The sequence below is a fragment of the Ciconia boyciana genome, chromosome 7, assembly GCF_034638445.1.
Source record: "Ciconia boyciana chromosome 7, ASM3463844v1, whole genome shotgun sequence".
Lineage (NCBI taxonomy): Eukaryota > Metazoa > Chordata > Aves > Ciconiiformes > Ciconiidae > Ciconia > Ciconia boyciana.
In genome coordinates this window covers 58,561,661-58,633,749 of record NC_132940.1, presented here as the reverse complement: position 1 = coordinate 58,633,749, position 72,089 = coordinate 58,561,661, and positions in this window count along the sequence as shown.

Here is a 72,089-nt window from a genome sequence, read left to right as displayed (position 1 = left end):
TTGTATTTTGACAGTCTTATGAGACGTATGCAACTATATGAAGTCGTGCTACATCAGGACCAAGTTCCCTAGACCTTTTCACAAGGGAGGAAGGATGGTGTCTGTTCAAGACCATCCAAGAATTGTAATGCTTAAAGGTGTCTTTGCACATTCTCCTATCAGCTCATTTTCAATAGAAGCTTTGCTGTGATTTGCTAAAGCTCAAAACCATCTTGTGCCCAGTCTTTGGCAGTTTCTGGACTATAAGTGAACCTGGACTTCCTATTGAGATATAAAGTTCAAATTGGTAGTCAACAGTGAAAGCTGATTGTCTTAAACTCCAGAAATATATTGTACAAATATGACCTGCAGTAATCCTATAGCCCTGCATCTGCATGCACTGCATGTGATTAGAAAATACTGTCTCCAGCTGCTGCCTGCAAAAGCCATAACATTTTTCTGCAGGGATACAGTAGCTCAACTTATATATATATATATAACTCCTGTTAAAAGTCATAACCTAGAGAACTAAGCTTTTAAATATGTGTGATCTACCTTGTATAATGAACTTCTTTTACTGCTTAAATTAGTGAAAGACTCAGTGAAGTGAGACATTTGATTTTTCTAGAGTGAAATCTTTTTTAAAAAGTCCAGTTAGGAAGAAGATTCAGCAACTGCAGAAACACTAATATGGGAATTTTAAAGCTTCTAACTATTGGATGGTCATATTTCAACAACATGCACTCATTTGCAATAATCATGCTATCCATCATGTTTTCCTAAATGTACAGAAGAATGTAAATATGTATGAAGATTTCAATGAAAAGTCACACTACTTGCAAAATTGTGCAGGATTCGTGCTGCCATGTTATTTTACCCATTGAGTATGTAAAATACCAAATAGTGATAAGTTGCACAGAGCACGCGACCTTTCTCTGTGAGACTAAAGGTCTATCACATAATCAAACATAGAAGTAAAACTTCCAGTAAAATTGTAAAATTCCAGTAAAAACTGGAATTAAATTATTAACCTCTAGAGTACTAAAAGCCTTAAAATTTTTACTCTGTACAATCCTCTTCTTACAGTAGATGTCCAGCTCTCAGTGTGCAGTATGGCAGTGGTAAGTGCAGTGTGACTGGGAGCAGCTGTTTATGATGGTATCCACCAGCTGAAAAAACCCTGAAGGAGAATGCCAAAAACCTGACGCTTTAAAATCTGCTCTAGGAACTTTTCCCCCCCTTCCCCTAGAGGACAATTTATTGACAAAGATTAAAGTTAATTTTGGAGGGAAAAAAATATTAAAATGTAAAGAGGGTTGATTTGGGTTTTTTTTTTTGGTTTTGTGTCTGCCTTCCCCGCCGCCCCCCCCCCCCCCCCGCCATCTACGTCTGTGCACCTTCTGAAACTAATTGGGTACCTTGGCACATCATATTGTGTGGCTGTTCAGCCTTATGTATGTTATAAATTCAGCATGCTCTTTCTAAAAGTCTCAGGTGTGAAAGGATGTCTCCTGGGTATCTGCTACACCTGGAAGGCCAGGTGCCTCGTTCCTCCTAATTCTGTCTTGGTAATTTTTAATATGCCCTTCTTTGAGCTAGTAGCTCCCATGTGTCTGATATATCTTTGCCAGGAAATTGTAGTTGTATTTTTGTTGCAGCATCTTTTAAACCAGTTCGAAGTACGTATGATCCTACATCCTCCTTTTGGCAAATGCAGGTGGACTTCTACATTCATATAGAAGCAGGACTGGGGCCTAATTGTCGATAGGTTGAAGTCAGAGTTGCGCATAGCTGCGTGCAGCCCCTGTGTTCATGAGTCATGCTGAAAGACAGTTCTGCGCTGCCACTAGGCAATCTCATCACTCTGTTACCAGCTGCCTGGTAAGGATTTTGGGTACAGATGTAGCCTTGTCTTCTGTATATCCTTCCCAGAGGAGCTGAGTTAGGACGCTCCAGGTACTGATGCAAGCAAGCAGAACACAAATAATCTGTTTCTTTTTACTGTCCTCCTGTCTAAGCCCACTTTATATAACTATTGCCTGCCTGCTAATACTGTGATTCAGGCTTTGTGTTAAATGGAGGAAGTAAAGGGCACCACAGCATGGTGCTGGAATTGGATAATTGGAAGTGCTACTTGTAAGACACTAGTGGCTACTCTAACTTCCTCAAGAGCTTTCTTCAAAGGAGTTACTAAATCTGCTTTGCCATAGAGAGAGCTTTGGTCTCTGGATGCATCTAAAGAGTTTCATCTTTTTCAAAATGTACTTGGCGTGTATCCGCAGAAAATGCAGCTGAAGAGGTGGCCCAGACAGCTCTGTCAGGGTGCAGCTTTCCACAGGGTTCCCTCTGAAATTGTTTATAACCAATTTTATGAATATTGCTGATGGTGTAGTAGCTATGGTTTGTAGGCACAAATGACAAAAACTATTTGCAGTTAACTCAAGTGCTATAATCTGATCCTAATCTCTATTTTTAATCTGGTTTAATTTATTTGCACTAGAAGGAATGGATGATCTGTACCTGGTATTTGATATTTATATTATGCTTATTGGGTTCATAGCATTTAATTAAAAATGTGGCAGGGTATATTCTTAGCTATACTAAAATTCTCTTGGTAAATGATGGAGTTATTGGTTTTTCAAAACCAGTTTGTCCGTCTCTTTGTATTTTGACTTTGCTGTATTGCTGTCATTAAAATAATTTTAAAATAGTATTTTTTTATAGAGTACTAATAAAATCTGCAGGCAGCATCAGAAAGCCTGTTGATCCTGTTGTCAGTGGGTCCCACAATACTGGCTGATTATAATTTTCTTTTTATGTGAGAGAATGTGTTTCAGTGGAAGCACTCCAAACTTAAAGAACTAACTTGAGAGTTTTAATTAAATGTCTTTTGCATTTGGCTGCTGCTGTCTGTGTGTGGAAGAGTGGGATGACACAGCTTCTTGGTTACTTTAGCTGTGCTATGGTGTCACTGAGCGAAGCTTCCTCTTTGCATTTTGCGAGGGTTCTTTTATTTGCACTTGTTCTTTTATTGTTCATTCCTTCTGTCTGTGGGATACGTGGGACTTAGGCCATGTGTGAGGCAGGAAATCATTTGTATTTTGGAAAACTCTTGTTAATGCTTATCATTAACAACAGGGAGCCTGAATGCATTTCCAAGTTAAAGCCTATGATTAGGTCAGCCACTGGGAATTAAAAGAATAAAGGTGGTCAATTCTGTTTGCACTTGTTATAAATTCAATTAATTTCTATGTCCTTGGAAGGATATTATAGTATGGGACTCTGTATAAGATTATCTTCTTCAGATTTATATATTTCTTTTTGTATTATATAAATAGCCCTACTTTGGTGGGGCAAAGGGGTTTGCATCAGATGATCTCCAGAGGCCTATTCCAAACTAAATTATTCTATGATTCTATTATCTTATCTGAATTTAATCTTTACTTCCTTTTAAAAAAAAATGTTGAAAATTTTTAATAGCAGACCTGAGTTGAGGGAGCAGAGCCACCCGAGGTGCATTTCTGCCTGTGAATCATTCAGTACCTAGGTAAGAACTGAGGGATAGTGTTTATGAAGTTGTCCAAGGTTCTTGTTCTTGTAGATGCCATCTGGCAAATGACTTTCTTACAAATGGTGGGAGTATTTCATCTCCAGTATGTCATATAAAGTATGTACTGTGTGATCATCCTGAAAAACTGAACTGCAGCAAACTGGGTCCTGACTCAGGGAAAAGCAGCTGTGAAGGAATGTGAATGAGCTGGAAATATGAAAACACTCAAATTGATAGAGTGAGTAATTAGGTATATGAAAGGGAAGAGTATGAAAACCCATCCCTCTTACTGAACTCGAATGCAAGAGCTGAGTCCGTTCAGCACAGGGAGGTGCAAGCCCTGGCAGACTGTCACGCTTGCACCTCTTCTTGCTCACCCTCCTGCTCCAGTCAGGGGCCTTTTGGTCTGCAGTGGGAAGAGGGTCCCCCAGTAACAGGCAGCAGCCTCAGAGAATGCTCTCTCTAATTGCTGATGGTAACTTTGCTGTTTGATCTGCTCCTCTTTCCGTGTCTGTCACTTTGATTAATTTTTGTAAGGATGTTCTCCAGAGTCAAGGCTGATGATATAAGATTAGCCTGGGTCAAAGAAACAAAAGTCTTTGACACATTTCAAGATTGATACATACGAGCAATCCTCTTGTGCAGAGAAGACAGTGGCTCATTAGGGCATTTCCAGTGGAAGGAAATGTTACATTCTGTGTTTGTTATACAAGGCAATCATTTTAAAATTATAAACTACCTGTTTCAGTATTAAGAAAAAAAGACTGTTTAATAACTGGTTTCCACCAATGTTCCCATTAAAAGAGGGTATATTACCCTCTGTTCTCTAAAGGGTAGAAAATATCAGAATAATGAGGAATGCACTGAATAGATACGTGGGACTTTTTTGCTGGAGAGGTACCAGCTGGTGAAAATGTAAATGCCTGACCTTTAGATTTCTGTTGGGAGTTTTGAATGTGTACCTTTGCTTTGAAAAGAGAAATTCTTACATGATTGGTGATGGAGTTGACAGAGAGGATGGCTCTAAAGACTAAAGCATGAAATCTGGCCATGGAAATAAGACGACTTCTGAAGAAATACATATTGCTACTATGTTATGTCAGGAGACAATAAACAAGGAATAACTGTAAATTGTATTGGTCCCTCTCCAATAATTTCACTTTACTGGCCTTTCAAAAGCTGTAGAAAAGCTTTAGTTGTTATCCTTCCTTCAGAAACATTTAAAAGCACAGGTAAACTCTGAATTCTTCCTGTAAAACAACTGAACCCTCCAGAGTTGCCAAATATGTTCAGGAGGATGATCCTACTGAAGATTATTGTCTCCTAGGAGATAACAATCATCTTCATTTTCACCCTTCTAAAAAATTCTTGGTACGTTACAGAATCATTGAACTAAGAAATTAATTTCTATTACCTGTATGAGAACAAAAATGTCTCCAGACTTGCTGTTTTCAAGCAGCCCTTTGAGTACTGATGTCTACATCAACTTGATTTTTCACATGTATAATTCTAACAAGAAAAATGCCCACATGCTTCCACTTCTTTATTTTCATCTCTTCCTGTGTTGTAGTTGATTTAGACTGTAAATTCTTTGTGTTGGGGCACATCATTCAGTGTAAGTCATCACACGAATACTCTGACAGATCCACACTAAACTTTCTCGCTACTATATGAAACTAATCAGTTTCTATGTACCTGAAGCAGACAGGCTCTGTCTCTTCCACCGAACATCATGTTCTTTCCAATCATGTTAACCGTGATATAGGCACTGGGCCCTATTTGCATCCTTGCTTGAAATCCATTATTAAATATAATCTAAAACTAACCAGTTTTCAGTGTTAGGCTGCAAATTTTGAATAATCTTATTACTTAGTAGTGTGTCACTCGCATAACCATTCAACTAAAATCTTCAAAAGAAAGGAAGCATGTCTAAAAGGTTAACGACTTGGAGTGTAAACCTTCTTCTCCAGTGAGTATTTGATGTAAATAATGAATCATATACTACTTTATAAATGGCACTAGAGATGGGTTGAGTATTCAGTCCTTTCTTCCTGTTGAGAAATCGGATGTGAACAGTCTATGATTCTCAGTTGCAGGCTTTTTATTCAGAATTACTGAATGGATTCTCATGTAAACATATTTCAGTCTACTGAAGGATTAAAGATGTGTTTTCAATACTCAGCTTCTGTGTGATTTGTTACTTTCAGGATGTGGTATTGGCTCTCTCTGTTTCTTGGTTGGATGAATGTAGCTCTAGCAAAGAGTTGAGAAATATAATCAGAGCTAAAAACATTTTTTAAAAGCTGATAGAGGAAGACTGGCTGAGTAAGGGATCTTTATGTATTCTATTCTGGGTTTCTTGAGCTGAACTCTGCTAGGGGCATTGTTACAAGGAGAAAATATCCTGTATAACATTTGATGTGGTGAAACTTAAAGCATATGTATGCATATGCATTTCGGTGTCAGGACTTAAGCCTCAGGCATTGTGGACATTTCTTCAAGCCCTTCTGTTAAATCCATTCCACATTAGTCTCTGCAGAGCTGTGTTAATCATCACCAAATTTTGTAAGCTAAGGTGATAATACATGAATGAGGAGAGTTTGTCAAGCAAATACATTTAATTCCATGGATATAACTCATATATCGTGTCAGAGATATTGCTATTGTTCTGGTGCTATCTATGCCCAGAAACTTTGGATATGGATGTTACCTTATTTTGTCTTGGGACAAAATACAGGGAATAGGGAAAAGATAGTTAGCAGAATAAGATATGGTTGATAATTTTGCCAAAGAGATGTGCTAGCATGTACTTGATGAAATCTATAATTTATTGCCAGAAACTAATTCTCCTCAGTTTTGTATACTATTAATCTCTCCTTCAATTTATCTTAGTCACTTTTTGAAACAATTTGCTTACTAATTTGCTTAATGCAAATTTCTACTGAGCTTTCAATTTTTTTCTTTCCTAAATTGGTGCAGAGGATAGCTGCACTTAAAAGGTAAGTAGGTCCCAGACTAGGTACAACTGTTTGCATATGAACACATGGGCTCTTTTAATTAAAAAAAGATAATGCCTTTTTCCATTTCTAAGGGTCTTTTTTTCACCTGCTTGTAACATTCTTGAGTATTTGTCGTTGTTCAAGCTGTAGTAGACTGAAATTTTGGCAGAGTTATATATTTTAAGCATATGATCAGCTATTTCCTTGAAGACTTTCAGGGCTTTTCAGACTCGACACTGGTGAGGCCGCACCTCAAATACTGTGTTCAGTTTTGGGCCCCTCACTACAAGAGAGACATTGAGGGGCTGGAGTGTGTCCAGAGAAGGGCAACGAAGCTGGTGAAGGGTCTAGAGCACAAGTCTTGTGAGGAGCGGCTGAGGGAACTGGGGCTGTTTAGCCTGGAGAAGAGGAGGCTGAGGGGAGACCTTATTGCTCTCTACAACTACCTGAAAGGAGGTTGTAGCAAAGTGGCTGTCGGTCTCTTCTCCCAAGTAACAAGCCATAGGACAAGAGGAAATGGCCTCAAGTTGCACCAGGGGAGGTTTAGATTGGATATGAGGAAAAATTTCTTCACCGAAAGGGTTGTCAAGCATTGGAACAGGCTGCCCAGGGAAGCAGTGGAGTCATCATCCCTGGAGGTATTTAAAAGATGAGTAGACGTGGTGCTTAGGAACATGGTTTGGTGGTGGACTTGGCAGTGCTAGGTTAACAGTTGGGCTTGATGATCTTAAAGGTCTTCTCCAACCTAAATGATTCTATGACTATTGTACCCACAGCCAGGTTGTGCAGAGTTCTTCTAAAGACACTTGTGTTGGAAATCAGGTATAGACACTTTTTCAAGAAACTTATAAGCAACTAATAAATGTTCTTTAAATTGAATTCTTTATACGTTTTTTCCTAGCGAAGTTGCTGAACTTTACTCTTATAAACCTATTTTGAAGGAATTGCTGTTTTCGTTACTGAAATGTAGCAGACTGAAATGCAATTTGGGTTACGAATTGCATTACAATACAAATGTTACTAAGTGGATCAGCATTCAAGCAATTTGTAGCAATTTATTAGCAAACTTTTCAATCTTATTCCTTGAAATCTTTTAGTCAGAGAAGTTTTTGAGTTCCAGATGCATTAAAATTTTAAGAATTTTGAGAAAATGTATGGGCAAATGTTTCTATTGGTTTGAATATGAGTGTTGATTGACCACATATACAGCTTTTAGGTGTGTGCGTTCATTTACATATGTAATGTTAAAAGCAGTCATGCTTTGGCAGGCAAAATGAGAGCTATCTAACCTAAATGATAAAATTTTGCACCATCCCCTTCAAAATGACAACATTGTCTATAAAAGCCTTGGGAGTTTGCAGATGCTTCATTTGAAGTTCTTTATTACCTTCTGCTTTTATAGACTTTTTATATTCTTCCTGTTTTTCTACTGAGAAAATAATGTTATTCCAAGACTTGTCATCTCACTGAAGACAGCATATATTATGTAATTTGAAATATAACTGGAAACTAATAGTGTTGCCCAAGATGCAGAGACCATTTTCTGAGAAATTTATCAGTGATAAGGCATACTATTTTCAAAGATAAACCTCAGGAAACATTCACTACAGAAGGCCTGTATGATTCCACTTCAGAAATGTAGCTGCCAAGCAAATGAGATTGTTACAGAAGGCTTTAGATAAAAGGTGCTGACTAAATATGATACACTGCAGCACTTTATTTTACAGGTTGAATGATGTTTTTAATTTTGTTTGCGTGTTTTATGTAATATCACTCACATTTTTATTTGAGAAAATCAAGATAATCCCTAGTGAGATTTTCATGGCTTCTAAAGATGTTTAGGAATGGGGTTATTTTTATCATAATCTTTCCATTATTTGTGGTTATCACTGCAGTATCTGAATGTTTCACAAATACTTATCTTTGCATACCCTTACCAGATCTGTCTGCTGACAAAGACAGCATTAACCCTGCCTGTTTCAGCATATGGGTGCTGGTATTGGAAGTCATCCTACCTGTGCAGTGTGAATCACACAACTTGCATTTTTTTAATGGTCTAGGCTGCACTACATAACACCTTCTCTGGAATCAAGAGTGGCCTGTTCAGACATGAATTTCTGACTTCACAGTATAGCCAAGAGGCAAGGACATCTTGCACAAAAAGATTAAGAAAAATATTTAAAAGTCTTTAGTAGCCTGGAATGACTCAATGACTAGTTGCATTTTTGAAGCATCTGTATTGACCAAAGCCCTCAGAATACTCAGTGTTACTTATAATGCTTTACAAAATGTTTGTACCTTATGTTACTTCTACAAGCTCAATTTAATTTTTTTAAAATGTTATTTTATTTTTTATTATTGTGCACTTGGTAGATGTATGTTTCATCTTGGACATCAGGGACAAAATCCTTGGTTGTTACTAAGGATTAGTAATAACTCCACTGGCATCAGCTTGCAATTTATACCCCTTTTGAGCCTGTATTTCTATACTGACAGGTAAATTCACAAGGTGGTAGACCTTTTCATACTTTGTGCATCAGCATTTCTGCTGGAGGAAGAAATATGTAGTATCCCAGAAATGGCGGTGGAGTACTATTTAAAATACTGGAAGGTTTGACTGTCTTTGAACTTATAAATAGTTAAGGGAGGCATTTTAATGTAATTCTTTAGTATCTAGAAACCATGAAACAACAAATTCCTATAAAAGTACTTTCTTCCTTGCAAGTATAAAATTAAATCTCTTTTATGCTGTGACTGAGAATATCCCAAATCATTTTAAGCTACTGATTGATTTTTCTCTTGCTTCCTGTAGGTTCTCTGGTTTAATAGAATAGTTTGAGCAGTGGAATGCAGAGTGACTGATTTTATCCTGTGATTAATCTCATATATGACAGTTGAGGGATACTTTTGGCTTTTGTTTTTCATATTTTTTCACAAAAATCTTCCATCTATTCATAGCTGTCTCATAAATGACTACGCAGTTGACTTGGTGCTGTTTCTAATATTCCTTCTTCCACAGTGTGGTAAAGCCAGTTAATCCACTGATAATTACAGGTAGCTTCTTTTATGAATGTTTCTGAAATAATTCAATTGGCAGCTGTTCCTCCATCTAGTGACACCTATTGACAATAATCCATTTGAAGTTCACATCTTTAATGCTATTCTCACAAGGATCTGAAGAGATAAGGTTGTGCGTGCCCTGTTTTGCAGGTAGAGACTCAGGAACAGAGTGACTAATTTCCTGAGGATCATGTAAGTGCATGGCAGAGCAGAGGTTTGAATATTTTTCCGCAGTTCATAAGCTTGCTTTCTAATCAATTAATTGTTCTTTCTCTCCTGAGTGGGAAGTGTGGGTACTATTTTTGTATCTTTTTCACTTGTAGACCCTTGTACGTTTCCAGTGGATGTACGAACCTCTGCAGAGGGAATTTAGACCTAGCAACTGTGACACTGCTTTTGTTAATTGCATTTCTAGTCTCCCTAGATATTATCCATGAATTTTCCTTAATTGTGAATTTTCCCTGTCTGTGGGCCACAGGTGGAAAACCATTGCTGTGGGCTAAGATTTATTGGATAAAACAACAATATGCAGCAGACCAAAAAAAAAAAAAAAATAAGTAATGGTGGTATTTTTGTCTGTCTTGTATTTTACTACTGCTATCTGGATGGCTCTATAGTCACTTGGATGTTTGGGATCAGATTTTGGCGCCAACTCATTTCTTCCTTTGCAATAAATGGTTACTTAAAGCCTAGCCTTTAGTACCCTTACAGTAAAATTTAATCCCTTTATATGGTTTGTTATCTAAATTTGACCACTACTGTATGGCAAGAAATGAGATGAGGTCTTCTCCAGTAAATCGTCTGTCTTTGAGAGTAACTAACTGCCAGCTGATCAGAAGCCACACTGCTTCCTGTAACTTCACACTTATTCATCTTTGCAGAATCATCCCACTGAAAACTGACAGTAGAATTTTGGGTAGTTTTAATTAGTGATAGAAAAACTATCTTAGGATCTACTTAGATTGCATAAGCTGGATGTATGCAACAGTCGCCTGTCTTGCACACATGAATTTCCACCAATTCACTGCTTTAAAGTCTGTCCCTCGGTTACTTGCCCTCTGTACTGTCTCAGATGTCTTGTTTGGTCTGGACTTCCTAGCTGGAACCATATCAGCTCAGCACCAAGCAAGTGAAAAACAAAGCAAATGTCTCCTGCTTTGCTGCCCACCTTCTTCGGATTGCTCCTTCTGTCAGCCTCCTACTGTGGCTTGTAGTAGACTTGTGAACCAAACATAAATCTTGGTATGAGAAACATGAGGCAGAAGGGCAGACTTGGAGAAAATTAGCAGCAAGGAGGAGTCCTAAAATAAAATACAAACATTATTTCAATCAAAACCAAATTGTCCTTTATTTGTAATGAGAATGGATATATATGCTCCTTTTGCATAACTTTCATATATCTTCAGCCATTCTACCACAACTTAATTCTGCAAGGAATGATGCTTAAATCAACGTGATCAGTTCAGTTCCTGGCTCAGCTACAATTTTTTTGTGAAACTTTGCCCAGATTCTTATTGTTTCAATTTGTCACCTCTAAGAGGCCAGTGATGACTAATTGCCCATTTACAAAGTAAGAATAAAAATTTCAAATGAGACAAATTTTTTAGGAGCTGGAGTTTCATTTAAAATGTGATTCCTGTTAGATTTTTGCCAAGTTTTTGGTTGTCAAAAGATGTAGATAGGGGTCCAGTGGTATTTTCAAGGTATCTACAAAGATTAGGTTGCTGATCCTGATGGAAGTTGGGGACGTAGTCTGTTTGGTGATTCTGTAAATGCTGCAAAGTGTCATCTTTAGGTACTTAGTGAAGTGGGACTAAGGATCAGACAGAAATAAATTACTTCAGCTGTAGGAAAATACCGTGTATCTGCTTGTCTACCCCAGGGATCAATACTGGACCCAATACTGTAAAACACCTTCATTTATGACCTGGTTGATGGGCCACAGTACACCCAGCAAGACTGCAGACACAAAACTGGAAGGAGTGGCTGGTTCACCAGATGGTTGTGCTGCCATTCAGAGAGACTTAAAGAGGCTGGAAAAATGGGCTGACATGAATCTCATGAGTTCAACAAAGGAAACTGCAACGTCCTGCACCAGGGGAGGAATAACCCCTCGCACCAGTACAGGCTAGGGGCCGACCACCTATAAAGCAGCTTGGCAGAAAAGGACCTGGAGGTTCCTGGTGGACATCAAATTGAACATAAGCCAGCAATGCACCCTTGCGGCAAAGAAGTGCTACAGCTTCCTGTGCTGCGTTAGGAAAATCATATCCAGCAGACTGAGGAAGGTGTTTCTTTCCCTCTACTCAGCCCTGGTGACACCATATCTGGAGTGCTGCGTCCAGTCCTGGGCTCCCCAGTACGAGAGAGACATGAACGCACTGGAGACCAGTGAAGGGCAATGATAGATGATGAAGAGACTGGAGCATCTTAAATATGAGGGGAGGTCTGAGAGACCTGGGATTATTTAGCCTGGGATTTTGTCAATGTGTATAAATCCCTGATAGGGAAGGTAAAGATGACTGAGCCAGACTCTTCTTGGTTGTTCTTGGTGAAAGGACAAGAGGTAGTAGGAACAAATTGAAATACAGGAAATTCCATTTAAACATGAGAAAGAACATTTTTACTAAAAGGGTGACTGAACACTGGAACAGGTTGCCTAGAGAGGTTGTGGGCTCTCCATCCTTGGAGATATTCAAAATCCCAATGGATTGGCATTGGCAATGGTCCTTGGCAACTTGCTTTAGTTAACTCTGGTCTGAGCAGAGAAGATCTAGATGATCTCTAGAGGTTCCTGCCAACATCAACAATTATGTGATTCTGTGAAATGGATGAAGAATGGCTAAAGTAACTTGAGTTGTTTTGCATTTGGTGCAGGCTAGGAGAGTGAATCTTTATCATCTGGTGGGTTAACTAACTCGTGACAATTTCATGTATCTAAGCCCGCAGTGTCCTTAATAATATAAGTATTTTTGACAAATTTACCTAAAGTCTTTGAGCGTGGGACTGCTTTTTCTTTTTCTTTATCTGTGGGGAATATGGCTCTGAACCCTCCCTGAACTGTGCATTGAAACTTCCCCTCAAACTCTCAGATGTTATTGTGATTAGCAGGTCAAAATCTTAATATAGTCTCATGCTTATTTTGAAAATGTGCATGTCAGCATTCAAAAGTTTAAATTTCTATTTTGTATGTACAGCGCTAGCATATTTGTGTGTAAACACTGGTAGACATAAAGAGCTCAGTGTGTAAGTGTGACCTCTGGGGTCTTCTGCTTTTGCATTTTGCAGAATGCTTCTCTCTGTTGGAATCTTAATCCAGTTATGTTTGCAAAGTGAATTGAGAGGCTCAGATGGAAGGTGAAACAAAGGTGCAAAGTATTATAGTTACATGATACTTATGCTCAAGCTAAAGCGTTCTGAACAGAAGGACCCAGGGGATCTTTTTTAATGACAAAAGTAGCATTTCATTCTAGGTTTTTTTGCTAGTCTTAAACATCTGATATCTGAATATTTTGCAGGCCTTGCTGTTATAATTGCATCTGCAGATGATGAAAAGAAACAACTTTTCCTGTTGAGAATATCATAAACAGATGCTGAATTCACAGCAGATTACAATACACTGAGTCTTTGCAGCTTTTCCCAAAGAGGACAAGAAATTGCTGAGACTACACATTATTATGTTGGAGAAAGCACAGCAGGAATACATATTTTCCACAGTTGCGGAGTCTATTCTCCTAAGCCAGCTGAAGTCTACATACTGAAATATATCCATTCTGCTAAAAAAAATTAATATAAACAATATACCAATCTTTCTAATTTACATTAATTTTCAGCTAAATGGTTGTTACGTGAATTCTCTTAATGCATATAGTGCAAACTTCGGTCATACTGGATTGTCCGTGAGGACTTAGGTTGGTGGAGTTATTCCACTGAAACTGAGAGAATAGTTTGGCTACAAAAGACAATGTGCATCTGTCAAATCTTAACTAAAGCTGTCTATTGATCTCAAATTGGTGTAGAAGAGCTTGACTCAGATGTTGTCTTTTCCATTCACATTAAGACTGGCTATTGATTTCAGCCAAATACTAGGGAAGAACAAAACCAGCAGTCCTAAAAGAGATGTCTGCTGTACACATGCATATGTTTGCAGCTGGTTAGCACTTCAAGCAAGGTAGAGGCTGGAAGCTTTGAATCTTGGTTCCAAGAGCAGGGTCAGGAAAGCATAGGCTGAAGCTGAAAGTTAGTAAGTGATTATGAGAAGACACTTTAAAGGCTGAAAAATATTTAAAAAGAAATATCCAAAAGCCATACCAACTTATCTGTGCTCAGAAACTCTGCGTGCAAAGTTATGGAGACAAAGTTGTTCTGCATATTAAAACAAATCTGAACATTCATGCTTCCTATATTACATAAATCTGATACAACTTTCCACAGCATGGTAATTTGTGCTTATCAGCATTCCTGTCCCCTTCAACAAGGGGTGCCTTGCTTTATATACCTATCACAAGAAAGAGATGAGAACTTAAAAGAATTTTCTAGATTAAAGCCCAGTATAAATTAGCATGCTCAAAGAAACCAGAAGTCACCTGCTTCTTGCAGCTTTCAATGCAGATTCGGTAACAGCTGATTAGTTTATGTAGCTAAGTTTTTACACATTCTTTCAGGTTATAAAGATAAACTAAACAGGAGGAATAGGAAAAAACACCTACAGCACACTAATAATAATCAATCCCTAGACATTTCCCTAGCTTAATGTATATTGAGACATCTTTCAAAGCCAAATACTGTTGGAACAGCTGAGAGAAGCTGCAGAGAAGCCTAGAATAGTGATTCACATCTGACTCCTTTTGAGTTAAGTACAGAAGGGCTGCTTACTGTAAGATGCTTGTCAGTGTTGGAATTGGGGGTTAGGAGAGATCAGAGGAAAAAAATGAACCCAGACAATTCTGGGGAAGGAAGAAGCAACCTGATTAATCTTCCCTGTGGTGTCATGGCAAGAATGAAATAGGGTGCTGTAGCTGTATTCACCTATATGGAGGCAATTTTCAACTGAGATGTGATGTGGAAAAGCCCATCTTACAGTGAAAAAAATCGGAAGAGATTTTTTTCAGCTCGCTGTTACTTAGATTTACGTGGCACCAGTCAGGTTTTAATGAATATTCTCATAACCAAAATATTTTGCTGCTTTAGCAACTCTCTTTTCAGTCACTAAATTTAAAGATATTTGCACCTTTGTTTTTAAAAGAAAATAAGTTCTGTTTTTTCAGTGTGTTATCTACAGTTCCAAGTGCAGTCAAGTCAAATCAGCTTAAAACGTGACTGATTTTTTTTTTCAATAAAAAAGTCTTTTTTTATATATACACTAGCATTCTAGGAGTATGTGCACTGTTCACTTTGCACACACAAGTATTTTGAACCCGAGGAGTTTCATACTCTCAAATTCTTGAACTTGTCCTACTTGCAGGTCTATGCCTTTTGAAAATTTGCTCTCTAAGGAGAAAATTTCATGTCTTAGATTCAGTGTTGTCCTAATGAGGCTCTGAAAGTCAAGAATTTCTGAATCCTTTAGGAAATATGAGCCAATCCATTAAAAATAATGAGAGAGTAAAAATAAAATTGGCGATTACTTTACTTGCTTTCTGGCTTGTTAAATCTTTACATTTTAAAGTTTCTCTCAACAACCATAAAATCTAGAAACATTTTTCCAAAATAGAGAGCTTTAGATATAATCATGTAACTTTAGGGGCTAGCCGTTTTGAAAAAAGAACAGAATGAGACTGAAAAGCAAATTGGTGAAAATGGAAAATGATGCAATAAGAAAGAAATGTAGGGAAGAAAGCTCCTTTTTGTGGTACACAGTTGCTTGGATTGAAGTCAGCTGGAATTCATTGTATGTGGTTATTTTGTTTATTAAGTGAGGAGAGTGTGTACAGGGAAGGGGCAACTTATGCAGATTATATGACCAAGGAAGCAACAGTTGTGTGTAACAACTTGCCTTCAATTTATGTTTTATTGAATGTTGTCAACAGACAGCTCGGTGAATGGCAGAGCGTCTGTCTATTTTAACATAATTAAATTCTCACTGATTTGCATCTCAGATCTGTGCTCTTGACAGAGGTGTTCTGCGGACATGACATCATCTATTGAAACTGTTTGGAACATTGCACAGTTACTAATATATTATCACTAAATTGATAGCAAATGGTTTTCCAAGTCATAAAATGAGAGACCAGATTATTTTACAATAGAAAGGATGTAAAATAGCTAATTACTTGGACTGAATTGCCTAAGTGATATTATTCTGCAACTTTGCATGTTAAACACTGACAAATGAGGGCAATTAATACTGTAGTAAAGTTCAGAGTGTACAACGTATAGCATATAGTGCTGAGGGTGGTTATTTCCTTCTCCCTGGTACAGCTGTATTTCATAATTAGTCTCAGGCATTAGCACCCACCTCTTACCATTTCAGGCTAGACCCCAATAATATATGTTCTCATGTATTTATTGTTTCTGTACTTGCCTATATGTATTGTATGTGTCATATGTCATGTGACATATGCTGTTTGTGCTAGAAAGGTCCAGAATTATTTTATTGTTAATTGAGGGTAAAAAATCCCATCCTTGAGCAGAAGTGACGAATAGGCCCAGGAGGACTCTGAGTGCTTGTGAGATCTCCTCTCCTGTTACATGGCTTTACAGCAAGATGCTCCATATCCCTTACCACTTTACTTAGTCTTCAAAATTGAGTCAATGGATAGGTTATTTTTCAAATTTGTTAAATATTAATTTTATATAGATATAGTATACATGTCCTCTTCTATGCATTCCCTTTCTTTTGTTGTGATGATTTCTTTTAGGTAGGCAGATTTTAGATACAAAATTTCTACTCTAGGCACATAAGTTCTAAATTTAATTTGCCTCATCAAATGCTGTCTTGCCCAAAGAGCTTCCAAATGAAGTAGAAGTTCTTTGTGTGTTTTGGAGACTTTTTTGGTGGTGGAAGGAGGCTCTTACATCAAAATTAATTATCTTGTACTCTCTCAACTACCTAAAGTTTTGCTTCTGGACATCTCCATCTTGATAGTACTGAACTGTCTCTTACCGCATCTATAAGATTCATAAAATAAGTGTTCTCATGTCTATTTTGCCTGCTCGGTTTAATCTGGCAGGCCTTCTCAGCACTTGTCAAGTCCACACAACCATAGCATCCTTCTCTTTCACCCGGTAATGCCACGGTTAGAATAATAATCTTGTGTCCCATTCTTTTTGTTTCCCAAAATTATTTAAGCTTCCTCACCCCATCAGAGTACTTGCATGCCAAACTGTAGGATATCGTGGGGTAGCTGGAAGCCATTCTTGCTACTTTTTTGTCAAAGCAACTCTAATTTGTGTGGAATAAATATTTTTCAGCGGGCTGGAGAAAGCCTGTTTATCAATATAGAGAAATCCCAGTGGTGGGAGAAACCGAGGGGGGAATACCCTGAGTTTCAGACCCTTGCTCTAGTGAACATTTCATTATTTCTTTCCAAGTGATCAGCAAAAGAAAGCCTGAAACTCAGGTGTTTTTTCTTTCCAGCGTGACTACTTTGGCTGCTGGGCTATATCCAAGTTTGCTTTTATCCCTTTTCTGACTGTTGCTATGAATATTTAATCAATTCCATGCACAGTGCAGCAAATTCAGCAGGAAGGGATGAAAATGCCATTAATATAGCAGATTGTTGGTTTGGGGACACCTTGAAGACAGCATATGTTGTTCTGAATTCCTTAGACTTATTCTAGAATGGGATACGTCTCTTGTGGAGCCTAAGTGCTGCATGCTGGAGAGGGTACTGCTGCTCCTTCATTTTCTGTATTTTGGGAGAAGGGGCTTAGGCCATCTCAGTTTCTTTACAGCAAAGTGTTGGGTATCAGATTCCTGGTAAGAGGTCTAATGAAGTGGTTTCTGTAGCCCATAAATAAGCCAAATCAGCCTTTTCTGAGCACTGGATTTCTTAAGCAGCTCCTGCTCCAGCTACTAATGACCATGAATGCCAAGTTCAGGGATGTGCTCACCCCAGGTGCCTGAGGCCTAGCTTGAGCTATAGATTTCAGGAGACAGTGCAATACTTCTGAGTTAGATGATGCCCTGTTCAGTACTGCGGTGCCTCTGTCCTTCTGCTGCCCTAACCAGCTGCTTGATGGAAAGATAAGAATCCTAATGAGCAAGTGTTTTGCAAAGATTTCATCTCTTCTCTCTGTATTTCAGATTAAAGCTTTTTTTTTTTTAATCCACAAGGATTTTCAGAATGTTCACAATAACAAAACAAAATGGTTGCTCAAATGAGAAAATTTACTGCCAATAGTACCTGGAAAAGACAAGTTGCGTTTTTAATGATGCAATTTGAAAAGCATATGTGAAAACACCAATGAAACAGCTTACTAAAGAAGATCATGCCAGCTAGGTTAGCAAAGCACAGTGCTGTAGGATGAAAGGCAGTGAATAAAGAGCTATGACTTCTGTCTTCCCTATTAAGTAGCACTTTACATGACCTTCTCCAGTACTTGAGCTGCAGAGCCACAGTAACACTTGCAGGTAGAGTAAAGAACTATTTTGGTCCTATTTTACAGATGGGATAATTCAAAGGAAAGAGAAGTAAAAGTACAAAAGCAGAGGAGATATAGAAATATCCTTTGTTTCTTTTAGCTCACAGGCAAACTTTAATCCCCATACCATTAATCCCAGTACGTGTATGACAATGAGGGCAGAGAATAGCTGGGAAGTGTGGCCATAGTCATTCCTGATACCGTTTTATAGTAAACCGTATAATATATTATAGAATATACTATATGGATTATATAGTATAGTATATTTTATAGTAATCCCTATAGTAATTTTATAGAACCAGACCTATCTGAGCTGAGGCAACCTCTCTCTCTATTCCAATCTAGAGGCAATGTTGTTCTTTTTTCCTTAGTAGTCTCTAGAGGAACTTGAAATACACTGCCTTCTCCCTCAGTGTTTTAGGCAGTGTCTTATTACAAGGTGATAAATAACTTGCCTGTGGTTTCTGCAGCTTGCTAATACCAGAGATAGGAATAAAACCAGCCAGAACTTTTCTCCCTATTCATTTTCTGCTTAATGAATATCGAATAAAAATATTTTCTATTAATGAACATTGATGGAAGCTGAAGCCTGGACAGGATGGAAAGAAAAATAGAGAACAGTGTCGTCCTCTGTACACAGTAACACTCTCCACATTCCTCCCATGCAGTCCTACCGCTGTCAGCGTTGATGCCTCATTGGACCACTTCTTCTTCCAACTGCATCATTTTCTTTTCTGCAGCTTTGTGTACTTAGGATGATCTGAGATAGGTTGCAAAGCCTCTAGCCTTTCTCTGTCTAAATGCTGCTTCCATGGTCCTGCTCTTAGGAAGGAGACTTCTAGCAGCAGAGTCAGAAAGAATTAAAAGAAGGCTAAGTTTTGTATTTGATGCAGATGAGTAAAAACATTGTGCTGGTGCAATAATCAGTGCTGCACTTGACTTGTTTGCTGCAGTTCCTCTAATAAATGCCTGGTTCTTCAGGACTTTCACATTCAATTAGCTGTAAATTAATTAGGATAATTTTGACTGACACTGCTGACTTGTTTTTTTTGCTGCTTATAAAAAAATCGTGTATTTTTGCTTAGTTGTGCAGTTATGTTTTGCTGTGGAAAAATCTAATTGTAAGCTCTCAGTGGCATTGCCAGGAATCACCATGGAGGCTGGTCTCCACTTATTAATGGGATTTCTGTCTGGTATTTTCTCTGCTCTCATCAATTTAGAAGTCTTATACATTTTAGCATTCAGGCAGTCTGTCTTTATTTCTCTTCTGACCATTTCCCTACTGGCCGCAGCGGTTCCTCCCTAGTCTTGTTTGGCTCCTTTTCCTTCTCTTCATTTTTAGTGCAGGTTCTCTGTTCTTGTTAGATCTTTAAATAGTGAAGCTACGTGATGGCCTTTTATTCACTGCACTTTGTTTTTCAGTCTGTCGCAGTCGCACTACCAATCCATACTTGGATATCTCCCACATTCTGTTTTCATAGTCTTTTTCTAACAGGAACTGGCAGAGGAACAAGACTGTGTAAAAATGATAATATTTCACCATTTCTTTTGTGTGTCTAGTAAGTGTGGAACATTACTGGCAATAGTATCTTTACTGTTTTAAAGAGACTTTGGAATAACTATTGCTTTTGTAAGAGTTAAGATTAGCAGCAACAGCCAGAGACAGGTTTCTGAGCAGTGATGAGCGTGGGAGGGGAAGGAAGAGGAGGTTAGAAGAAATCCTGAGCTTTTTTCCCCATAATTTTGATCAAGACATTTCATTTGGCTTCATGTGGAAGTTTGAAATTTCAAATTAAATAAAGAAACCTTCAACATACCTCTCTTCTTACTCAGCTCCACAGTTATTTCATAATAGCATTGTCATCAATATAATAAGATTAAACTGAAATTGCCTGTATTGAGTTAGATTTTGCTGAAGAAGGCACCCTGTGCCCAAAAGCATGCTTGCTTTTTCAAGCTGTATCAGCTAATCTAATAAAAGATACCATTTTTACAAAACTCTCTTCACTTACGCCCATTCCTCATATCCTCCTAAATCAATAAATAAAGTTAAGGGAATCTAAAAATAAACTGGGCTGTTTTTGTGGAAGGTTCCCAAACATACCATGCAAAACACCTTAAGAATCTGGCTATGTATCTGCTCAGCAATATTTCTCCTGGGAGACAATTTCTAGGAAGAAAATTAAATGAGAGATGAGGACCTGAAATTTTTTTTTAGAATGTAACTTTTCTCATTTTGCATGAAAGACTTATGTACAGACGTTGAATCCTAGAGCCGTGCAGAGTGGTATGGTAAATTGTTTACTTCTCAATGGTTCCTTTCCAAAGAGCATGACTGCTTAGAACAGCACAATTTCATACACCACTTGATAGTGCGGATGTATTTCCTCCTTATATGCTTGATTTGAACTGGACACTTTTTGGTATTGTGGTAAATAAATGAAATATGTGGCAGGTAAAGAGATTAGAAGCACATTTCTTTAGTGCGTGCTGGAGGGTTTAAAGCAAATATCTCTTAATGATGCGTTGACTAACTCACAGTCCTGCAGTTAGTAAGGCACCATTCCTTTGAATCCGTTAATAAAACGTAAAGAAACTATTCATATTTATCTAACCTTTTGCTCCTCATCTGAAGATTGTGGATTCTGAGATGTGCTTATAATCTTACAAAAGCAAGACTTCCTTCAGGAAAGTAACCTATTACTACTGATTCAAATTGTTTGTATGGAAAAGAAATTATGAGTTCACGCTTTCACACTTTTTTTTTCCCCTCTTTTTTTTTTTTTTTCCCCTTCACCTAATCAGCTTCTTAAGTGGAACCTTCTAAGGGAATGTCAGAAGTTATACCAGTCATTGAAATGGTTTGTCTCCCACTGTTGATTTAGTTTCTATTATTTGAAATCAAAGTAATTCTATGATACTATAGTAAACATGAGACCAGTATGGTACTGGGGATGTTCTTAATCACCAGGAACTGTGAAGTACTTCATAGAACTGAGACATGAAATTTCTTTGGGGTCATACATTGCCTTGTGAAGCAAGAGAGATGCCTATCTAATGACACTGTCAGATATTTGGCAAAATATCTGTTGGAAGATTTTTTTGAACCTCCCTAGTATATTATTAATACAGGTTGTCCTGTTATCCAGATATTTTGTGTAGATTGTGAGATACAGACCGAGTACCATCCTTAGATGTTGTGTTCCAGATTCTGAAATTCTTACTTTTTCTTCACTAGTTGGTACTTAAGAACTTGTATCTATAGGAGTTAACGACTTGAGTGTAGGTAGTAAGGATTTAAATCGACAAATGAGGACTTTCTCTGATTTTCATTTTGCATTGACCATTGAAGTCACTTGATTGGTATAAAATGTAAAGATATACCTTCTTTTATCCTTAAAAAAAGATACTGAAACATTGTTTCCCTGAACAATATTCCGACTAAAAGACAAAAACCTCTTACAAAACAACCTGCTTCAGGAAGTTGCTTGTGCATTTTTTTCTTTGCACATGTTCTGCAATAATCAAACCGCTCTGAGAAGGCAGGTTATCGCTTCCCCACATGAAGAGTAGTTTTATGTCTTTAATCTTGCTTGCCTATGTGAAAAGCAGGCAACCTGGAGGGAAAACAACATGCCTTTACTAGTGTCAGAACCAATCATTTACATTAGTGCTTGAAGACTGATCTACATTTTCTGTTTTCTCTGGCAGGATTCAGACTTTTGTGAAGTAGAATGAGCTCAGTGGGGAAAACATAAGTTGAGATGGTGTCAACTGCACCTTTTCTTCTTTTAAATCTACCTAGGTGTACAGTAGGAGGAGAAACTTTTCCCTAAAAAAAGTTTTTTATATATATATATATAAAAGAGAAAAAGAATATTTACATGGATATTGTAATTAAAATTCTAGCTCTCTCCCCGTTTCTCTGGGAGAGACAATTTGGAACCCTCTGGAAAGCGTTCCTCTACATATCAAATATTAAATTGATGTGAATCAAGCTTATACCGAGTTATACAACGTAAGCATCTGGTAACTCCTCTGTGAGAGCTTTCAGTGATATTGCTCTCAGATTGTACTTAACTTCATTATAAATGATGGTAAGTAAAGTGCTGTCCTGGGTTGCACCCAGTGTCTTCAGAGTCTAGGACATGACAATAAAATAAATGTTTATAATCTAATCTTGATGTTTATGATAAGCTACATAAGTCAATGGAGTTGCAGAGAATTTTGACTGATTTCAGATTTGAATCTGACCTATAATAAGCAGCTGGACTGAAGTCTGAGGTCACTGTACTTTACCTCCCTGTTTTGTGTGAGTTCTGCCAGATTAGGAAGCAAAAAGCTGCACTTGCCTTTTCTTCCCTGGCACGTGACCTGGAAACCTCTTGTGTTGTGAAATACATATAGGCACAGCGTGTGGAGGGGAAAGCTTGAACTATAATGCCTTTACTCAAATAACTCATTTCTCTCTTTTCCCTATTATTTTAATCCAGCAAGCACAAGGAAAGAAAGAAAAAGATGGAGCATCGGTAGCGGCTGTAGGGGAAGTCAGGCGGAGACCTTGTGCTACTAAAGCAATAGTCCTCATGTTATTAGCAGCAATGATTCAATGGTCAGATATGAGAGTTCTCATTAATTCACCTTCTGTTCTACTCATTCCTCTGTGGTTAGCACTCATGAAGCAACTCGCCACCCTTTGCTGCACATTCAAAATATAATGTTCCCATTTAACCAGCAAGGCATATGGAGTTCTTTGCATAAACACTGTTAGGTGCTTGTACATACTTACAAGGCAATAATATGACTGCAGTTGCTATCAAATTAAACAGACAGAACATGACAGGAATAATAAAATCAACCTAATAACTCCAAGGGAGAAAGTGTTAGTTAAACATTATCTATATCCCAAATACTTTTAAAATTTCAAGAGTTAAGGGGATTTTAATTTTATGCTTATTTTATTTTATGAATTACTTAGGACGGTAAGGTGTAAGTCAGACACCACTGCTACAGTTTGCAAACACCGATGAAGTCCTGTAATCAAGATTATGCAAAATAAGTTCTGATCAAAGTGAATTTTCTTTCTTTTATCTTTTTTTTTTTTTCTTTCCCAAAAGTAGAGTTCTGATCAAAACCAAATGATCAAATAACATAGATTTTGATTCACTCCTATGGCATGAGCTGATACTACTTATGGCATTTGTGACGTTTATATAAGAGTGGAGCTCACAGTGGAAGTAGGTGTGTAAGGGCTAGGTTGATTAACAATGTGGCATCTGAGATTTTGTTACTGCTGTGCCAAGCAGACCAATTTGGGAGGCAATTGGGTTTGTACTGTGCTTCCAATTTAGCAATCTGCCAGTGAATTATGCTGGAGAGGAAACTGTAATTGAGAAACCACAGTTAGGTGATTGTGTTTGTATGTATCTAGACAACCTTCCTAAGGGAACTGGGGAGAACACAAAGGGAAAGGACTTCCCTTTGTTTTTTCTTGTCCTCTGTAAAACAGTACATCTGAACTGGTCTACATACTTTTGATCAATGGAAAAATTTTGAGCTTAGCTTGTAGCACCCACCTGTTTCAAACTCTGTATCCAGCTACTCGTGCCCATACTGAGTTGCTGCACAGCAGTGCTCCCTGTACTGAACGTCCAAATTCCTTTTTGGTGTGCAAAGATTGCTCTAGTTTTAGGACTACACAACTGCTTCTGTCCTAACAGTGGACTCTCACTCCTCAGGACCTCAAGCAGATCGCTGGTTCTGAATCCTAAGATCTGGAGCACTATATGTCAGTCTGGACAGTAACAAAAGTGGTAGCCCCTTGGGTTCATGTAGGCTTTCAAAAAGTATCACTCATGTGGCTCTCAAAAGCAGCTGTATGCTGAGGTTGGTCTTATGACCAAAGTGGATACATGTGTTCCTTTATGTTTAGGAGTTTTTTTAGACTCTTAGGAGATAAGTTGTCTTTGCACAGATTGTCTCTTATACATGGTCCAGTACAACATCACGAAGAGTTTGCATAAATATTAAATAAGCAGCTCAATGATCTGTACTAAATGACTGTTTGAGGGAACAAAGTCTCAATTTGATGGATTTTCTGGCTTGCAATGACAGATCGGATGTCATGCTCCATGCTAGAGTAGTTATATTATTTCATGCTGCTGGCACTGAAAGAACCCAATCACTTCCATCAGTAGGGGAGAGAGTTTGGCAGGAATAGCTTTGAGAGTAGTGATGTTCCCTACAATGTTAAATTAGATTGGACCCCTTGGACAGCTGTTTGTTTGTTTTGTTGTTTGTTTGTTTGTTTTTAGAAGAAGACTGGGTTGATGTTAGGATTATCTATTCATTGAGAGTGAGATTCAGTCTTGCAAGGAAGTAATCTCAAAGTGTTTGTCCATTGCAAGCCTTTAGAACAGGACTTGGGCACAGAAAGGATAAGCTAATGCTGACTAGTAAGAATAAGAAGTGTCTTTAGTTGCCTGGTATAATTTATTCAGGTATTTAGAGACACTCAATCACTCTTTATAAACATAGTCTATTACAGATACACTTTTTGTAAACATTCATTGTCTTAAATCTCCAATGTTCACATAATATCAGTGCTTTCCAGATGAGAATTATGTAGGGAATAAACCCTCACTGTATCCTGGTCTGAAGAAAAGGTACGTCAAACAAATTCTTAGTTGCAAGTCTGCAACAAGCATCAGATTGCCTATGATTTTTTTCAGAAAGCATCATTTATTTTTTTGACAAAAGAAACTGCTGAGAATGGCTAAGACAGCAAAATGTACATATCACCCAGAGACATCAGCACAGTCTACCTGCCCTTTGCCGACTGCTAATTTTCAGATAATTCTGCATATTTTTGCATAATGGGCATGCTATAATTTCTACTGATGTGTTTTCAACTTGGAGATTTTAAAGCAAAATACGTTCTCTCTCTTGGCTATGACAAGCTTCTTCCTAAGTCATTATTACCATGCAGTTACTGCTGGGTTATACAATTAGGAAAAACTAATTAGACGAAGCAGGTAACAGTGCTGAAAATACACCAATGGTGTGCATTTGAAGTGAACTGCTGCATACTGTTTAACTGTGAATGCCCTGAGGAATGCAGTAGCCTGTCTCTCTCTTGTCTTTCTGTCAAGATTGCTTGGCTTTCTAAAAGATGTATTTTGAACACAGTCTCTTGGACTCAACTGGGGAATCAGAGTCATATTCTTGGGTTTGCATTACTGGACATCAGACTAGATGATCATAGCGGTCTCTTTCACTGTTAAAAGCTATATGTGCCACATTGCTGGAATAGGTCCATACAAAACCAGCATGTGAAGTCTGTGTTTCTGCTGAGAGCAGAATGGTTTGAAGTAGGAGGAGGGAGCTGTGAGTATTTGGAGCCAAAAGTGATTCCTCCCGTGGAGTACATGTTGTTTGGACTTACTCTGCAGTGGAAGAAATTGAGGGTTCCTTAGTTCCTCTGGTTACATCTGTACTAAGAAGTTAAATGTACCTGGGTCCATTCCTCGTTGTTCAACCTAACTGGCATAGAACAACTGACATGCATACTACCAAACTCTTACCCTCCTGTGAAGGTACTCTGCAGCCAGACTGCTGCTAGAAATGGTCACTGTCCTCTGCCACCTCCTGAATCACACACGGGAATTGTTTGGAAGATTGCAAGTTAACATGGGCCAAAAGCATGTCGGGGACTGTTACGGCAGTCTCACAGTAGAGATGATTAGAGTCCAGTGCCCAGGAACTTCCCCTGACCTTTTACTAGCATAAACGTAACCTGTAGGGTAACAGCATTTAGCTTAATTTCTCAGGCTTTGTGCTCAGGATAGCTGCCTGTAGGTTGTTAGCAATGTATAAGTTGTTATTTTAAAAAGAAGCTATACTTTGAAAAATGAAACTTGAAAGCTCTTTGAGGCTACTGTAATATTACTGCTACCTAGATATGAGGGGTGGAAAAAAGCTGCATGTTATGCTACTTCCTCTGCTCACAGTTCAGTATTATTCTCCTTGATGTTTTTTTTTGTGTATGAACCAATTTTAAAGCAGACAGACATCGTGTTTCATGAAGATTTCTGGTACAATTAAGTTATACTGGAGCATCAGAATGGAGAGGCATCAATGTTAAAATCTGCAATAGAAAACATAACTTGTTCATTTTGTTAAAATTGCTGACTGCAAATTGGTTTGTGTTCTAGTTGTGCTCTAAAAGCATTAATTTGTGTCAGACAAATTGTTGTTGCTTCATGGGGGACTGCAGGAGGAGGAGTTTTTTCTGTTGATCAGCCTCATACACATATGGCATGGGCTTACTGGAATTGCAAACGCCGTGTTTCCTTCAGGCACTGACTCTTGGAAGAGGGAAGGAACTGAATGAAGAAAAAAGGTGGCATTACTGAGTGGGATTCTGAAGTCAGTGGACAGCTATTCATATAACCCAGCACTAGGCACTCGTCTTAACTGCCTAAGTAAGGGGGACAGCCTGCATTTTCTCTCCAAGGAAGCCAGCTGATTTCAAAGGCACCTAGGGAGCTAATTTAGATACTGAAATTTAGGTATGCAATTCTGCTTTGTTTTAACTTCCAGTCTGCCACAGACAATTGAAAAGGGACTTCTTTCTTTACATTTTACTGTTTACAACATGGAGATAAAACTACTGCCCCAGTTTCCAATTACATTCCGGAAATAAGTCAGAATTGTTTAAGATACTATACTGATAAAGCCACTACGTATGTAAGAAAGAAAGTAGGTACAACACTTGTCTCTGCCGCAACCTCAGTGTGGATGATCGCATACCAGCCTCTAACCAGAGCTGGGTTCCCATTTCTGCCATTCACCCCTTACTCCAACGAGTATTTTAGGGCAGAGCTCTTTGACCACTGTTACACTTGCACTTCTCTGCCTGCATATGAATGAGATGGTACCTGCATTTAGTGCTCGTGTTTGTCATTATTTTTTTCTAAGTCATTATGGGGCTACTGGTAAAAATGCAAGAATTAAAGGCACTGAAAACTCATATTTATAACATAACCACAGAACAGCAGAACCAGTGAGGACTTTCTTCTCATTACCTAAGGGCTCAAGTCCCCAGAAAACTTGGGAGAGATCACATATTATTGTATCTAGGTCTTCTGTCTATAAATCTATCAGCTATGGTGAAGTTTTACAATAATTTTCTTATTAGTTAGAATCTAGATTGGGACTCCCCATGTGTTTTTTTTTAAAGACACTAAATCTTATGCAACTTAATGTTTCTTGCATGTATGTGTGGAAAACAAGCAGGTTTTTGCAGTTCACTGGTGACTGCCTAGAAGTCTGGGAGAAATAGAGAGTTAGATAAAGAGATTCCCTTTGCAGCTTTCTCAAGCTAATGTCTCGCCCCAACTTTCATCTTGTTTTTCTCTCTCAGTATCTCTTTGCTCACTACTGCCAGCCAGCAAAACCTGCTGGAACTCAATAAGATGAAGTAGCTAGGTCATACTGCAGAAAGTGCTGATGTGAGCTGTTTCTTAACAGGTTGAGCTGTTTTCCCACACAACCCTGTGGGTGTGCTGAAACAATAGATTTTTCTTAGTATATGTATATATGTTCTTCTTGGACTTATGCTATGTATGCACAGAATAATTTTTAATGGTGCAGGATTTAGTATTTCCTGTCCTAGGCTTCAAAAATAAATAACTTGCTATATTATAATAGTTAACATTTCCCACTATTTCAAGATCCAGATTATATAAAACAAAAACCTGGAATGAAGCAGTCTGAAACTTCACCGTACATTAAAATGCCGTGGTATCAAAATGCAATGCTAAAGTGATTATATAGTTACAATAGGACAGTGATGGACAAAATGTGTGATGGCAGATCTGAATGGTTTTGCGAGCATGATTCCACACTGACCAGGTAATTTAGGGCTTTGTCTTGATCTCATTTTCATATGTACACATTAAGGGGTTAAACTTGTCATGATAGAAAGACTCCTAAAAAGAAAAAAAACATGGTTAGAACAGTGAATGAGGCAGGTAATTTCTGCATTTTGTATAGGTTTGGAAGGCAGGGAATGGAGTTGAGAAAGTTAAGTCTCAGATGAAAGGCTTCATGTAAATGATGACATAAAAAGGAGGAAAATGGGAAAAGGTGATAAAAATTTCATTTGCAGCTATGTGGAGTTTTAACTTTAATTACCAACATATGAAAAAAATACATCTGTGCTTTGCATATAAGAAGAGGATAACCCCTTTTTTCCCCTGCATGCATTTTAGGAAGCCAGTGTGTTTCCTACCTAGGTTTAGAATGCTGTATTTGCCAATACTTATTCCAGTACCACTTCACTGTTTCACTTTTTTTTTTTTAATCCAAGGATTTAGAAGCACTTGACAGGCATCAATGAATTTAACCACATGATAGATCTCTGTAAGGTAGGTTGGTACTGTCCTTAAAGTATTTCTATAATGAGAGAAACTGAGGCACAGAGAACCTCAGAAAACAGAGGATTGTATTCATAGGCACAGTGAACCATGTGTCCAGTAATATCCTCCAGAGTGCTGGCACTTTTCAAATACCTGGGAATCCTAAGAAAAGATCTTTGGTATGTGCAGGGCTGACAACATACCAATAAATATTGGTGTGAAACATTTATTGTTGATTTGCTACCTTTATGGTCTGTATGGAATGATTTCCAGCATGGCACTAAGGTTCATATTCAAGGCAGAAGTGTTAATAAGAAAATATTAAAGTCCATATACACGGAGCAAGAATTTCTAGAATTCCTTTGGAGCTGATATTCTGGTGTTTACTGGCAGTTTTGTGTTAATGTCATATGTCTCCTTTAATTTTATTTCTCTGGTTATGTATATAAAAATTCATATGTAAATAAAATCTTGTTTTGCCAAATACATTTAGAATTTTAGCCTTAGTGATTAGATCTAATGAAGGTGCAGCTATTGATTTTTTTGGGGACAAAAGTGCTCTTATGTAGAGGTTACAGTTCTACCAATTTTCACAATAATACAAAGTATATTTTCATTATAAGGCTGGTAGGAAGTCAGAATGGAAATTTTTTTTGCAGTCCTTTTCTGTGACCTTCCAAATGATTCTATCTAATCCTGCATTTCTCTGAAGTACTAGTTATACAAGTTGCCTATTTAGAAAAGTTCAATTCTTTATTTTTTGTATATACAAATGATTTAAAACTCATGTGCAATCAGATTTTGATTGATTTGTATAGTTCATTCTTAAATCTACCATTTGAGAGTAGTAGTTACATAGTTAAAACCAGCTTTTTCAAGGAAATATCCTATAGAGCTGGATATGTTCAAAAGTATACTGTTTGGAAAAGGTCCCTCATAATCTTATGCAAATAGCTTTATTTCTGACAAGGCTCCCATTATCTTCTGCAGTTATTGGGCCATAAATGGTAGTTTTACAGGAAAACTTTAAATACATTTCACATTTTAGATAAAGCGAGAAATTGTTCAAGATGCTTGAAATTCAGATTGCTGTACTGTTAAATATATAGGGCTTTATTTTAAGAAGTTACAGAACGGTACAGCCTCTGCAGCATGAACTGCAGCAGTTGTGGCCTTGCCCGCTCGTTGTCATGGGCTCGGATGTGCAGATTGATGCTGACTACCAGAAAGTTCCCACAACCACATAGCAGCAAAGAGACTTTACTGTTAAGTGTTTACATGTTTTTAAATAATTGTTATCTTACTTTTGGCATCTGCCCATTGTATTTTTTTTTTTTTAGTGCTTACAGCATAAAATATACAGGATCTGCAATTTCAAGTCAAAAGACAAAAGATTCTGTCTCATGGTAGGATGTTCAAGCTATTTTCCTGGGGCCATTGCAAGTTCATTGTTTCTTTCCACTGTATTGTCACTGATGTATTGGTAAGTCTTAGGCACAGAATTAACTTCAGCTCATAGTCACTCTTCATGCAGAAAGCACTGTAAATGCTATTTTTTGTGGGAGGTGATGGAGTGAAAGGGGAGTAAAAGTAATTAAAAGAACATGTACCATTTTTCAGTAAAGCGATTTCCTCCTTTTTCCAAAGTACAGCTGCAGCTTGCTAACTTGTACGCACCCATATGAAGTTAGCATTGAGTTGTATGGAGTAGTGCGGCAGGATCCCGCAAGTCTGACAGACGGGGGAATCGCAAGTACCTCAAATGCTGTCTGCGTTATTAATGCATCACATTCAGTTTCTGTGAAAACTTTTCAGTATAACTTGATATGGTGGATTGTCAAAATGTTATTTAAATGATACTGATGGATGGTATTCAGAAAATAGGCCTCAGTTAAGCAAGACTCTTAATACTCTGTAGTTATTGATAAAGCTTTTAATTATTTTATCTTTCAGTAATTCCATTTCCAATAGTTTTAACTGTAATTTAACCCCTAATTGTAATAAAGTAAGCTTTAAAAAAGAAAGAGGTGTCTTTTCCCTGACATTTCCAGCTAACAGCTGACACTGTTCTCTACATGGCACCGCTGCCAGGGAACCGCTCACCATGACCTACAGTTACAGTCCCCAACTCTAAACAATTACAGTGCAGGACAAAGACTTACACCTGCATTGTTTGTGCAGTAGAATGTTAGACTAGGAAGAGCTGTACTGACAAAACAAATAGTTAAGCGTCCATCTCCACAGGAGGGGTATAACTGGCCAGGCTCTGGGTAGTGCAGGGGTGGCTGCTGTGAGAGGAGGCCGGGGCTGCCCGGTGCTGGTCACAGCCCGTCCTAGCTGGCTCCCCAACGGCCCTGCCAACAGCTGAACCAATCAGGGGAGTCTCTGGCCCCTCTGAACCAATCAGAGGTGTTTGTGGCACCTCTGTGGAACCATCTTGAAGAAAGGGTGGCAAACGTTGTGTGAGAAGGAACGTGGAGGCCAGGGCTGTCAGGAGTTCCTCCGTTAGCTTCCAAACAATGACTCGACAAGCACAGAAGAAACAGCATGTCTTTTGCTGAGTACTTAGGGAACCCACATGACTTTTAAATCAGCTAAGTGTGACACTGATGCCCCATCGCAATAAACCTGGTTTGCCCTGCCAGTTGCCCTGCTAGTTTGGGGCTTCAATGATGGTTCCCAGCTGAAGGGATCCAAGTAGATTTGTGCAAACACAGTGTGGTAGAATGATGTGTCTTGATTAAGGCTTATTTGAATAGCTTTGTTTTGAGTAAATACAGCTGCAAGGGAAAGGTACAGGCACATAATCTTGTCAGTGAATTATTAATTATCAACTTTTGCTGCTGGATAAATACAATTAAAGTACTTGGGAGAGGAAAAAAATAATTGGTCAAAATATTAGAAACTCAAGGTAAGGAGCTGCTTTGTCTAAGTAAGGCTGACAGCATCCAGGTAGAGATTCATTGCACTACCTTAGGTCTGCTGAGACTGTTCTAAATAAAACAAGTAGGCTTTGCTTTGTATAAAAGTTGATTCAACTACTGAGTCCCTGTAGAGGGATTTTTTGCCTTTGTATTGTCATGAAGGAATGTGAAAACATCCCTTCAATCCTAATCCAGCATTAAAAAAATATATAGTGGATGTATTTTGGTTTGAATTAATGATATTGAATAATTGCTGTGAAAAAAATTAAATATTATACTGTCCAAAAATATGTAAGCTTCTATAATTTAATATTTCCTGACTAGCTCAAGTAAATGTTCAAACAGTTAGTAATGTATTTTGCAGGCAAGGTCACTCCATTTCTGTTCCGCTTGTACACAGTGCATTTTCAAATCAGTGCACTTCATTTTGGTATTAGTTGCCCAGAAATTACTGTTTACGTTAATAGATGGGGAGGAAGGAATCAATACAAGAAATTAGTGTCTTCATGGACCTAACAGGACAGAAATGAATGCTGTGAATGTAACTGGAAAGCATGGAATAGAGTTAGTGTTGTAAGTGCTGGTAGTATTGGCTTTGTTATCACAAATGATAAGCAGTGGGGGTGGGTGGTATTGCATGTAATGTTTCTCCTTTCTACTGAATAGGGAATTAAGATGTTAGTAGTAGAGTCAATGCATTTTCTATTCTGACCTGTGTTTATTGTTACTTTGATTTACCAGCACAATGTAATTTCCCCTTTCAGCTTTCTTCTGGTCTTTTATTGGCTTCTAGCATTCTCTTGATGAGAGGATTGTCTCCAACTATAGTCTGTTTAGTGCCTTTAAATATTGATTATTCTTCTTCCCAAATCAGGACATATGCTAACCTATTTCTTTTACTGACAAGTTCAGACTCCTTTGTCTTTTGCTTTCATTCTGAGTGTGGGTAAAAATGGTTCTTCCATTTTTTGCAACTGGTTGAATAACCTTGTTTCCTTTCCATGTATAAGGAAGAGCGGAATTCTTTATCTGTGGCCTTGTCCAGATTATTGTTAGCGGGAATTGTTTTCAGCCTTAGAGACTGTCACTCCCTATTCTGTTAATTGGACTGTAAAAACTCTCATTGCCAGGAACTTTCTGAGAAAATTCTGAAATAGATGTATGATTAAACTACCTCAGAGTAGGTAGACTACATTTTGCTTACTATAATATACAGGTATACACACTCCTGACATATACATGCAAATAGATTTTAAGTTCACTCTACAAAGCAGCCTGTCTGTTTCTTGACCCAGCTGTTTTCTAAAAGTTGATCACAATTCCCTCCCACAAGACTAGAGGTGAAATCCTGGTTCCTCCAAAGGCAATGGAAACTTTTACACTGTAAGATCATTTTGTGCCATATATAGCAAGAGGCTGCTGCTGCCTTGAGGGTTATTCCTCTTAACTCCTCCAACTGCCACTTTTGTCCACTGTGAGTGAACTGAAATACTGTTTTGAGAACAAGAAGACAGAGACTTTTAACTGATTCTTTCGTGTCTTTATTTACACAGGTCTTGACTGGGTTAGGTGCACTCTCCATGCCTATAAATCTAATTTCAAACCTTCTCATTGTAATTTAGCTTACTGAGAAGTCTAAAACTGTTACCTGGTTTGTTTATATTCTTGTAAGATAGTTTCTAACGTATTCTGTATGGGTATGAAAAAAATGTTATAACATGTTGCTAATACTCACTAGGAATACTTTGAACAATCTGGAGAATCACTACTGGAATATCTTAAGCAAGTGATAGTAGATTTCCCATCACTTTAAGTCTTTAAACTTAAACTAGATGCTCTTCCGGAGTATATGCTGTTCTCATTCAAACTATGATCTTGAAGATCAAATAAGTGGTGAAGTACATCAGCCTGTATTATGTTACAGTTCATATGAGATGACAATAAATGGATCCTTTGTAGCCTCAAAAATCTGTCAATGTATTAGAACACTTTTTTTTTTGTAATTTCAAGTGTAGTCCAAATGTCAAAAACATTTTCTAGTTTTACTGTTAGTTGTGCACCTCAGTGTATGTTTATTTGTAATGTATATCTCAATCCTAGCTCACAAATCTTGTCATTGGTACAATGTCATCATTCAATGGGAGCTTCTGCCTGGTTTTGTCTGTATGTTGCTCACGGAACGTTTGTATATAGGTGAAAACTTAAACTAGTTAAAATTTCTGGATGATCAGCTTCATTTTTCATGTTACCATGAGACTGAGGTTCTAGAGTAACTAATATTTCCTCATTTCCCTTACAGCTATTGTTAAATTGGATTAGAATTTAATTTGGGGGTCTTTTGTGTTTTGTCCTCTCCCCTTTGGGATCAACCCATGTGTAAATTCATCAAACAAAATACCTTGCTTGCAGCAGTGCAATAACTTTCAATAAAAACTAAAATATTGAAGTAACTTTGCTAAGTGACTAAAATTTTTCAAATGAATTACAAATGATATCTAAATGAAATTTTAAAGAGACTGTCTAGACCTACCAAAAAGGAACGCATTAAGTGAAGCTCTACCACTCTATCAGAGAACAGTAATTCTTTCACTCTTCTACATGTAAAATGATTCACTTAAAAAGAAATGCCTTCCATGAGGATGAATGGTGTGAAAAGGAAAATACTAAGCAATGATTTTTTTGTAACAAGCAGAAGCTTCAAGTGAGAGAAATAAGTGTTTGCTCTAGAGAATAAACCACAAGAAGTAAACAGGAAGTGGTAACTGAGGGCTGCTTTATGGCACCCTTACTCCAAGAAAAATCTTACTCCATTAGCAGCACCATTAAATCCAGCTCTTAGAAAAAGCTCATATTATGTTCTTGTAAGTTGTCACAATCTGACACTACAGGAATATAGTTTATAAGACAGCAATGAAATGTTTCCCCATGGCTGCTCATCTGCACATTCATAATGCATCTGAAATACCCCTTTTTTTTTTTTTTTATCTGCATCTATTCTTGGATATGAGGTTTTCATACAGAATTCACACAACATCCTGCATCCCTGATGTTTTGCACGGTTTTGTTTCTACCATTCCCCAACTATTACTGTCTGTGTGTACGATTTCTTTACATAGATCCAAGCACTGACGTGGGCAAAAGGTTAATACATTGCAGGGGAAGAGGAAAGGGTTCCCAAAAGGTTATGAGTCTCCCTAAGGACTTCATAGCAGCCATGATACCTATATTCCTTTTAGATGGTAATAGTAATATTTGGCAATAGACTTGCATGCTTAAATTAGTAGATATGCAATTTACGTTTCCCTGGTTTGCTCTCAAAGCCTCACTGTTCTGAAGCAATCTATCGCTCTGTGACAGAAGATCCAGATTTCAATGCTCAGCCTCTGAGTGTCTGGAAGTGACCCTCTTTTCTCAAAGGTGGGAAATAATTCTGATTTCTGTACCTTACAGTCTCTTCTGCAAGCTGACTGTTTCTGACTCCCTTTTGCATTCACTCTCTTTACCACGAAATACAAAATCCTCTTAACATTTTTTCCCCCAAACTTACCTTGCAGTATTTTGGTAGCATATTAGCTTGCACTGGGCTTTCTTCCTTGGAGCCTGGCATCAGAGTCCAAATGAGGTCATTAATCTAAAAAAGTGTAGTGGTCTCATCCTAGTCTTTGTTACGGACGTCTGCAAATTCACATTGCAGAAACAATACCTCGCTCAGTCCAGTTCCAGTGTGCTCTGCAGACTCTGCTTGAGAGAAAAGGCTCAGGGCTTCAATAGCGGTATTGCTAATGGTCAGGACTGTACAGCTTGAGCAGTGCTGTGTCAGTATCAGGAAGCTTTTACTGTGCCTGGGTTCCTGTCAGTGCTACTAATTCAATCACTTACATATGCAATAAATTCACATGAAAAATTAACAAATACCTAGCCAGCAGCAGTGCCCTCTGTTCTTTCTTTTTTTCTAAAAAAAGTACGTAGCTTTCCCTTAAAATGATTGGGTTTAATGGTTTCTGGATGTTTTCAGCATGTTCTGTATTTAAGCATTTGGTTAAAAGGAAATTTTTCTTTTATTGCTAAATAGCGTCTCAATATTAATCCATGGCATTATGTTATTTAGCTGTTATTTCTAATATCTTGCGTCAGGTTCTCTTCTAATTACATCTGTGTCATCCCTTAAATTAAAAGGGTCTCTGCAGATGTCAGAGGGGGGTATAGCTTAGCAACTTGCAGTGATCTGTTCCATTCAACTCAAGATCTATTTGATTTTATTCTATTTTCCATCTCTAAGATCCTCTACAGATAATTTTTGGTACGATCATTAGTAGTAATAGCTCTAAAGGCAGTGCAGCATATAGAGAGAATAGGACTCAGGACTCCTCCCTCCTCCTAAACAAGAATCCCTAGGGAACTGAGATCCAAGTATCTTATTTTTCCGTATTAACTTTTTCAAGAGGTTGGCGATCTTCCTTGGAGAGCTAGTCTGGGATTCTGCAAGCAGTAGCTTAGCTCTTGCAGTTTAATGACAAAGAATTGCATTCAAAATTGAGAACTACTTAAAGCAAAAGCTATGGCCCTTAACAGCAGGTTTTGTTAAAACTAGCAACTTTGACTTTCCTAGCATAGCTTAAGAAATGAGGGTGGAAGTGAATGTATATATCTTCCTCTACCCACGGGGCAGACTGAGATTTATACCAGTTATGAAGTTGCAGGCTCTTTCTGTAGAGAAAGGCTGTTGAAGCAGCTGGTGACCATGGTGATAATTAGGACACCTTTGGCATATTCCTTCTCCTGTAGAAGTGCTCTAATAGCTGGGGCTGTGTGTGTCATAGCTATCTTAACTGGCTGGCCCACTCTTATGGCTGCTTTTTGACAGTAACAAACTAAGAATCACATGGCCAAGGATGTGCTCCAGGTGATATAAAGGTGTTAATCTTAAATTCCAGTGTTCACTAAAGTGTTTCATCTGAATTTAGTGATGGAGACTGAAATATCTTAATTGTCTAGGAAGTGCCTCTTTCTGAGGCCTTTAACTCTTTCATCAGGTATTAGACAGTCTTTGAGATGTTATCTCATGATGTTCTTCAAAATTTCAGGTTGATACGCCTGCTAATTACTGTGTTAGGAACCCTTTCCTGCTCCAAGTGGTGTGCTCTGTTGTTTCTAACAGTACACCCATTTTCTGGCCCTTTTCTCAGAATTATTCAAACTGGTTCTACTGCTTTGGATAAGCTCTTTCACTTCATACCTTTTCACAACTCTGTATCTTGAAAAGCCACTTTGAAAATGTACAGTAGTTAGTTTTTTGTATCCCATTGCTCAACACCAGTCTGTTACAATTATCATATTATATGTTGTTAGCCTTAGAAAGCCACCCTGAAACCAAATCATCTTGTTTTAGAAAAATACTATGTTTATCTATTGCACTACATTGTTATTTTCCTGCATTATATGTGAAAAACGGAGAAACCAGAATAATCTTTCACTGTAAGCAACAGTTAAACAAGACTTTCTAATGAAAGAAAGCAATGTTTGTTTGTTCCTGAAGACCATATCATTTGCTAGTATGTCCCAGTGCAGCAAACTGATTTGTGGAAATCAAGACTGGGCTCACAGAGTTATTCCATTTATTGTATTTCTTTTATTACCTTTTATTACAGATTTTGAGTATACCACAGTTATAAAGCAATGCATTGAATTACTTGCATTACAACTTATTAGCCAGACATAGCTAGGATTAGACTGGGGCACTGTGGTGCAAAAAAATTGTTCTAGTTTCATAGAACCAATGGATAAAATCACAGGGATTTCCTGAGCTATCTGCTACAGCACGTGTTCAACCAGCTCCACTCTTAAAACTGACCCCTCACTCAGGTACTGAGCCTGGTTCAGAATGTGGTTTTCCTCCTCCTCGCCCCCTGTGGCTGGGGCTTCAGCCTGGCCATCCTGCCTCCACTTCCATGGTGTGACTTGCATGCCCCGTGCTCTGTGCTGTTACTGGGCAGGACACTCCTGACTGGACTTTGCTTCACAGTTCCTTTGTTATTTTTAGTTTTCCTTATCCATTTATGGTTCTCTGTTATTGTAGTACTCATCTGCTTCTCTTCTCTTACATGAATCATTGTTCTATCTGTGTCTTATCAGCAATATCCCAGAAGGAAGAGTTAAATTTACTTGGCCAGGTTTCCCTGTTTTGGAGAGACCCCTCTTGTATTTGGAATTCCATTATCCCTATATATCTTCCAACTCCCCTACCAATTCAGTTATGTGAAGGGCACTGAATCCTGTAGCATGCTGTTACACTATAATTTCTGTGTGAAATTTGGCAAAAAGCTTGGATTCAAATCTAAAGGTTATTTTTAAGATGAATTTTCATTTTTATCAGAATAAAAAATCAGCTTAGGAATTAGAAACAAAAGTGGTCTCCATAACTGCATGAACGTGTGCTTCTATATGTTTTAATACATCTGGATAACACCCTGTGAGGATGGAAGTGCTGATGGAGAAGAGAGGCATGTAGACAGTAAATGCGTTGTCCAGGTTCATATAGAAAATCTGTGGCAATGGCAAGGCAGGAGCTTAACCTCAGATCCCTCTGTAGTACTGCCATAACCGTTGGAGGTTACTTCATTATGCATGTGGATCCAGAAAGTTATTGGACAGAACTTGCATTTAAATAAAAATGCAATCCATTTGGGGTTGGTCCCAGTGTAAATGATTTGTAACCAGCAGATAAGATCCTGTACATTTCTAGTGAAGGACTTAAGACCTGGCAAGTGCACACTTGGGAGAATTTCATCTTTGCTGGGGAAATGGACTTCAGTTGCTGTAACTGTTCTACCAGTACCTTTCCCACATGGGCCTTTGCTCCCACACACGGCTGGTTATACTGGGTCTTCAAACTTCTCTCTTTCTCCTCAGATCTGAGCCAAGTGTTGCCTTTTTCAAATCCAATCAGTAAACAACAGTTTCACAAAAATTGCGTAGTTGATTGAATGCTTTTCTGATCTAACCTATTGGAAGAAATTACCTAAAAATAATGGAACCTGCCTTTCTTATAGACAGAGTAGATCATATTTAAAACCCTTCAATTTTTACAATAGGTACTTCAATCCTTCAGCTGTTTCTGCAGAAAGTAGATAATGTACCACATACAAATGGAGTGTGAATAGGTACAAATCCCCAAAGCAGAATTTAGCCTACTTCTATATTAGTTATTTCTCTGTGTTCACAGAATGAAGATATCTCTTTTAAGACTACTTTGAGGCAAGGAACAATGCTTCCTACTGTTAAAGATTCTGAACAAAGTCCTGATTGCACTGAAATTAATGGTAACTTTGTAACTGAATTTACTGGAACCAGGATTTCACTGGATGGGGAGTAGATGAACAGAGAGTAGCATCTTTTAAAATGAATCTTGCAGTACATGAGTACATGGTGCCATGATCCTCTGCCAGTAATAAGTATTAATAAGGTGACATAAGATGGAATTCTGTGATGAATTTTCTGTTTTGAAATTATGCTTCTCATATTTCAGAAATTTTAGAAATTATTTTACTGCTTGTAAACACAAATTCTGATGGACTACCCAAAACTAAAACTGGAGGAAAAGAAATGGTAACCACATACACTAAATAACTGTTTCTCCTGTTATTTAGTGAGAACCTGTAAATATAAGTCAGAGCAGAATTTATTTAATGTCTGTAATATATCTATTTTGTTCTTTATGAAAACGATTTAATTATTTGAGGAGAAACAAATGACAAGTGTAGAAGAACTCTTAAGCAGTGATTCTGTTGCTTTTCAAGAAGTGTCAGTTATAAAGAATCAAAAGAACCCATGAAAAAATATAGACACATAATTGTTTCCTGACTAGTAAACTTATTCTGTAAAGTATTAGCAGGTCTTTGATAGATATGTATTTAATTGTCAGTTGAAGTGGGAATGATAGTCCAGGCATCATCTCAGTGGTTTCAAAATAAAACATAAACCAGAATCTGTTATATAAATGTCATAGTGAAAAAACTAACAATGCTAAGTTTCCGTTTGTGGATGAGTGTAAATGTGTTCCTTTTGCACTGTCTGCTGACCCCTGTCCAAAGGATTATGCAGTTGAAGCAACTACTTTCTTGTCTGTTGAAATGCTAGGTAGGATTTTTAGAACTGATGATTTAGCAAGAAAGACTAGAAATTAAAGAACACCTGGCAGCAGTGTTATATTGAAAGCACTATGCAGGCATTCAACTCATCATAGTTGAAAAAAAATGTTGATTGTTTATTGTGGATTAGTGTAAGCCAAGCACTCTACTTCCTTGTGAAGAGCTGTGCAAAAGTCAGTAAAAAACTTATTATTCCCATATTTTCTATTTGCAATTCTTCAGCCAGTGGCACTTGTTCAGTGGGCACGCTATGTACATACATGTTAGCCATTTGACAAACTTTGTCTTGATATACATAGACTTTCTAGTCTGTGTCTGTCTTGTCTGGTTAGCCACTTCAGTAACGTAATCCTTCTGCTCCCTAATTCTGCGAATGACGCTTATACAGGATGGAACTTGAACAAGTTTGTGTGCAAGAAGGAATAGTAAATACTCTCATTTGTAAATTCACATAAAATTACTTTGCTTGGTGCTTAGAAAATACACAAAATGTATATGCAACAACCTGACTGTACAGGTTTTTCTGTGATGATTAATGAGTCTGAATTAATTACTTGGAATTTTATTTGAAACTTTGTTTCTGATATTTGTCAGTGACTACTTGAGAAAAGGGCAGCGAAATTTTGTTACTCTGACAACTATAAAACACTTTGGAAATAAGTGTTCATTTTTTGTGTACTGGCAGGAAAAATTACTTAACTCATCAAATGACCATCCTATTTCCTTGCTCAGTAAATTCAGCAGTATGCTTTTGCATATCTTTGACTAGCCATTATCCAGTGATCTCACCTATTTGGAAACTCTTCGCTGGCATGACTCCTGAAATTCTGAAATATGAGTAGCAGAGTTCTGCTCAGTAAACTGCAGCGCAGCAGCTGCTAGCAACCAGGAGCTGCAAGGCTGTAATGACGTTATCAAGTTGTGATGGAGTGTTCATGGACATCTGTCTGCCTGATACATTGAGGGATGTAAATCACAGCCATTATGATCTGAAATGGGACAGGAACCCCAGCAATCAGATCCTGAAGCAGTTTTATGAGCCTGAATTAAGCCAGAAATAATTTTCTGACTCAGTCGACTAGAAGGGACATGGAACTGACTATAAGATGTGGCTTTATGATCCCTTCAAAGAGAACAGTCCAAAGTGAGTTCAGTAGTTTTTTCTGACGAGGACTGCAAAACAGAGCACTGAGTTCTCTTACTTAAGAGCATATGCTCTAAATAATGACCATCGCATTTAGTTTTGGAGCTCAGGAGAGAAAAGTGGTGGTAAGTATGGAGAAAAAGCTATATCCTAGCTCTGCTGAGGTCTGGGAAAATATCCCTACTTGTTCTGATGGGTTCTAGTTTAGATCCTCATGCATGCACACTTTGGCTGTTATGAAAATAAATTTAAGCTTACTGTTACACAATGTTAACACAGCTGGTGATTTCAAACCCTCAGTGCCTGCTTGCGGGAACATGAATACATGGGGAAAAGCTTCAGTCATCCCAGCGTGAACCATTGAGTTTAGCTCTAAGGGGGAAATACATTTCCTCTGATTAATAAGGTTTTATATGTAGCAAAACTATCAGTTCAGCTAAGTGGGAGACTGCATGAGGAAGCTGGCAGAGTATTCAAACTGTAGAGCTCAGCTCTACGAGTAGTCAAAACAATGTTTTGGACTAGGTAATGGGAGGAGAAGTGAGACTAATTTTTCAGTTCCTGTACAGCTCTATTAGCAGGAGGTTACTGAAGCTATGAAGACAATCAAGCCCTCCACAGCCATAATAGGAAGACTTTTGACTTCTTGACGTTGAGGATTTTAGTCTTGCTGAACAAGAGTCGGGGTTTGTTTCTGCTGAAGTCAGAGAAATTTCAGAAGACGAGGGTGTTGCTGGGTTATTGAGGTTCAGTATTCTGCTCTCACAGGCAGCATGTCATACAAAGTCTCATAAATTGATTGCGTTTCATCTTTAAAGTAATTAGGGTTTTTGTCTCCACTACTCCAGTTGGAAGGCTATTGGAAATCTTGATTGCTCTAATGATCAGAAACCTTCTTCTAATTTCCAACCTGAATTTATTCACAGCCGGTTAATATCCATTTGATCCTGTCCCAGTTTTGTCCTTAGCTAATTTAGGTTTTTCTGTATCTGGTGTTTCTCTCCCTGATGCATTTACATGCTGTGATTATGCTCCTGCTGAGCTGTCATTTTGCTCAACGAAATAAGCCAAAATCTTTTGGTCTCTTCTCGTAAGACAGACCTTCCCTTCTCCTTGATCATCCTTCTTTGGACCTGTTTCCATGCCTCTCTTCTTGACCAGATCTGTACAAGATTCTCAACTGAAAATTTGCTAGTGGCATTGTAAACTGGCATTGATATTTTCCTGACTATTCTGGAAAAACCTCTTCTAAGACTAGAACTGTATCTGTCTTTTTTTATGGATCTATCATATTAATGGCTTATAGTAATCTTGTATGTGCAAGTCTTTCTCCTTAATCATTTCTAAACAGTAGTTTACAGCTTAGGGTAGTCATTTTTTGTTATTGATGTTCAACAGCATATTATGCTGCTAAATTTAATTGTATTTGTATTGTTGAAGTTCACACAGTTCCCTCTGTATAGTGACCTGAAACTCATCAGTAGTGATGATGTTTCCCAATCCTGATGATGTTTCCCAGCACTGAGTAATCAACAAATGTAGTCAACATCTTCCTGTTTCTAGTAGGCTTAAGGATGAAACATCAGACACCAGTTCCAACACTCATCCAGAAAGACCTTCCCTATTAAGCTTTCCTCAATCTGACAGTCCTTCCTTTAATGTTCTATTTTTCATTTCCCCATGAATGAGTTTCTTGCCCTCTTTACAGATTTTCTACTATTCCTTACTTTCTCCAGCTTCACGAATAATTTCTTTTGTGGCACCATAACAAACGCTTACCAAAGACCATACAGATCAAGTCAGTTACATCTCCCTTTCCTAAAAACCCAGTTATGATAACAGAAAATGCTGTCAAGTTAGCCTGATGTTATCTTCTCTTGATAAATTCAAATAGCATTTTTTCCATTTTTCTGTGTATGTGTATTTGTTTAATTTTCCTTAAAGTCTGTCCCCTAAAAACTTGCAGATTATGGATAGCCATGTGGGTATCTGGGCTGTTAGTTGTCTTACCATTTTTCTCACCTTATCTTAAATCTTGACATACATTCTGTTTTCCTGTCATATGACACCATGGCCGGATTAATAACTAGACTATTAAATATTTGCTACCAAGTCTTCAATTTCGTATACCAGTTCCAGCAGCAGTTTGGGATAGAGATTATGTAGTGTACCTCTGCGTGAGCTTTTGCTTCATTTGTAATAATTTGTAATAAATTGTAACATCTGTAATAATTGCAGGATTCATACCCTCGTAACCATTTTGGGTTTGCACCATAAATCAGGTTATCCATAATATGAATGTCACTTTGAATATGTTTTGCTCCCACCCCCCTTCTTAATCATGTAACTGAAAACTTTCAACAGTTGTTTTAATATACTTTCAAGATCTAAATAAGCTTTACTACTAAATAGGCAACCTGTACTTTTTCCTTCTGCCTTTGAGGAGTACTTTATCTCCATTCCTTGTGTGTTCTTGGCTTAGTCTTAACATTTTAACAATTGAAAATATTAGTTCTGAAGCTTCTTACAAAATTTTCCCCCACTTTCTTGGGATCCAGGTTCCTAATGTGACCAACACCTTTGGTTTTCTGTCTTTCCTGAACAGCACATAATCTTTTATCGTGAGTGCTCCAGGGATAAGTGTTCTTTCACTGTTTCCATGTAGTGTCCAGCTGTTTTCTAATAACTCATATTCCTTTGTTTTGTTGCACAGGTTCAGGCAAGCCTATGCATCCTTTCCAGGTTCATATACCTTGCCACATCATGTATGTTACGTGGATTAAGTACAGTGGTAATATTAACAATGTTTTCTACTGTTCAGAACAATAACAGCACTTCCTTCCTTCCTAGTTTCTGTTCCTTTGCCTTATTTTTCTCAGTTGTGCATCATCATTTTCCTTCTTTCTTTTATCTAGCAAACTAGACATAATATGATTGTCATCTAACCTTCTGTTATCATTCCTATTTTGAGAACTTTTTAATGTTGTGGGTTTTTTCTTGTTTGTTTGTTTGTTTTACTTACTACTTCTGGTCATTCTTCCTTGTATTCCTTTTTCAAAGCCTTATTAAAATTGTCCTGGTTCTTGGAAGGAGTGTTAGATGACAAATAGCAAAAGATGAAAGATCTCATCTACATCTGAAGCCTGTAACTGGAAAATTATCATCCCTGTTAAACTTCAGTGAATGACAGCAGAAATAACTTGTCACTTTGATGAGACACATGTCGAGCTACACTTGTTATTATGTCATTAATCACTTCTATGACGTTTCTATCATTATTTCTTTGACAATAGTGTCCAAGGCCTTAGTGAAGACTTTACATAAATAATATTAATCTGTTGTTCTGTGTAAAATACCAGATATAGACTTTTTTCCTAGTCCTAATAGGATCTTCCTATTAAGGGATACTCCCTTGGATTTTAAAAAGCTCTGACAGATTACCATCACATCAAAATGTGATGTTTTGTCTCGATTTTACATCATACTAAAAAATTCTCAAAAAGCTGCTATTTGTTATAGTCTTTACTTATTCCTACATTAATTTTAGAAAACTTGACCTTAGTAAATTCTGTGAACTTAAACTCTAATATTCAGTGTTACTTATTGAGAAACAGATCTCTCTATTCCAGGGTAGGCTTAAACAGGCAAGTATTATCTCTCAATTGACTTTTAGTGAACAGTGAGTAAGAGTTACTGAATCTTTTTCTTGATACAAGTACCAGTTAGAAAATGTTGAATTAGAAAGTGTAATCTGTAACAGCTTTTCTGCCCCTATTCAGGACATGCTGTAGTCTCTACTTGACACTGTAACTTTGGAACCTGACTGGTGATATTAGGAAGACAGGAATTAATGTGAAAAAGGCTTGGAAGCCAATTATTCTCTTATTTACATCAGTATAATTTCCACTTACATTCACTCACATAAAGATAGATACAGCTGGCTCTAATGTCGTCAAGGCAAATTTTAAAGTTTGTTTCTTCAGCTTTTGAAAACTAGTCTATAAAGCCAAATGAGTGATCTACGGAAAAAAAAAAATACGAAGAAAAATTTCACTGGTCCTAAAATATGTAAAAATATAAAACCATATAAAAAACATTCTGAAGTTGTCATTTCTAAATGACAGTGGATAAGAGTATTTGAATTTCTTTTATGTATCTCGTAACAGAAAACAAAGTCTTAATGTAATCAAGAAAGATTGTTTGTCTGAATTCATTGCACAGTACTTTCCTTATCAAATATGCTTTTGTTATTATACTGACAGATTCTAAATGCATAGCTGGTTTTTTGTATGTTAATTAAAAAATGCTGTCCAAAGACATTTGTATTCATGTAACTTGTATTATGTTCAACATCCATATTAGGACAAGAGACGTTTTAAGGGGTTGATATGAAATTAACAGTGGCAAGTTACCAGAAGACAGTAGACTGCTCTAAGACAAGTGAACATGAGGTAGTAGAGTGTTCCAATATTTTACAGAGAAAGTCACAAAGACTGTAGTGTGGTTAAGCATAAGCATGTGAGAAAAGAGAGTTCATGGACATTGGTCTACCCTACAAACATGTTGTAGTGGCTGTAGGTAAAAAGTCAGGTTGCTCTTTTAAAGCCATCTGCTTTCCTTTTCTTGGTGGTCCTCTACTGTCTCCTAATCTGGACTTAGTTTGTGAGCAGTGAACTCTGCTGGCAGAAAAGTCCTCAGCCATCAGTTTGCTTCTTTCTACTCGTGGCAGTGAACTTCACTGTGGAACATTTTTGCCTTGTGACCAAGTGCTGCTGAAAGGTGACCCAGACCCCGTTGCACGTAGCATGTAGTCATGACATGGGTGAGCTTGGCTGCCCTACTGTAGGCAGCAGAAATGAAATGGCAAATGTAGTAGGAGGCAAAACATTTCAAGAAAGCCTTTGAACCCGGATAAGGAGGAGAAAATTAACAAATAGAGTGAGAGAAGAAACACTGGCAAATCTGCCTAAGTGTGTCGATAGGCCATGGAGAAGTGGAGGAAGGAAACTTGGAGCTTACATCTATTATGCCAACCTGGTAGAAGTTTAATCAAAAATGTTTGGGAGGAACTGCAGTAATGCTGAGATGTGACTAATCATGCAGACTTTGGAAAAATCACATTCAGGGGCTAATGGTAAACTTTGGGTTGTGTTGTCTATTCGTGGGGATAGGTAATCTGATGAGACTTTTTTTTTTTTCCTTTTAGTATAATAAGTTTCAATTACTTTATATTTTAGACTTTTACTTAATTTATTTATATGCAAATAAACCACTGGAAGTGAAACTCATGTACTGATGACTCAGCATTTCAAAAGCCTGAGAAGAAAGCAATGAAATATCACACTGTTCATAATAATTGTAACCTGGTAGAAGAATTTGCTGAATATGGTCTTTATGATCCTTAGGCATTTTGTTAGTAATATTATTGGACAATGATGAAAATGCATAACTACAGAAAGTCACCTCCTAGTTTACATGTCATGACACCTGATTTGTAAGACAACTATTTCTCTCAGTTTTGCAGCGTCAGCTATTTCTGAAATAGACTGTGGAAACTTACATTCTGTGATACAAACAACTAGGAGATACTTCCTGTGCTGGGTGTGTAAGGAAAACAAGCTGGTCAGATTCATTCTAAGTAATATTCCGATGTTTTTACCATTTTCATTTGTAACTATTGCAAAAAGGGTAGCAAATTAAACTAGATAGATGGTTTTAAACAGACCTGATTAGACATCAGCCCCCTTTTTTTAAAGTTTCTGGAGAATCAGCTTACGTAGAAACAAGTTTATTATAAATTAGGAATTATTTTCTACAGATGAATGTTTATGAGACTGCATTACCTAAAGGGAACTCTAAATTTTGCTATGTGGTTATCTTATCTTTCCCATCCTTTCATGCACCTTGCCCTACTTGGATATTTTATCCTAGTCTAGCTTGTGGACTTTTTTCCAACTTTTTGGTTCCTCCTTTGCATAGGAGTTTCATCTACATTCTTCCATTCTGAGACTGCTGGCCTGCCTTTTTCTCTCTCTGATATATGAGCAGTGGGTCCCATTAAACTAATTAGTTTTCAAACGTGTAAGCCTAAACTTTCAAACAAGTATAAGCTAAGTAATCAAAATAGACTCTCTCTCTCTCTAGGTGGGGCAAAGTGGATGCGTGGAAAGGTGACTGGGCTTGCTCAAGCTCTATGATGAAGCTAGAGATAAAAATCCAGATTTCTAGATATGTAGTTTAAAGACTAGCAACTGCATCATGCTGTCTTAAAATTGTGACAGTAGTGGTTGATTTTTTTAAAAATACAGCATGATTTCTTGAGTAAACAGTGCCTCTTTTGTGAAAGCTGTATACTGGATTTAGATAACATTTATATAAATAAATGACAGTGCTAGGGACTATTGTTTTTCTATGTTTTTAATTAATTTAATTCCAGAATAGAGGGATGGATCCTTATTTAGTTAGTAAGATTTCCTCTTAATTTGCATCCAGCAAAAATATGCTGTGTGCCAAGAGTTTCTGAGCCTTTGCAAGATTTTCTGCTAGGTTCTTGTAAAACTGCCTAACAGCTTCAAGGAACGCTTCTCTATACCAGCATTACAAATATTCACAATTTGTACAGTTTCAGTATGCGTCTTAGCCAAAAGCAGTATATCACCTACTTTCTTTGAATGAACTTCCTTCAATGAAAGCGAGCTCATTATTTTTAGCTTGTTTCATTTATAAGCAGTTCATAATCTGCTGTTCAAAACTTGAAAAGCTGCTAGTGAATAACTGGAAAATATCAAGACAAAATGGAAAAAATATACCATCATACCAAACATAAACATCACCATAAGCACTGCCCTAGTATCGTGAGTACTTCTAGAAAAGGCTTGTAATAATGAAAAATTATCAGTTTATTATAATGGAATTTCAGCTAGGCTAGGAGTTGTGATTCATCAACATCGCTAGGGATCAGTTAGCATTCCAGCTGTGTGCCCAGATTTTTAGAATTTTGTAGATTAAAGTTATTAAGTTTATGTTGATCTTAACAGCTGAACAAAGATTCAGTTTAGCATTGAATTCAATTTTATGTTGTGCATATTCTTTGTGGGCTGTTTTATTCATGTACAAAATGCATAGCTGAGGGATTACTTTTTTTAAATTCAGAATTGATTAATAGCTTGGGTTTTATTTATTTTAGGTGGCAGTGTAACCAACACTATTATAGTATTTTTAATAGGTTGCCAAATAAGCAAAGATGGGACTTGGATCTGCAGCTAATCTTGAGACAGTTCTGCTTCACTTCTCCCAGTGAATTAGCTGTGTCTGAAGTGTTGGGAAATCAGTGCAAAAATGTTTTTTATAACTTCTGAAATATTTAGCAACACTTTCCAGGCCCAGTAAAACATGTGAAGCCCTTGAGGTTTCATCTTGCAAGAATCTTCGTGTGTACATAGTTATTTTTCTGTAGACCCACTACGATCATATAGGTATATGTTTGACAACTGAAATCTTACTGAAATGTAAATGATTAATATGGATCTTTTCATGTAAATATGAAATGCTAATGGTAGAATGTTAAATATCTTTAATAATACAGAACACAACACAACAATTAAGGGCATGAAGTTGATTGCCTATGCAATTAAAAGTTTAGGAGACTAACTATCTGATCTGGAACTTGGCCAAGGCATCATGACTAACAAGCCTGTTCTTGTGAAAAAATGCCAGAGGAACTCTGATAGCCATGTGTGGTCAAGATTTCTGCTTTGTTTAAATTAAGCCATCTCAAAACATAACACTGCCATACATAAAATCCCATGCCAACATTTGGCAAAGCACTTCTTCTGTTCAAGCATTTGTGCTGGAGAAAGCTGACTATATACAGCATCAAGGCAAACAATTTTGAAAGCATTTTTTTGAATTTCCTAGGAAGCCAAATGCTGCTGAAAATCCCATTCTATGATTGTAATTTACCCTCCATCCTTTTATAGAATTCTCATAAAATCAATGGGAGGGACTGGTACCAGGTATATAATATACTGTAAAAACTTTAAAACATCTTATTGTTGGTTGTTAAAATGATAGACATTTTAGAACAGTGACTGTGGGATGAACTCAGCTTATGTTCTGCTTCCATCTGGCCTGCTACTGTTTCCTTGAAGAAGATGGAAAACAGCACACATTGGGCTGCACACATTGTCCTAAGAGAGAAATACTCTCTCTTTCACCTGTACAGTTTAGCATTTAGACTCAGTTCTTTTGCCATATCTGTATAATCCTAGGGTGTGCTCCTGTAACCATCAGGTTTTATCCTGTCGGAGCCTAAATTTACTGAATTAAACAGGATTTCTTACATAACTGAAGTTGTATGTTTGTAGGCAAATAGTCTGCGCATCACATCTGAAGTTCTCTTTCTCATGCAAAAGCCCCACCTTAAAGGCTCAGGCTTCAGGAGGTAGCTACGTGCCTTAGAACCTATGCCAGTCCCTGTTATGTTTTAGACAGTTATTGTGTAAACCGAACAGGTTGGTAAATACGGCTAAATCAAATGCTTATGCTTATTATGATAGTGAAATAGCTTTGAAAGCGCTCCCGTGGCACTGTACTTCTCTGCATCCTGTTTCTGTTTGTGGTGCTGGCTCTGTGGAAGGCCACTTTCCCTTTCTCCTAGTATTTTATGTGAAAGCGTGCAGTGCACAAGTAACACACAAGCTAGCCCTATAGAAAGGTACCTGGAAATGTAAAGACAGTGATTGAACCAGTAACATACCTTCTTTTTAGGGTTTTGTTTGGTTTTGTTTTTGTTTTTGTTTTTTTTACTGTCTTTGGAATTTTAGCTTAGGACCTCTCTAGTATTTCTGTGTTGTGAGGATTCATTTATAAAACAGTAAGAGGGAAATCTAAACCTAGGTCTTTGGAATAAACTAAGTGATTTTCTGGGATTCAGAAAAAAAAAAAACAATCTGTACTATAAACTAAAAGTTACGAAGAGATACACATATTATGGCCTGATGTAGTAAAGTACTGTAGGTTCCTGATGAACTTCAGCAGTGCTTAAATACAAAGTATATTTCCTCTACACTTGCAGAATTTACTGAGCTTAGTCAGATATTCCCCACTGAAGCTGATAATGCTTGATGCCTATTCAAGATAGGTAAATCCTCCATCTCTGTAATGATGCTTATTACATTGTTACGGTTGTTAATGTTCTCACCTTTCAGAAGACTTCCAAGAATTAGCTGAATTGCAGCAGGTTATTAGTAAAACATTGGCTCTCTAAACATCTTTTAAATTAACTGGACTACAAAATTATTTCTACAGATTTTACTTTTACATCTGAGAACAAAACACTATGAAAAAGAGAAATGACGACTGGCGTTCTAAATCAGGTCCTACATTTGATCACAGTAACTTCAGAAGAGCTTTTGCCTTAAAGAGTGTAGGATCAGGCATTATATATTGGCACATCATTTTGCATTTGGATGTATAAAGTTAGATGCTTAAGTATCCAAGTAGGGTCCAGATAAACACTCCAGTTTCACATCAAGAAGTGGAAGCTCTGTGAGTGCTCAGCATCTTTAAAAACAAGATCATTTTTGTTTAGGAGTCCAGGTACTGACATAGGTGCCTGACTTAATCCACCCAAGTTTGGATGGTTTTATGGTTCACCTTATTTTAGATTGGCGGGTAATTGCAAATAGTTTTCCTTAAGTTAGTAGAAGTCTTACCGGAAGTCTTGGAGATATTAAGAAAGGACCTGTAATGCTTAGGATGTGCCTACAGTTTTGTTAGCATGTGGTTTGATACTGTGCTTGTATGGTAGCTTCGATAGTTTGTGTTCCAGCATGGTTTAATAAACATTACAGTAGATCATTTCATTGCAAAGAAATTAGCTCTTTATTGTATTCGTCTGACTCACTTGAAGGCTCTAATTGAGGATATAGTAAACATGAAAATCTCTCCCAATGCTTTAGGCTTTTTTAGGTGTTATCTGAAGAACATTAATGCTTCCTATTAGGACAGAAATATATTAAAAAGTTTGGTTGATGAACTCAGGTGGGTTTTTATTTTTAACTATGACAAGTGTACTCAATATGAATAGTATTTTTAATTCAGCAAACTTTTTAAGAGAATTTGGTTAGAATTTGATTACATTTGGGCTAGAAAAATAAAAATACTTTGAAAGAAAAAAATTTAAAACTACATCAGTCACAGCATATTTGTATGTTTTGACCTGATTTTTCTATTGCAAATTTGATTGCAACCTTTTAATGACTCAGAAGATTTACAATGCTGCCAGACACCTCAATATTCCATTACATTTCATTTTAAAAAGTGTTGTACGTTTGTTGAAACCTTGCAATATATTACTCACAGCAAAGAACTCCTGCTTTCTTAAGGGTATAAATACCTATTTGCCAATGTCCAATTCAGTAGCATTAGGTATAGGATTGTTTTTGTGTTACCATAAAAGAATGCATACTTTAACCTTATTACCAGAAATAAATAGTAATACGAATACTCCTTCCATTGATTACATTTCTTGTTGAAACCTGTTTGCTCTCCTATCGCAAGCACTGTTATGACACATTATTTATCATTGTTGCGATCAGCTAACACAAACATGAAAGAGTAACTGCTATCATTCAGTTCTGGAAAGCAGAGAGTGCTGAATCAGAGTCCTCACGTAACTCACATATATTGTACACAACCCTGTGTTTGACATTGACTTAAGTTTAATGTTCCTGATGACCGTTCAGCAGATTTTAAAATGCTGTGCAGAATCACACCAAACAGAAGTGGTCAGCTCACACTTACTAAGACTGCAGTTTCTCTGTAAACAGCTTTAGTACTATAAACACTACATGCAAGGCTGGTGCCACTGTACATGATAAAAGCATTTGATCATTCCTGGCAATGAACACAAAGCCAGATTGGGTCCAAAAGTAAAAGAAATGAATTTGGGAGATCAGGGTAAACCTTTATGCCGCTTTGGTATTTCCTCCTCCTTCAAAATAGACTTGGCTTTCCAAGGAAGAGCCATGTGAAGGAGAGCGGGAGTCAAGGTTAAAGTCATCACGTCCAAGGCACTAGTATGTTTTTATCGGGGAGAAGCATTTTCTGCTATGGCGACGTGGATCAATAGGATCAGGAGGCAAGGTTTCTGCCTAAAATGTTGAAGTCACTTAGACATGTGTTTGAATTCATTCTACAAAGTCATCCCGGGGCTTAGCAAAATCAATCCTCATCCCATGTTGGGAGGGAAGAATAGAAATCCATCACCTTTAAACACGACACACTGTGCAAATCGACGGCTTTAGTGTGGCATAAAATCTTTGCAGATTTTGCAAAGCAAGGGCTCTGTCTTTTCCCTTATTGTTTGCCCTTCACTTGACATACAGGAAGAGATGCATCAAGAGGATGGCAGGAGACATGTGTCACTTAAAGCATGCCATAACAATGTCTGCCCTGGAATGCTCCCTTGAATCTGTTTGACTAAGCAGGCATAATAAATGAATAAATATACACAAAACTTCACCTAGTTATAAAGTTGATAGAACCCCTTTTCCATCCTCCCCCTTGAGCAGAGCTAGCCCCAGGCAAGCTATTCCCTTCAGCCCTGAGTTGGAGTGCCACGATCATATTGCACCCGTTCACTTGTTGCACGGTGCCAAGGTGGCATCTCCCCTCCGCTCAACCCACAGAAACTTCACAGAATCACGTTTCAGCGGAGCCCATTCAAAGGGCTTCTCCTCTCCAGCCTGCTTGCAGCCTCTTACCTGCATGTGTCCCTGGTACATTCTGGTTTGTCTGGTTCGGGTGCCCCTCAGGCCGACAGGTTGGGTGTACGCTGGGGTGGGGGCACTTCTCCTGTGCACTCGACTAAAAGAAAGGAAAAAAAAAAAAAAAAGCCTAACCCTGAAAGAGCTATTTTTTTGCAAAAGATTCAGTTTGTCCTGGAAGCTCCTTTACTGCTTTCCGTAACCCAGTGATCCGGGCTGCTTCCTTCCCTCCTCTCTTTTCCCTTCTGCCTCTCTCTCCCTCTCTCTCCCTTTTTAATGCGGTGCTGCAAACTGCAAAGGAGCTGTTCCTCGCGGGGTGCTGGGGGGAGGCGGGCCGGACCCAGGCGGCGGCGGCTGCGGGGCCGCCGGGCGGGGAGCGCCGCGGGGCGGAGCGGGGCCGCCCGCTGCCGGGCCTCGCCCGCCGCGCCGCACCTCGCCTCGTCCCGCTGCCAGCCGCCCCGGCCTGCCCGCCTGGCGGCCCTGGCCCCGGCGGCCCTCCCCCGCCTCCCGGAGGCAGCCCCGGCCTCCCTCCCCCCTTCCCTCCTCCCTCCTTCCTTCTCTCCTCCCTCCCTCCCTCCGTGCCTGCCTCCCTCCTTCCCTCCCTCCCTCGGTCCGCAGAGGGAGCGCGCGGCATCCAGGGAACGCGCGGAGCCCCGCGGAGCGCCGCGGCCAGCGGGGGGAGGCCTGCTGGGCTCCCGGGGGTACCGCGGTCCCCCGGCCCCACCGCCCCGCCTGGGGCTGGCGGCTTCCGCTGCAGTAACTAAAAAAAAAAAGAAACAAATAAAAAAAAGATAGTAAGCGTAACAACAAAAAAATCGGAGCGTCCCGGAGCCAGAGCACGGCAAAACCTGGATCTGGCACACGGAGCCTGCCGGCTGGCCGCGAGTTTTGCCTCCTCGCGTGGAAGGAGAGGGGGCGCACGGGGAAAGGGACCCGAGTGCGGGCGCATCCCGGGGAGTGGTTGCCTCCGGCCCTGGGGTCGGCTGCGCCCCGCTCACAGCCCTTCCCCACCGCTGCTGCAGCTGGAAGAGGGCTGCTTGCTGCTGCCTGCAGCACCAAAAAAGTTTAGCATCAGAGAGAGAGGGATGTACAGGCTGTGGTCGTAGTTAAGCTGAATTTTAGTAATATGCTTGGGCCAGGCCCTACCTTGTGCTCTGTGTAGGAAGAGCAAACGTGATTTGTCGTGATTCACAGAAAACATCAGGAGACTCTTGTTCCAGCTTGGTAGTGTTGTTTGGTAATGTTTTTGAACACTTACCAAAGATACTGTCATATAGAAAAAAATCTGGCAGTAGCCTGTACATGCAAAATTCTGACCTTGTAAACAGGCACAACAGGCCAGCTAAATCCTGCAAGCGACACCTGCATCATCTTGGATCCAGCTTTTTTCTCCTCTCCTCTACCTCAAACCTTAAACTTCTAATCTGCTAGAAAGAGCAGCTGCTTCAATTTCATCGCACATTTCTGTCCCACCTAGTGTATCTATATTCAGTAGCACAGAAAACATCCAGTGCCTAGAATTTGCTAGCTTTAGAATTCCTTGGCTCTGAGCTCTAAAATCTTACTATTAAACTACACAAAACTTTATGATGCTTTTGATTGACCAGAGCAATCCAACCTTAAGCACGTTCCAGGGCTAGAGCAATGCAAAATAGATTTCTTATTCCTGAAACCAGCAAATTTGTATCATCACAGCTCTTATTTCAGCTGACTAAATATGCCTTTTTGAAGTGTTCCTATTCAGCTAAAAAAATGGGGTTTTGCAGAACACGAGTTCGTAAAGTCATCAGTGATGGCACAAGCAAAATCTAGCCAAATATTTTTTTCACTTAAGCTTGAGTGTTTTATCTTTTAGATAGATAGCAAAAGTGGCAGTTCTCACATCCAATGAATATGTATCCGGCTCACTGAGATTTTCAGAACAGCCTAGGAGTTTAGCCGTGTATTGGTGATGAAAGGAAGTAAGAAATGAATATTTTTTGCCTAAATCCCTTAAGCCACTTTGAAAACCTCAATTAAGAGTTGATGAGTTTAAAATACTTCTTTGGGATTGTCCATACATGTTAGACATATCTTACTGTAAAACTTCACTGTGTAATACAAAAGGTGACTGCACTTACATAGATGAAAATACCAGATTTGAATTATTATGGTTTCACTTAAAATATATGGAGTACAGATTTTTCAGATATAGATATCTGGCTGCTTTTGTGCTCAATTTAGAAGAAAGTTTAGGTCTAGATGAAAAAAAGCAAGTCCTGTTTAAATTTGGAGCCCTGGTGTCTTTGCTATTTGTTGAACAGAGATGTATTAGACTTTAAACTTTTAGTAATCTTGAAGGTGCCCTTTTTCACTCTGACTACAGTATATCCAGATTATCCTTTCCTGGGTTAGTATGCAAGTTTTCTATAGTAGCTGAATGCTTTTAAGGCATTCTTTTTTTGAATGCCTTAAAAATAAAAGAAAATTTCTTTTTTTGTTGTTGTTTTAAGCACAAGGCTCTTTTGTTTTTCTCAGGGGGGAAGCTGGGATAAATTTGTCAATGCCACTGTGTAGCAATATCTATTTTTTCTAAATGTAAATATACACATCATTATTTAAATTTTTCCTACAGGGTGGGAAAAAGTACACTTATAGTAGAAGAATTGTTAATTCAGGAGTGATTATTCATGCCATGTTATTTGTGGGTGAGGGACAAACATTGGTGGAATTTGGCAAGATCTAAATGCTAGATATGAGATTTTATAGTATAGTGTGTGTTGGAATAGGCATTTTTCTTAATGCATCAGAAGCAGGTGCCTTCATTTCACAATTTGTTGATGCAATGGCATACTGATGCCACAATTTGGCAGGATCTGGCAGATCCAGTAAAGCCGGGTACATCCAGCTTTTACCTTTTTCCTTAGCAGGAGGCTAAATCACTTGGCACAGGTCAGTAAGAAGGCTGGCAAAGCAGCAGTGCAGTGGAGAGGGAGGGAGATGTACGCATAGATAGATGGTGGTAGTGGTTTCTTCTTAAGGAGTGGTTCTTTAAATATCTTTCAGTGCAAGCCACACTCACGCGTGCACACAGTGCTGTGCTTCCACAAGTGTAAACTCTGCCTTAGCTCTAGCTCTTCGCTAGAAGCAGCTTTGGCAAGATTGTTTCTCTATCTAGTTCTAATCTGGAATCAATGCATGATGTTTATTGCTCAGTTATAGTACAATTTCAAAAATGTGATGGTGGGTGGGGTAGAAAGCAGTAATGTGTAATTCTGTAACGTAAATAGAAATATAAAGGCAAGTTAGTTCTTTACAGCTTAGAAAAAGGTGAGTGCCAAGACCCATGCTGTTTGTGACTCTGCTCTATTTGTGACTCTGCTCTATTTGTGAATGTGAAAGTCTGTTTTGTTACAGGGCATATTTAATTGCACAAGGTTCACTTGCCTAAAATGCTTTAAAAACATTTTTCAGTTGTGGTCCCTTTTGGTCTGTCTGTGTGGCTGCATTAGTATTTGAACCAGTGATGTCTGTGTGCTATGAGCTCTCTAAGCTTTGTTGTTTGTTATGGCAAAAAGGGGAAAAATCATGGTAGAAAATATGAAAGTCATAATGTTTGTTAAGAAAAAGAAGAGTCACCATATGGCTCAACAGATTTTAATTAATATTAAATTGCCAGGGGAAATTTTGCAAAAAGTCAAATAAAAATCCTTTATTTTACAAATAAATGCTCAGAATTTGTTTTCAAATATATTTCTGGGGCAATTAGGACTGTTAGGAAGCCTAGAGATAGTAATGGGAGTGCAGGGGTATTTTCAGAAATACGGAAGTGCACAAGGTGTTTTTGCAGAATCTGGCAGCTACCTAGTTACTGTCAAAAACCTGACATTTAACTCCCACTGGGAGGCCTATTGATTTTCAATAGCAGTAGATATTTCATTCCTTTAGGCCTTACTGATATTTATGTCATCCTGCAAATCTAGTTTTAAATCCCTGACTCTGAAACTGCACAAGACAACATGTATAGATTCCAAGTTAGTAACACTTATCACAGTATTCTTCATTACCAAAGTGAGTAGAATGGCAAAGTCTGTGGTTTCCATGCCAAGAAACCACATGGTAAGGGCAAGTCATAATTTTTATTAGTGAAATCATGCAATGATAAACAGACCTGCACATTCTAAGTCAGAAAAGCAAATACGTACTCAGCGTGAAACATGTAGTTAAGTGCTCTTCCTTAATAGGGATGCTTTTCTGAAGGTGGGCAATAGGTAACTTGAAGGAAAATGAGTTTCCATAGCTGTAAGTTGTGTGCAACAAAGTGTTCAGTGGAAGAGTTTTAAATACAAATTGAGGGTGATGATTAGTGGCATCCGTTGCCTGTGATGTGCTGTATTCCTGCAGCTTCAGAAGCAAGACTTGGAGAGAGCACTCTGGGGAACTCGGACTTCTGCGTGCACAGCAGGTTGCTGTCTCCATCGCTCTACTGTGCTTCTCAGATCTCTCTGAATCTTTTGGTGTTTCTCACGTATGACAACAGATTGTGTTGCCAGCATGTAACGATAGCATATGTTTGGTCATAAAGATACAGATTTGCTGCTTTGTTCAATAGTAGGTTAATGTTCTGATGCATATACCTTATATAAAACATCAGTCTATTAGCTCATGTAACCATGGGGATAATAAGTAATTGGCATACATGGAAACTCTGGGTTTGTTTAGGCCTAACGCCTGCATTTTATTAAAAAATAGATCTTTACAAACATTAATACTAATAAATATTTTCATGAACAGTATTTTCTGCTAACTGAAAATAATTGGCCTAATTTGTGAAAACACGGAGCTGATTAAAAATTAACTACTGAAAATAACCTAGCTTATTCTTAGACTCAAGTGAAGTGCAAAAACTGTGAAAATTAAATTCAGTTGTTAATGTATTAATAGTCTTAAATCTTATTAATAACATAGAATTAAGGATTTATAATATTGTTAGTTCTGACAGATTCTAATTACACTTTATACTTTGTTTTCTTGTTGCAGTTGTAGGGTACGAACAGTACAACCACACATCTATGAAAGCGCTAATTATATTATGTGTATTTACACATTGCTTTTATACGCTTACATGATTTGTATATATTTAAGGAATGCATGTAAAGGAGGTGTTTAAGGTGCTTTACATACTGTAATTAATCATAAATTTGAGCAACACGCAATCCTAAATTAATTTTAAAAAGCTAAAAGTTTTGCTAATGATGCATACAAAACATTTAATTAACAAACTCAATGTAGAAACCACAAGTCACAGTAACAAATAGCAATTAGATTGTAAATAGCCTGAGTAGAATACTAACAGGATAATTCTTCGTTATGTTGGAGTTGCACCAGTTTTTTTCACCTGTAACTCTGCGCCCGTCAGTAAATACCAGCCTAGAAACTTGTCAACAGAATGAAGAAAAATACCACATTATTCCAGATGATGACCAGCATAATTACAAACTCCACAGTCCTATTTCAGTTGAAGCTTCCGTTGTTGTTACCATAATTTATGTTTAGCATGCCCGTTGTTGTTACCCCTTTTATGTATAGGGTAAGTGCCGTGAGTGGGCAGAGGAGGGAGCAGTCCAACTGCGTCCCTGTTAGCACTGTCTTACATGTTGTACAGGTGGTGGTATGTGATGGGGCAAGCTTACTGCTACTACATAGCCTGTGCCACTCATGCCTGTATCTGAAACAAGTGCTGTGGAGGGATTGTAACCTCCTTGGGAAAGGTGGGCTCTGAGTGGGCTTTTCACATACACTTGTATTGAGTTCAGCAGCAGCTAGTGCTGCAAAATGTGGTCTGTTTGAGGGAGGATACAAGTCATGGTTATCCCTTTACATATCAACCACATCAAATCGTAAGAACAGGAAATGGCCTTATAGTAGATCTGTCCTGCCTTTATCCTGTGTGGTTGTATTTGTTAGCACCATAGTTACTGTTGTTTGTCCAGCCGTATATTCAGTTTCCTAGCAGAGGAGATTTTCTTTGTTTGCAGAGAGGCTTTTTTTGCTGTGTAGTAATGCTGTTCTCCACACAGAAATGCCTTACACAAAAAGGATCTTCTGCCTACTTAGACAAAGAAAGGAGGAGAAAGTATGTCTCTTCACTTTCCCCATGCACCTGATTGCAGATTCCAAGAAAACTACATTTCAATGGCCAAATGGCCAATGCTCTTAAGTTTTCCTGAATTTGGACCCTGGCATGCTTCTGCTGAAGTAAACACAAGCTTTTCACTGACTGCATTGACTCATCTGCATAAGTGTTGCAGACTTGTAAACTGACCACTTCTCATTTATCAAGTAGAAAAAAGTTTCATGGAAGATGTAGAATCTCCAAGCATACACCTATACTGCAGTTAGTATGATTGCAGTGTAGCATAAATGCATTCGGGTTGATTCTGCAACCCCTTATTGAAAGTCTCAAAATATGGAAAGTCCACAACCCCCAGGATAATCAGCTCCAGTGCTTAACTGTCCTCCTATTTGAAAGTTTTTACTATTGACCTTAATTAAATGTGCATTGCAGAACTTTATGCCCTTTTTTCTTTTTGCTTTAGCCAAAATTGATGTGGAGGAGGATGTATTCCCTTTCCCTTTGTAGATACTTTGTACACATTTTAAGAAAATTATTTAATCTCCCTCAATTTGCTCTTTTCTAGACTAAGCAATCCCAGTTCCTTAAACCTTGTCACAGAGGTTGGGTTTTCTAGATCTTGATCATCTTATTATTTTGCTTAGACTGGTTTACTTCAGTAATGTCGGAAACTGGACAAGTAGTCTAGCCTACTCTTGTTCAGTAGGCCAGAAAAATGTCTTCATGTTCATTACATGCAGTATTTCTGTTTATCCATCCACCCATATGGTGTTGCAACACCGATGCTGTTGAGTCATGTTCAGCTTGTGATCTAGTTACCTTTGGTGATATTCCTGAATCATTTACTTACCCACTGTGTTTTTTTGTGGTTGATTAGTCCTACCTAACTGTAGAATTTTGCCACTGTATTACTGATTTGTATGCTACTTATTCAAAACTATTTCTCCACTTTATCTAGATGTTTTTAAATTCTGATCACATCTTTGTCTTATTCTCACAAGCTTTTCCAGCTTCATGTTGCCTGCAAATTTAACAAATATGCTTTCTGGTCCTTTAGCCAAATCATTAATCAAAATACTGAATTATATGCTGTTCTGTGGAATGCTACTTGGGAAACCCCTCTAGTTTGACAGTGAATCATCAATAACTGTTTTCTGAGTAGAGTTAAGCAGCCATCTAACAGTGATTTTTCTAGACCGTGTTTCCCCCAGCTATTTATGGCAGTATCATAAAGCTCTTATTAAAAATATCTAGTCTTTTTTGCCTGTCTGTAGTGCCTGTTACCCTAATGTACAGAGAAAACAGTCTGCATTGCTGGTTACTCATCCCCTTACCGTCTTCTTGATACTTAAATTGTTTGTTTGATTAATTGTTATAGTATTTCTGCTGTAATTAGAAGTAAGCTTTCTGGCCTTTCTTTCCCCTATTTTTAATGCTAAGCACTATGTTTGTACCTGTTTACAAGTTCTATTTAATGCTTCTGAGATTGCTTCAATCTATGCTCAAAGTATCTGAGGGTGAATTTGATCAGGTGTAGTTATTCTGAAAACAACTAACTTGCCTAAATACTTTCAAGCCTGTGTTTTCCCATCACTGGTGTTAGGTCTGTTAGACTTCTGATCACAGCTGACCATCTTAGGTAATTTAAATCTAGTTTTTTTCAGATACCAGTAATATTTTAACAGCATGTAGCTCACTGGGGGTTCCAAAACATGTTTTAGAAGCTGCGTAAATACGCAAGCATTTACCTACTCCAAGCTCATGATGTCTGTGGCCAGATGGGTGCCAGTATCTAGGCTGGCTTTGGTTTAAGGCTAGCTTTGGTATGTCTGCACTACATTGCTATTACACCAGTGAATGCAATGTGAACACATCAATTTACCTTGAAGTCAGGAAAAATTACTTATATAGAATACTTACTCAAGAGTTAATGAAAATCTGGTTTAAATTGTTTAATATTGCTAAAAATGTTTACATAGTGCCAGTACCTGAAACATGCTAAATAAACCTCAAATGAAAGGGTGATTTGTAAGGATTTTCTTCTGATCATTTTTTCTTGAGTACAAAAATGCTTTACAGATCTCAAAGTGAAAATTTTTGCTCTTTAATCAGATTTTATCCACTTGTGATTACTGATAAAATAGATGACACATATTCCTCTTACCATATTAACTGCTTCACTATTTGTTGTACTTGACAAACCCTGAGAATTTACTGGATTCAGTGAAGCATCCATTTAGAGTGACTCCACACAGTTACATAAGGGATTTTCTGGGAGCAAATGGTTTAATGTTGCTGTATAAACTCTGGGTGGCTAGCATGAAAGAGATACAAGAGTACTTTGTACCTCAGATCCCACTCAATACAAAAGAAAGAAGGATTTTTGTTGAAATATGAATATTCTTAACCACTGGAGAGGTACTGCAATACAGAGGAGTTAAAAAACTCAAATACCTAGCTCTTATGAATTGTTTTTAAACTACTGATCTCAAGCATTTTGGGAGTAAGTGCTGTTATCTGCATTTTGTACAGGTAGAGATAGGGATTGAGAAATTATTTTCGTTTCATCGCTAACTGTGGAGGTTGTTAAACAGCTACTGTTGAAGTTAAGACATTTTATGATCAGCAGTTCCAATAACGTTCATCAGGGAGTATTCAAGGAACCGCTTAAGAATGTCTCTGGATTGTTCATATTGTTTTTTATTAATTGATACAGCACTGGGAAGGCAAATACTGTGCCAGAATTTTAAATGGGATGGCTTAGTAATTACAGGCCTTTCAGCGTGGTGCCAGTCCCTGGCAAAATAATGGAAGACTGATATGGGACGTTATTAATAAAGTAATAATCAGGAATAATGTAATTTATGGCAGTTCTCATTGGTTTATGGAAAGTATGTCTTGTCAGACTAACTCAATAGCTTTCTTATGATAGATGAGGTTTGGTCGATGAATCTTGTAGTGCTGATGTAATGGACTTTCTTAAGGCATTTGTCATGGTACCACACAATGTTTGATTAAGGAGTGAGAATAATGCAAATTCAACTGGGCAACACATTAAAAGGACCTAAAACTGCTTATCTGTTAGTCTTAATATGCAAAGTGGGAATCATTATCTAATAGGATCCCTTAGGAATTGTTGGGCCATGCTCTGTTTCCCATTTCTTTTAATGACCAAAAAAATACTAAAAAATCATTAATAGTAGTAATTTATGTAGATGGAATAAAGTTTGGGACTTTGGAAATAAAGTTAGCTCATGAAGTGATCCATAAATCACGTATGCTTCAGTAAAACTGAAGGTAATACCCTATACATATATATATATATTTGTTTTATATATGTATTTTTTCATATATATGAACAAATAACTTAGCTTATATTTGCAGGATGAATGACTCTATCCTGAGAAATAATGACTGAAAAGGTTTGGGGAGATCATGATAGATAATGGGTTGAATGTAGGATTTCACTGTCACGCAGAGGCCAATGGCCTAAAGATGGCCTAAAGAGAAACTTCAAACAGGAATCATGAAGTTATGCTACTTCTGTGTCAGTAGTGATGTGATAACTTCCTAAATATCTGAGTACGTATCTGAAGATTCAAATTCATGTTTCAAAAAGGAATAAAGAGTTGGTGAAGTTTTAGAGAATGATTAATGGGTTGGACATTCTATGCAGCAAGATACTCAAGGGCTTTGAACCTATTTAGTTTAAGCAAAGCTGATTTGTCCCAGCCTGTATCTGTATAAGGCACAGAAGAAGATACTGGAAAACTTTTGAATATAGCAATTATAAAAAAAAAAAGGTGGAAAGTTGGAAGTTAGGCAACAGTAGACTCTAGGTGCACATTTTTTAATAAAGGTAATAAACTGCTGAAATTGTTTTTTAAAGGATCATTGTGCATTCTCTGGAGTTTTTAAAATCAAGATTCCTTGTTTTTTTCTGAAAAATATATTCTGCTTCAAGTAGGAATTGATTTAGAGTGGACCTATAGTTGTGTTATAGGAACAAACAATTGATCATTGTAATTACTGGTTTTGTAATCTCTAAACTGGTTTACTCAAGACTCCTTAGTAGGACACTGGCAGAAGTTAGGATAGTGCCTGCTCTTACTGATTCGCAAGCTACAGTTTTATCCTTTATACCATACAACTTTCTACCAAGTAAGAGACAGGCTGGGATTTCTTAAATATATGTTTCTTTACATGGGCGCATGTGTGTGAATCCTGCTTTCATGCTCAGTGTGGGAGATTAAAGGAAGCTTTTTTCCCATCTGTGCACCTTGCCCAGAAACAGTTATAAAGCTGTACTTTTTGTTGTGCGAGTGCAGCAGCATTGAAATCCTACATGTGGCCAACCTGAACCTCAGTCCCTTTCCTCTAGATAGTTGGTGCCACTCTGGGAGGGCTCTTCGGGGAAGCCAGGGCCAATCTCCCACATACACCCCATATCAGATGGAGAATGTGCTTTCCTCAGTGCCCTTGGAGCCATCAAACCTTTTTTCATTACAGCTTTTGGCCTTCCTATGCTGCACTGGCTCCCAAAGTCATTACTTTTTTCTGCTGAGCTGGAAGTTCATGTTTCAGATGTTGATTTTTCATAAGGTGTGCTCAGTTTCAACCTGTAAGAATATTTTTTATTAATAATGATTCCTTCTAGGTTTTTTTTTGTCTGAAGCATCTGTGGGGGTTGAAAAGTTCCTGTCACACAGATCACGAATTGGCTGCCGATACACAGAAAATGCATAACATTGAAAAGGGAGCCATTCCCTTTAAGGGAAGCGTACCATTTAAGGAAAGACTGTTCTGAGACCTGACTTTGTGGGATCCTGAACACGTGTCTGTCCCACCAGCTCAGTAGGCCAAATCCTTATGTCCTTGCTCAGATGCTTGAATACGAGAGGTGCTCTTAAATTTTTCAGTCCAACTGGGCCAGTCCCTGAGTGATTCAATGTCACTGCTTAAGTCATTTGGTATTCTTTATGCTTGATGTAGTGTCATGTGGAGATCCAGCACAACGATCTCTGTATTTTACAGCATTTCACAGCAAGAAAGGCAACCATGCAGAGAAGCATGTACATCACCTAGTTGATAAGAGAACGAATCCCCATTTGATTCCAGCACAGGCTGGTGGGGGGAGCTGTGATGGACACCTGCCAAGGGAAAAGCTGCAGGGTCACAAGTTATGTGAATATACCAGCTTCAGTTCCTCTTTTCTCCTGCTCTCATTTAAATGGCTAGACATGATTAATAGCAAGGAAGTAACTTTTAAATAGTGAGACTTTTAAAATGTGAGGCTCAGCATGTAAGACTAGTCTGCCACAAACGAATTCTGCTGAATCTTTCCTTTTGGCTTTTCTGTCTTTCACAAATAACCTGTGTTTCAGGCTCATGATTTAATGGTTCTAAGCATATTAATAACAGAGGTATTCATTTTGACTGCACAGCAGGGAAAAATGCATTTTATCTTTTCTTCAGTTAGTAACAAAATAGCGATCTTGAAATTTTGGGATGTGTTGGTGGTAGCAAACAAAAGTGATTGAGGTCCTTTGACATAGACAGAATGAAAAGTTCACTGTATATTTTAAAGTTCTTTAAAGAATCCACATACTATGATCTAGAATATCAGCAGCAATCATCAGTTTAGCAGGCTGAGATAGGACAAGAATAATCAATTACATCTTATGCCTATGTGAGAAATGTCTCTGTTTTCACACCTGTGAAAGAAGTGATTAAAGTGCATGGCTGGGCTCTGAAGTCTGTCTTTGGATAAACTGATTCTTTGAAAGCTGGCTTCTAGTTTGTTAGTGTCAGGTAAACCAAGTTTATTTTAGCGTTTCTTTCATTTCCATATGATAATACAAGACTCGGGGGGGGGGGGGGAAGGAAAAATATTTTTACTTTGGCTTTGGGCCAGTTTAACTAACTCTGTCCCTATTGCCAAAAACAGAATAAAAACACCACTGGATTCAGAAGAGGTGATTTTCAAAGCAAGCATGAGTGATACAATAACACAAGTCTCACAGAAAGACATGGGATTTGCGCTCAGGATCTCTTGGTGCTTTTGCAAATCTCATCCCAAAAAATGAGCCTGCTCATTACAAACAACTATATAAAAGTGATTCTGTGGAGTTGTGCAACTGAATAAAGCATAAAAATAAACCTTTAAAGGAGAACACTTCTGAAAAGTCTTATTCCCAACTGTTGTTACATTACAAGTTTTCATTATTCACTTTTTGTTCACTTTTAAGGTGAATTCTTGATTCTCTGTAATGATGTCTTTGCTTCATTTTCAAAAAGAAACACTTCCTCACTTTGTCAGGGAATGTTATCTGGTCATGTAAACACAGGACTTAGACCAGGAACTTATATCATCTAATCTTGTCCTAGCACTGTTTCTTTTTGAAATTTCACTAACACAGCCTCCCTACTTCTGTTTTCTCAGTTGTAAACCGGGGCAGAGGTCTGTGCGTGTCATTAGCTGCACGTGTCCCAGGGCCAGTAGAGAGTCATAAGGGCTGTTCCTGAGGATTCATCTTAATGGGCTCTTTCAGATTCAGAAAGTAGCAAGAGCAGATGTGATTAGAAAAAAAAGCAATGAGTAACAGTCAGATATAAAAACACGGAGTTATAAATACAAACAAATCATTGTGTTACACTTGCTTTCATCATGATAGACTACTCTACATAGATTCACTACTACAATACCTACACAGCAATAAAAGCTGCAAAATCCTGGAGCAGATCCTCAGCAGGGATAAATTCTCATAGCTCCATGACAACAGAGTTGTGATAATTTATACCTGGCAAAGGCCTGCTCTTTACTGAACAACTCCACCTCTTTTGAGGTAGAATTCATCTTTTTGGAGAGGGGCATTTACCTCCTCTGTTGTAGGCTTAGTAAGTAAATCCTACATGAAGGGCTTGGAAGGCAAATAGGTCTTGTGCGGCTTTGCTGTATCGGAATATTTCACCTGCTGTGTTGTGGCAACGTTAAGATGAACGATTTGGTCTCTAAAGAATTCCTAATACGAAAAGCTTTGCTAACTAATGCAAAAGTCAGCTAGTGTCCCTTGAGATGGTATAATTAAGATACAGCAGGTGTTGAAACTTTTCTCCAGAAAGCACCAGCGATTAAGATATCATGTGTAGTAGACATATGCATTTGCTTAGATATGAGGGAGAATATAGGTAGCATGTGAGGTCCCTGTTTCATGAGACAAGGAGGAAGATGCAGTGCATGCTGGGAGATTTGGTTAGACAAGTTCATGGCAAAATAATTAACTTGGGAGGTGTCAGGCTGATGAAGAGCAAAATCGTTGCTGACGTTTGAAAGCTGGAGGGCATATAGAGAATTTGTACTTTGGCAAAAAACCTACTTGATAGGTCCAAGGAGGAGTCAACAGCTTAATTTTTTTAATGCACTCCCCTTTACTCACTTTATTTGGATTACTGCCTATCATCCTGCTTTGCCCTGTAACCAAATGCACAGACGGAGACACTTTGGAGAAAAGTTTGGGTTTTGTCTTTCACTCTCTGCCTTGGAAGCTCTCAAAACTCTGAAGTATGGAGTGATTTCCAACTGAATCTGCATTATTGCTTGTCTGCTGTTTCCATTTGCTAGGGAAACCTTGCTTAGTGTGTATTTGCTCCTTGTGACACACAGGGTGTCTCTTTCTGATGTGCTGTAAATCCTTCCAACAGCTGATTCTGGGATGCTGATGTTCCAGTCTGGGTGCCTCTTCATAAAGCAAGCAAATTGCTGCTCAAGCACTGTTTATGCAAGCTTTGGTTCAAAAACTGAGTGCTGTTTCCGTTAAGGATTCAGAAAATGCACTTAGACTGTATAACATTGAAGCCTTTGCTCCAGCAATGGATAAAGAGACCTTAATATGTTCAATTAAAACTTCACAATTCTTTTCATGGTAACAGATTGTGCTATCACCTTACAAGAACTGTGAAGTGAGTTAATAGTGATCAAAATATCTACTGTACCTGCATCTCAGTTTTCTTATATTGCTGGCGTGTTAGCTCTGCTGTCTTGTCTAAATTCCAATTTAAACAATTATGTTCTGCCCACCTTAATTCTAGCTCCTTCCCATGCGCTCAGCACTCCCGTTGGCTCCCCTACTTATCCTTTCTTTCTGCTCTAACCTGTTGAGCAGTTATTGTGAGCTGTCAAGCTATGAAGCTCTAGTCATGATTCCTATGTATAATCTACATGTTAATTTTCACAGCACTTCTGTAGGACAAAAGGCAATATATGAGTTACTCCTTCCCAGTACAGCGATATAATTTCAGATCTAAATGTGAAGAAGTAAGGCCAGCTAAGCCAATGGTTTTGGGAGCCGTATTGGCACCGTGCATTCAGTATGCTTTTATATGTGTTTCAGTTGCAATAAATAAAATAAAATGTGTCCAGACTTAAAAAAAAATTACAGTTTAAAAACACCTGTAATCCCTCCAAAGCTTGAATTATAGTTCTGTAAAGGTCTCACTCTTCAGCTAATTAGTATAGCAAAAATGCTTTCAATTTCTGTAACGTTTTTCTCCTAAGCACTGCAAAACATTTTATAAGTTTTAATGAATTTAGACTTGAAATATCATGATGATATGGGTTATTATCATCATCTTCATTTGACAGAGGAGTGAACTGAATCTCAGAGGAAAGTTAAATGACTTGGAGAGGAAACTTTGAAATACTGAGAACTCCAACTTTGAAGTCATCTTCTCTCTGAAATGTAAGATCATTTGTCATTTCTGTAAAACAGCGTTCTCAAAATATGATTTGCAATTTCCAAAGGGAGTCAGAAGAGTGTTTATATTAGCCCAGAAATACCTAAACATCTTGGGTATGGCTGAAGCCATTTCTTTAGGCCAGGGAAGTGAGCAATCACTTCCTGCAATCAGTAATTACAACCAGTTCTCACTTGGCCATCCTGTAGGAACTGAGCTGTTACTAGAAATAAAAGATGATTAGCTGTTTTCTGGTTACTGTAAACACATGAGCAGAGATAGGTTGAATCTGGACTGTTACGTCCTGAGGCCTTTTTTTTTTTTCTTTGTTTTTTGTACTTAGATTAGCATAATGGGTTTCTGATCTATAACCAAGTCTCCTAAGCTAGAGAGAAATGTTTCTGGTTTTGTCATGCCCACAAATACGAAGTGTAAAGGACTGGCAGAAGAAATACGCCTTACCTCAAACCAAAGTTACTTTTCTTGGTTCAGCCAGGAACCTAACAGAGGATTAACAGAGCTGAATTTAGCTTCAAGTTCAAGTCAATTGCATTTATTCCTCCACCAGCTTGTATTTCCCTCACCATTTTAAATCTTAGCTGCAAAGGGAAGAATAGAATTGAGAAGAGACTATATCCTGTACTTTCTGTATTTCCAGAACAGGACTTTTCCTCCAACCTTGCTGTGTGGCCTTGGACTTCTTCTGTAGCCAAAACACTGTCACAAAGTTAATATCTTCTCATAGCTGAACTCCTCTTTCTTTTTTTGTCTGTATTTCAGCTTTATTCATTGCATGCTGTAAAAAATTTGCATCTTCAAGTGATTCTGCTACAAGGTGCCACAGTGTACTGCTGCAGTCACAAAGCAAAGCTGACACTGAGATACATATGGTCTTTGTTGGAGAATAATAAGGAAAATACAATAATGTGGTTATGTAACTCAGTGATGTGGCCTCATGTAGTACTGTGCAACTTAACAACTGATATGAAGAGATCATGAGGATCATGACCAGTTGTTTTAGAAAGAAGATTACTCTGGAAATAAATGGTTTATAGAGGGAGATTGGGAACTTTCCTTTCCCTCATGCTAGTAACACTTGCATGTTTTATAAACTAGAAACTCCCTCTCTCAGAAGGCATTGTCTGTGCCAAATTAACTTGTTCGTAACTTCTATTTAGCTTTAAAGTTAACTGCTATTTCAGACCTAAAGACAGGTTTGCATACCTGAAAGCCCCTCTAGTTTTTACAGCTATTCTGGTTGGTCTGATTAAAAAAGCTAGTTCTGCTCATTGTCCTAGATGATCATGGCTGTAACAGTATTTAACAAGAATCACTTGTTTGTCTGTTTTAATGTTGAGAACTTCAAGCGCATCGTGTTTTCTCAGCAGTGTAACATCTCTGAGAAGTTACAAAACTCAAGGTTATTGAAAGCCTGAAATGCTTACACAAAGGACAAGCCAGGTTAGAAATCTGGTAATGGTTTTAACTTCTGTTGTCACAGGGTGAACTGTTCATCAACCGGTGTAAAAATTATGGAAAATCAAAGTTCAATTCTGTATCTTAGTGACTTTTTCAGGCATTTCATTGGCACATCAGAGAATAGCAAAAAAGGCCATCGACTGGAATTTAATGAGATGTCTCTGGCACTCAGACATGGATTGAATGAACAAGTTGCATTTATATCTCTATATTTATAGACCTATAGTTCCTTTAAACCAGATATCCAGTGTGTGCTGGTGAATTTCACCTTAAAAGAGCAAAAGAAATTAGGCGTCATGCTCTGCAATACAGCTTTGTGTCCTAGTCACATTTCAAGTTCTTTATCTATTCAAATTTCACTGAACAGCTATAAGGACAGATCAGCATCTAAACACACATTATAGATGTGTACCAAATTGTGATGTAAACATCAGCTCCACTGTGCTGAAATAATGCAATGGAAATCATGGAAAGGAAATGGATTAGGGCTTTACCGTAATGAATAAGGTCTCAGTGTTGTCTTGGGCTTATTTGGCCAGCAATGGACTGGGATGATCTGTTAACATTTCTACCCGTTGTCCTGTGATGTAACATTCAAGAAGGTTTCAAAGCAGAAAAGTCCACATCCTTTTGATCATAAATCATAAGCTTTTCTGGGCAGGGACCTGGAACATTTGCTGTGTTGTGAAGAATGAGGAACACGTGTCACTTTGTAAATAATAAATGATAAAAATAAAGCACAAATAACCATGCTGTAAAAAGGGAGCAGAAAATGCATTGAGAAATATCAACTGTAGGACCAGGATTACCTAACAAGCTGTAATTCATTATTAGTCATTCAACTGTAGAGTTTTAACTCCTAAAGGAAGGGCTGCTACAAAATTAGTTTCAAAAAAAAAAAGTAAAAATATGGTACACTTAGGTTGGATTTGGCAAAAACTAGAAACAGTTCAAAAGAAGGGAATGAGCAAAATACAAAAACTGACAAAGAACAAAGTTTGAGTTCTATCTACTTACAGTCTATCAGTAAAATTAATGAATTTCTGTGGGATGTGAAAGTACCTATGCTCTGTGATGATCTTCTGCATACTACTGAGCGTCACTATCATAAAACTTTTTTCTTTTTACTGTTGCCTTGATGAAATGCATTTCACTGATTCAGTGCATTTAGTAAACATTTTTCCAGAGAGTAAAATGTTGTTTTGAGCTGTTGTTATTGAAAATTCCCATCAGGATTTTAGAGTTTGGTGATCCAAGGGTGCCATGGGCATGAGAAAGAGAAGTTAATATGTTTAGTTCAAATGTTTTTTATAAATCTTATTTGTAATTTTGTTTTCTATTATTTTACAAACTAAGAAATGAACTTTATAAAATATTCTCTGACAGGTCAATCATGTGAGAGCAGAATCATGAGAAATTTGTAGATGTTAAAGATGTGTTCAAAATGAAGTCATACAATTCAGGAATTTTAATTTAAAAAACTTTATCTCAAAAATAAAACCATTCTTGTGTTCTGAGGATTTTCTCTTTTTTCTTCACAAAGACCAAAGTTCCCTGTGGAACTGGCATCTTTTATTGCAAGTTCAAAATGAAATTCAGAGACTCCTATCCTGTAAATATTTCATATAACCTAAGGACGGACCTGATCCTGCCCATGTATACCAAATGCACTACTTGCTTCTTTGAGTAGTCACATTATCCACTTTGTTCTTCCCATGCTACTGCATAATACTGTAGGTAATAAATATTTTCAGGATCAGATTATAATACTGTCGTGAGAAAAACATGTTTGATTACTTGGATAATCTCTTCAGTATCGTAAATCCAGCTTGTTCTTCCAAGTCCAGCTCTGAGTTCCAGCCTATGAGTGGTCACAGGAGGCACAGAACTGCAGAGACACTGCTCTGATAGGCTTTCATGTGTCACTCCTGTGTCTCCACTGCTTATTTCTCTATATTTTAGAAAAATAACACACCAGCTCTTAACAGTATGGATTTGGCTGCCTACTCTGTAGTAACATCTAATCTATCTGTCTTAGTTATCTCAAGTGATCTCCACATGCACCCTTTTACTTATCATTTTCTGCATCAGAAAGAAACTTTTAGCAGTGCACATTTTATTATTCTGCTACATCCAAGTGGCACTTCATATATTTATCTTTGAAGACTGGTGACATGTATTCCATGTATAGCAGGATGTAATCTCTGCGTGTATAGCTATCTATATACATGTACATAAAAAGAGGAGAGAAAGGGTAAAGAAAGAAGAGAAAGAGAGTGATTGGCACTGGAAATGATTTTTTTTTTGTGACAAACTTTAGCATATTACTTATAGACAAATCTACCCTATTAAATCTTGACAGGGGGCTATGTCAGCAGCATTTCCCATAATTGTTTGGTACTTACAAAGTGATCCATACTGCAGATACCCCATAGCATCTGATGATTTTGAAAGAATGTAACAGTGGAGTGATGCTCTTTTTCCTGTACAATTTCCCTATGCAAGTTTTAGACCAATAGCTTTGTTCTAAATAGATAGAATATTGCTAGCAAATTCACTATACTTCTTTCCTCATACAAGGCCATAGTAATGATAGAGAACTGCTTTGTTCTGTTAAAAGTACTTCCCGGTAATGGCTTTACTCATAGTGACAGGCAATTGCAATGATCCAGAAATAATTTTCAGCACTGTAAAATTTTTTGCAGCAATTAGCAGGAGTCTGCAGAACTCTTCGCTGAGGGTTAGAATCAGTAAGAGCAGAGCTGACTACTGGAGCAATGTGTAAGAAGTAATAAAGAGGTCATCTACCTATAGAGAACTAGAAGATGGCATTCCACATTCCTTTAGCAGAGCAGCATTTTAGAGAGGAATTAGGTATTTTTCCATCAGATTGTCTTCAGTATTACAGAGCAAAAGTTTTTATTCTGTCCTTACTGCCTTTGAAATATTTTATTATGGGAGACATTTAGAGATTTCAGTGTCTCCCACCTGAAGTTGGGAACGCTCAGCTGCTGGAATGTGCAAGACGCTTGGCAGCTGCTGCCATCTGACAGGAGGGTGCTTGAGTACAGTTTTCTTGAGTATATGATGGCTACTGTTAGAGATGAGCAGTGTCATACAGTGAAATGGGCCTGTAAAGTGATGTGATTGATTTGCAGACCAGTCCTCACCTACAACTGTT